Source organism: Corylus avellana, chromosome 4, assembly GCF_965113065.1.
Source record: "Corylus avellana chromosome 4, dhCorAvel1.hap1.2, whole genome shotgun sequence".
Classification (NCBI taxonomy): domain Eukaryota; kingdom Viridiplantae; phylum Streptophyta; class Magnoliopsida; order Fagales; family Betulaceae; genus Corylus; species Corylus avellana.
In genome coordinates this window covers 2,514,923-2,584,857 of record NC_142493.1, presented here as the reverse complement: position 1 = coordinate 2,584,857, position 69,935 = coordinate 2,514,923, and the positions used below count along the sequence as shown (strand labels likewise).

The following is a 69,935-nucleotide window of genomic DNA, read 5'->3' as shown; positions in this document are numbered from 1 at the left end:
GGTCCAAAGTGAGAGAAAACCAAAGTTCAGGGGGCCTAAATAAGAGTTTTGGAAATTCAGGGGGGTTTTTTCAAATTGGCTGGAAGTTCAGGGGGGCTTTCTGAAATTTCCCCTTCTTTTTTCCTTCTTTCTTTCAGCCCTTTTGTCAAACAACTAGTATGCTAATGGCTACTTCTTCAATTTCATCCACCACGGCTTCAGTCACTGCTAATCCCACCTCATTCGATCTCCTCTTCCTTCCATCTACCGGTAAACGTACATTACACAATTCACGTCAAGCCAAATCGTCATCCACCGAGATAGCCGTCATATTCCACCTCACGCGCCGTCGAAAGCTTATGCTAGCTCGTTCATTCAAATCAGGCGTCCCGAGGACCTTCCCCGGCCACCAAAGCAATTCGATTTTCCTGTGTTTTTGCTTTTCCCCTGTTTTCCATTTACCTCAATTCAAAAAAAAAAAAAAAAAAAAAAAAAAAAAAAAAAATCCTTGTTTTTGTTTTCAAACTCAAGCTTCCAGAATTATTCACCATGTTAGAATATAAAGTAATGCTAAAAGCCCATATTATGTAAAAAATAATGTGACTTTTAAAATTATCATTTAAAAATAATTAATCATAAGCCCAATAATAAGTAAGACTATATAACTTAATCATAAATTACTAATTTTATATTGAGTTTGTATTGAGTTTGCGAATCATATCAAAAATACTTAATTCTAGTGTTGCAGATAATTAGGTTCACTTCGTATCGAGTTGTGGGTATATCGATCCGTATAAGGAGTATATAGGTCAACTTTAACTTAATTTATTTAATTAAATGGATAAAATCCTACAACTAGAAAACTATATAGGTTAACTTCAACTTAATTCATTTAATTAAATACTGTTCAAACAAAAAAAAAAATCATTTAATTAAATAGGTCAAACCCTACAACTACAACTCTTTAGTTTCATATTAAATTCATGTCTTCTCAAATATTATCAGCTCACTGCCCAATACTCGTCCTTCCAAGAACATCATGGAAAGGAGAAAAAAACAATTTGGACAAAACTGTAACTGGGAAAATGAAGTATGAATCGAGGGTTTTATTTGAGGCCTTCTTTCATGGTCACCATGATATCCTATGTAGTGACATATACGCCAAAACATATATTAGTGGAGCCATGATATTGATGATGTAGATGCGGTTCCAGAAGCACCAAAGGAAGGTGGATGTCAATTGTCTTTTTGTCGTTGTTTATTGATATCTGGAGCCATGATACTGATGATGTAGATGTGGTTCCAGAAGAATCAAAAGAAGGTGGATGTCAATTGTCAATTGTCGTTTTGTCGTTGTTTATTGATATCTCACTCTTTCTGTGTCTAAATTATGTATGATTCTACCCATTTTCATGACCTTTTACTCAAGATATTCCAACACAAATAATTCAGTGACGATTTGTTATTTTTTTCTTTTGGAGAATAAGAATCTATTTGAGATTGTATTAGGGAGAGTAAAAAGTAATTTTAATATTTAGAAAGTTGTATCCAATAAAAATGTGACATGTTTGAAAACATGACAGAAAATTAATGAAACTGTCCTTAATGGGTAGCTCAATCGGCTGTGCATCACGCCTCATGAAGCGGTGGCCACAACAAGTTCAAATCCTCTCTCCTCCTTCTCTTGTGTGGACATAAAAAATAATAATAATAATAAAACTGAAAAATTAATTATGGACTGTAGGCAATGGATGGGAAAGAAGTTATAGCACGACGGCTGCCCTACTGTATTGCTTGCTAATCAATGTAGGCTAAGAATCAATCAAATAAATTTTTCTTTTTGGGGTGGTGAAATAAAAAATTGGATGTAATGAAAGGGTTGCATTGGGAATGTGTTGGTTTCTACGGCATTTTATCAAACATTTTATATGCATAATTAATCAGAAGCAGTTTTCTCTAGATTCATAGTAAAGGGAGCTTAGATTGGGAAAAGTTTAATTAAATAAAATAATAAGCACAGAAGATAGAGAGAGTAACCAAACTCAATCTCCTTGTCTACTTCCCTCTCGTCATATTGTTTTTTAACCATGCATCCATATGCCAAAAATTAATCTTTTGCAATATACTAATTTTCAAGGCTCAAGGCTCAAGGCTCAGAGGGTGCCTTGAGACTCAAAAATGGTCTTGGACGACGCATTGTCTTAACCACAAGCAATTTGTTGTCAAAACTGATCTCTCAGTGTCAACTTGCAGAAAACCATTTACTACAATCTACAGCAAAACTTTAATTATAATCCCTTTGTCTACTTTTACACATGATAAAATGCCCAAGAAAAATAAAAATACACATTTAGTAGGAACTACAGCCTTCTTTTGTTGTGAAAGCAGCATGCACCACAAAAAAAACAAGGTTTAGCGACATGGTTATTTGGGGCATTTTTGGCCAAAAAAATGTCCCTATTGATTTCGCAACGCTTGATTAGGGGCAATTGGGACACGTCGGTTTTTATGGCGACTAGAATTTAAGATTGAGACGTTTTTTTACTAAAGAGCGCCTCAAAAAGGGGACGTTTGGAACAAAGCGCCCCCTTTTTTAAAAGGGGGCGCTTAGTTGTGAAAAACACCCCCTTTTTAAAATGGGGACGCTTCCTAGGCAAGTGCACCCTTTTTTAAATGGGGGCACTTCCTAGGCAAGCGCCCCTTTTTTTAAATGGGGGCACTTCCTAGGCAAGCGCCCCCTTTTTTAAATGGGGGCACTTTCTAGGCAAGCGCCCCCGTTTTTAAATGGGGGCGCTTCCTAGGTAAACGCCCCCATTTAAAAAAGGAGGCACTTCCTTGGCAAACGCCCCCATTTAAAAAAGGGGGCGCTTCCTAATCAAGTGCCCCAATTTTAGAATGGCAAGCGCCCCCTTTTTTAAAAGGGGTAGCTTGCCTAGGAGGCGCCCCTTTTTTAAAAGGGGTCGCTTGCCTAGGAAGCGCCCCTTTTTTAGGCAAGCGCCCCCTGTTTTAAATGGGGGCACTTGCCTAGGAAGCGCCCTCATTATAAAAATGGAGCGCTCAGGTGGGCAAGAAAGGGGGCGCTTGCGTGTAAAGGGCCCCTATTTCTATATGGGAGCACTTCCACGCCGCAAAGCGCCTTCAATAATTAATATATAGAGAAAATATTTTTCTCATGCAATTCATATATATTTTTTATATTCTCCTGATATACAATACGCAATACAATATTGTATTGCGTATTTTCTCCATAAATATTGAATTAATCCATAAATATTTTCTCCATTCATCAATCTCATACAATCTTATATATATATATATATATATATATATATATATCTCACAATACATATCTAATCCATATATACAATCTCATATCTCATAAGACATCTAAATCCAAAATGCTGATGTCATAAACACAAAGTGTACCACATCTTAAAGAGTTAACAAAAATTGTACCATACATATGAAATAAAATAACCAAAACGATATCATAAACACAAAGTGCACCACCTCTTAAAAGAGTTCACAAAAATTATATATTGCTCGTAAACGGCCAGTGTATTCTGCATTTTCCATGACCTTGTCATAAGCGTCGTCAGTTGCCCAATTTATTGATCCATGTGTCAAGCTTGAGCTTACTGCAGTGTCTTGTGAACTCAGAGCCCTCATCTTCTCCTATATTTATATAGAATATGGAAAAGTGTTACGCACCAACTAATCGACTCATAAAGACTTACAATATTATAGTGTTTTTGAAAAAATAAACACATGCATACACAAATTAAATATACAAGTTAATCACATACAACTTTGTCCTCAATGTTTGTATTGAGGAAACTGCTATGTTACATGGTGAAATGCTTAAAATTTAATTTTTTGGAGCAGATAACTTTTTGGGAGGCATGTCTTACTCTTACTGATTATTATTTGAGACACCTTTTCCTTAGATTGCAAGATTGATGATTAGCTAAGAGTTTAGATTTGCCTTATTTGGTTTTGACTCTAAAATAAATTTTCTTTACTGTTTTACCTAGTGCCCATAAACAAATTTCAAAATGATACAATAGTCAAAATTTAGCAGTAGAAAGGGACTTCAATGGAGTAGATCACTATTGATGATGCTATATATTTTTCTACCCTTTTCAACACATCCGTGCAAAGTATTTTTTCCTAATGAAAATATTATTTGATCTCAAATTTCTAGCTAGTATGTGTGAAAAGATTTTTATTAGTTGAAAGTGGCACCTTAATTATCATGAGAAAAATACTTTAAAACTTATTTTTTTTCGAAAATCAGATGATTGACTAATAATTTCCTGATGATAAGATAAATTTTATGGCAAAGATAAGATCTATCTGGTGGATAAGACAATTAAAATTCAAAAAATGGCACCAATCTCGACAAGTAATTTTGGATAGTAAAGCAGACTATTCTAGCACTACCAATGAAGAGGAAAAACAAAGGAACATGCTAATAAAAGATAAGGAAAAACAATAAAATAAAATAAAAAAAAAAGAAAAAAAAAAGAAAAAGAGAAGGTATTACGAACGAACTGCACAGTGAAATCAAAACTGAATTAAATCTGAAAGAACACTACAAGACAACCACGGAGATTCTTCAAAATTGTGATTGCTGCATTCAACAAACCAACTACACCCTAAAAGCAGAGAAAAATTTGCTGGATTTAAAATCTCTAATTCTCCAAAAAATCATAATACATCAAAAATTTGACTATTAGAATCCTAAATCGACAACTTAAAGAGACAGCAGATACAAAGAAAAACAGAGATAGAGAGAGACTCACTAGTACAGGAACGTAGAGAGAGGCAGGCCGGTTTCGACTAGAGAAGATGGCCGGTGGGTTGGCCAACCGTGCGGGTCACTGGGCGCCGGAGAGAGAGATAGGAAAATCGAGATTGAGAGAGGGGCAACTGGCGCTATAGAGAGAGATATGGATCGATATATATTGAGGGAGAGGGGAGAGGCTAGGGATCAAAAATATATATCAGGATATATATATATATCCTGATGCAGAGAGGGGGGACTGGCGGGCCACTCGGGGAGAGGTTAGGGAAAATATATATTGAGGGAGAAATTAAGTCTTAGAGCGGGAGCTGAGGAATCAAAAGGAAAATTAAGTTCCCGCTCGCAAAAACAAAAAATATGAATATATTAAAATTAAAAAACACTTATAAATTTATTTATAAAAATAAACAGTAAATACAAAAATTAAAATACATTTAAAAGAGACTTAAACTAAAAAATATATAAATGCAAAATCAATTAATGTGGTTGTCTAGATTAAAAATTCATCTATGTGATATGAAAACAAAAATAATACTAATTCAGAAATTATCGGGATAGGCCACAATAATAATTTAATTCCTGTAATCAATTAAATTCTGTCAAAGTAGTAAACGGATTCCATTAGTGTATCACATCATTACCAATAAATACATGTCATTCTTATTTAAAAGTAAATAAATATATTAAATATATAAATTAATTTTAATATTAAAAAAACAATGAGGGCAGGGATCGGAGGGGGTGACCAACAAGCCACCCCCAGAAATGGCCGGGAGTGGCGTGCGGCCACCCCTAGCCACCATGGGGTGGCCCGCATCCCACCCCTTAGGTGGGGGTGGCCTTTGGGCCATCGTTGATTAATTTGGTTGGGGGCTGGGGGTGGTGCACGGCCACCCCCAGCAAAATCTGGGAGTGGCTCAACGGCCACCCCACCTGCGGAGTGGCACGCAAGGCACCCCAGGGCGGCCAAGGGTGGCTGCGCGCCACCCCAATGGGTCGAGGGTGGCGGCAAGCCACCAGGATGGCTCCTTGGCCACCCCTGTGGCTACCAACCGGCAACCAACCCATATTTAAAAATAAAAAATAAAATAATAATAATAATTTGTAAATTTTATGGGTATTAATTATCATTTCCCCCCAATGAACTACGACCACTCGATTACCATATACCCCTATCATCTACCAACTTTACATTACAACTCCGACCATCAAATTAAACTATATATATTCTTTCGCTACTAAAACCCACATTCCGTCCGCCAAGGTTGTTTAGTCGGACGGGATCAACCGGCCATCACGTACGTGCGACTAGTTCATAGGTAGGGATTCGGTGGTGAGTGGGTGGGCGTTGGGTTAGAATTAACGAAAAAATTCATAAGATTTATTTGAATTAAAGATACTGTACGGGGAGAGGGAAAATATTGAAGGGAAAATTAAGCTCGCGCACTAACAAAAATAATTTCGGTGCACCTACTATCCAGGCGCCCTTATTTAAGTGCGCCGGCTGGCAAGTATCCCTAATTAGGGGCGCCTACCAGCTAGGCACCCTTAACAAAGGGCGCCTAGCTGGCAGGCGCCTCTATAGATGGCAAACTCCCCTAATTAAGAGTGTTTGCCAGCCAAGTGCACTTAATTAAGGGCACCTAGTTGGCAGACGCCTCTAATTAAGGGCGCCTAGATGGCAAGCGCCTCTAATTAAGGGCGCTTGCCAGCCAGGTGCACTTAATTAAGGGCGCCTAGCTGGCAGACGCCCTTAATTAAGGGCGCTTGGATAGCAGGCGTCACGAATTAAGAGCGCTTGCAAGCCAGATGCCCATAATTAGGGGCGCTTGCCAGCCAAGCGCACTTAATTAAGGGCGCTTACCAGCCAAACGTACTTAATTAAGTGCGTATAGCTGGCAGGTGCCCCTAATTAAGGGCGCCTGGATAGTAGGCGTCCCGAATTAAGGGTGCTTGTCAGCCAGGCACACTTAATTAAGGGCGCCTGGATAGCAGGCGTCCCGAATTAAGGGCGCTTCCCAGCCAGGCGCCCTTAATTAGGGTTGCTTCCCAGCCAGGCGCACTTAATTAAGGGCGCCTAGCTAGCAGTCGCCCCTAATTAAGGGTGCCTGGATAGCAGGCGTCCCGAATTAAGGGCGCTTGCCAGCCAAACGCCCTTAATTAGGGGCGCTTGCCAGTCAGACGCACTTAATTAGGGGCGCCTACCAGCTAGGCGCCCCTAATTAAGGGCGCTTGCCAGCCAAGCGCACTTTATTAACTAAATTGGGGCATGTCCTATTGGAATGTCCCAAATTAAGGGGACGTTTTTCTGCGCAGGCGTTGCTAATTTTATTTTGTGTCGTTTATACAATAAAACGTCCCTATAAGGGGATGTTTTATTAAAGCGCCTCTATTCCAAGCGTTACTAAACCTTGTTTTTTTTGTAGTGATGCCAAATCCATTGAGTAGATGTAGTTTTTTTTTTTTTTTTATGGAATCGCTTGTGGATATTGTCTATGTTGGTCTCTTCAGACAAAATTAAGATTGTTCTGACAACTTATAATAGCAGCAGAAACTAATAATTAAAAATTGAAAAGAAAATTCAAGAAGAAAGAAAATAACAAATAGGGAAGAAAAATAACCTAATTGCCCTAAATAAGCAAACAGAGAAATAAGTCTGAAAGACTTAAATTTAATTGATAGTTCAAACTGAATTTGAAATAACAAAGAGTAGATGTCGTTATATGGGCTAGACACTTCTAATTTAACAAGAAAAATGAAAACAAACCCTAATTGGAAAAGGAAGACCTAGTCGTATTAGAGTAACTCCAACAGATTAGCTAAAGGGCTCATGATAGTTACATTTAGTTATCTTGAGCCTTTTTTAGCTCTAGAATAGTTAAAGAGAACATTTTGCTACAATAAATAGCACCATTTTGCTATTCACTGTAGCACACTAGATGATTATTTTATTATTTCTCAAGGATTACTTTTTATTGTTTAATTTTTCTCTCTCGCCTTCTCCTTCCCTCTCCTTTGCTTCCCTTCTTTTCCATCACTTTCTCAACAAGACGACGCCATCTACCATGATTGTTTCTCACCGTTCATTGCCAAATCGAGAGCTCCGTCTACACAGACTTGCTCTCCCACTCCCCTACCCACACTACAATGGCGTCGTTGTCCTCATCTCCCCCCTCATTTTCTCCTCGTCCCACAAACAGAACACCCATTCAACAAAATGATTCTCTTAAATGATTTGGTGCCAACACCCAAACTTTCCCATCCCCAGCCAAATACGATTGGGCATATCCTTCAAGAGATCAACCAATACGCATTCTATAGCAACACTAGGGCTCAAGCTCATGCCATTTTTGTCTCTATTCCTTGAGAGTTCTAGGTAGAGGTCGTCCTAACCTTCATTTATCTAATTTACCGTCTTTCGTCTTCCGTTCTTTCTGGCATTTTTCTTCGGTGCTCTCAAAATCAAAAGCAAAACCCCAAACAAAATCATCCACAATCAGTCCCTTCACCACGTAAATCCAAAAACCCAACAAACTATGCGAAGAAAAGGTAAATCTGTTGGAGTCTGGTTTCAGAGATAGAAGTGTTAGAATATTTGATATTATTTATTTTATTATGTTTCCTTACATATTCTAGGGTCACTACAAGAAATTTGCTCATTAGCAGCGACCCAAAGTCGCCGCTATTTATCAATAGCGGCGATCCTTGGCCGCTATTCACTTGCTGGTATTAATCCGCCACTGATGATCAATAGCGGCGACATTTTGGGGTCACCGCTAATGACTCTTTTTTGTTGCCGCAAAAAAAGGTTGAAATGGGCTGTGTGTCACTGCTGATGATGATCATTATTTAGTGTCGCCGCTGTTGACACTCATTAGCGGCGGCCTTATGGTCGCCGCTAATGAGCTTCTTAATTTTTTTATTATTTTTTCTCATGTCAATAGCGGCGACCCTAAAGTCGCCACTGTTGAGACTTATTAGTGGCGACTTTATGGTCGCCGCTAATGAGCTTTTTAATTTTTTAATTATTTTTTCTCATGTCAATAGCGGCGACCCTAAAGTCGCCGCTATTGGCCACTCATCAGCGGCGACTTTAGGGTCACCGCTGTTTGGGGTATTATTAGCGGCAACAGGGGTTGCTGCTATTAATGTTTAATGGCGGCGACCCCTTTAAGTCGCCGCTAATGATGCTTAATAGCGGCGACTACAAGTCGCCGCTATTGTTGCTGCTGCTAAATAATTTATTTTTTTTTTGTTTTAAGCGTCCACTATTAGCGGCGACTCAAAAGTCGCCGCTAATGACCCCTTAATAGCAGTAACTTTTTGGTCACCACTATTTGTTTGGTCGCTAAAGACCATATTGCTTGTAGTGGGTTTAGTCTAGGGTTTCTTGTCCATTACTTTTTTTCTCTCTATAAATAGAGAGCTATGTAAATATGTCATAATATAAAAGAGAATAATACAATGTAGTCCATTGTTATGCTTCCGTTCTCTCTCTTCTCTCTTTCATCTTTCCGCTCTCCAATATATTCACAATATATTTAACATGGTATCAAAGCCACTTTCTTGTGGCCTCCAATAAACGTCTTTGACGTTTTCCGGCGCTTCCTCCTATGACCTCCCTTTTCCGGTCATCCGCGCGCTGCCAAGCGGTTTTTCACTCAAAATCTCTTCCACGCCTTCAACGCAGCCTCAACTAGAAAAATTTATCTCAGATTCAAGCTTGAGAGGCACAGATCCACATATCTATTGAAGATCCACTACCATCGGTGCCCCACATATCTATTGAAGATCCACTGCCATCGGTGCCTCCAAGCACCACCGGTAGTTTCTCCACGCGCCACCACTGTGACTTTTCTCGGCAAATCAACCACTAAAAGTGATGTCTCAGCCCTAGATCGGTGAATTTGTACATTTTGAGCCTCTTCCAGCCTTGCACGCGGCCACACGAGCCACCTAGAGAAGCTGTAGGAATTTCTATCTCCGCCACACGCCGCCACGTCCGGTGGATCAGCCTGGTCTTCAAACCATTTGACAGATCTACCACCGGCCGTCCTGGAGCCATCCGAAAATCCACCATCAGAGCTCCGACGCACCACCACGCGCCAGTCGAAGCTCCTATGCGTGGGCTGGCGTGGCCACCAGTGAAGGGGCATGTACCAGACGCGCTAGACGTTGATTCTCTTTCCAGCAGCCACGTCAGCCCTAGATCTATGTCAACCCTAGCCATGTCATTGGGGCTCCAACTAAGTCCAAAACCGGTTTCTAACCGAGTCATCGGGTTCAAATCGGGTCCTTCAACCAGGCCCAAAACCGGTTTCTAACTGGGTCATCGAGTTCTAAACCGGTCCAACCGGGTCAATTTCAGATCCATACAAGGCATCTCCAATCCGATCCAAAACCGGTCCAATCGGGTCAATTCCTAATCTATCCAAGGCATCTCCAAATCGATCCAAAACCGGTTCTAACTGGGTCATTGGGTTCTAAACCGGTCCAACCAGGCCAATTCCTACAACCGGTCCAAATTAGTCAACCTGGTTCAATGAGTTGGACTTGGTTCATATCTTTTCGAGTCATACCATATGCAATGGTCCATGGGTTTTGGCCTATTTTGACCCAATCAAACTGGACCATTTCAGCCTATCCTATAAGGCTCCAATTCAAGTTTCAAGCCCAAAGTATCGGGTCCAATCCATCCCAATGGATTCAAGTCTCAATATTTTGGGTCCAGCAACCACCTTCAGCCATCAGCACCAGCTGCCGCCGTCCTCCACCCCTGGGCGCCACTCTTTAGCCACCACCCTGGCGACTTTTTCGGCGAACAAAAAAAAAAATCATTATTTTCCTTTCTTTTTCTTACACTCAAGTTTGTACCTTGAGTTTGAAGAGAATGTTAGAATATTTGATATTATTTACTTTATTATGGTTACTTATATATTTTACGGTTTAATCTAGGATTTTTTGCCCAATACTTCTTCTCTATATAAATAGAGAGTTATGTGAATATGTCATAATATATAGAAGAGAACAATGTAGTCCATTGTTATGCTTTCGCTCTCTCATTCTTCCGTTCTCCAATATATTCACAATATATTTAACAAGAAAATAGAAGAAGAAGAACAAAAAAAAAAAAAAACAAAAAAAAAGAAAGCTGCGGCTAAAAACAATAAAAATGGTGTTAAAAACTAATATTTAAAGAAAGTAGGTGGTTGTATAAATAATATGTTCGAGTTTATATTGAAAAACTAATAACTAAATTTAAAAAAAAAAAAAAAAAAAAAAAAAAAAAAAAAAAAAAACCGGAAAGAAGTAAATTTTGAGTAGTTAAAATAAATACTATTACTGGAGATGCTAATAGAAAAAGAAGACACAATCCTTATTAAAAAAAAAAAAAAAAAACATAAATACATAATTAAAATAAAATTTAAATTTTAAAATTTAAAAAAAAAAAAATTGTTACATTGCAGTTCACTCGGAAGAAAAAAAAAAAACCCCTTTCAAGTGTCTTTCCTGAAGGATTTAAGCTCCTCAATTAACGCATTAACATCCTTATCTGAAGATCCTCCTTCTTCAACAGCTCTCTTGGCCTTCTCTGCAAGCTCTCTAGCTCGCCTTCTCATCCCGCCGGCCTCAGCACCATCACGATCACCATCCATCAACCTTTTCACTGCCACCTCCACCTTCTCCCTCCCCACCAACGCCTTCTTTTCAACATCAGCCGATATCCAATCCACGCTCCCAATTTGAACCCCAATTCCCAACACATCCGTCACCAGTTTCTCATTGGAGAACTGCTCCGCCGCGACAGGCCATGTGATCATCGGTACGCCGGAACTCACTCCCTCCAACGTAGAATTCCACCCACAATGAGTCATGAACGCTCCCACTGCAGGATGCTCTAGTATCAACAACTGCGGCGCCCACCCTCTTATTATCAATCCCTTCTTTGATTCCTTAATCCTCTCTTCAAATCCGTCGGGAAGCCAATTTTCTTCCTCTTCGCGAGTACCCTCCGATTTCGTGAAGATCTTTCCGACCACCCAAATGAATGGATGGTTGGAAGACTCGAGACCGTGAGCCATCTCGATGAGCTGTTGGGGTGAAAAGCGACCCGAGCTCCCGAAACTGATATAAAGAACAGAGTCGGGTTCTTTATCATCCAACCATTTCAAGCAACTTTGCCCATCAATGGAGGCTTGTTGGCCTCTCTCAGCCTTATCTGCAACATTTCTGTTGTATAGAGACACCGGTCCTATAATCCAAGCCTTCTTTCCCATCTCCTTCCTGAAATACTCAACGTAAGCTGGCTCCAAATCGTAGAAACTATTAATCAGAGACCCAAAGCTCATCTCCTCTCCTTTACCCAGCTTATTAAATGGCCCAGATTTCCCTCTATGAAAAGGCGGAAGCTGAGACCTCGTCAACTTGATCCGATCGGGAAGACCCGGCACCAAAAAAGGCTCGTAGTCCGAACCCAGCTTCTCGTGCGGCACTTTCTTCACATTCTCCATGACACAGCGAGAGAAGATCCCACTTCCGGTGAAGTCAATCCTTCTAATTCGAAGCACGTCGATGAGCTCCGCCGCCCAGCGGTGGAACGAGTCGACGACGATGCAGTCGGGCCTGCGGTCAAGTAGGAAGAGCCTGAGAGGCTCCTGGAGGACTGAGGTGTCGGTGGAACCCCTGGCGGACAAGTCCGTGTCCGGCGGGACAGCGCCTTCAGGTAATCGGAGGGCGTGGATGGAGATTCGGCGGCCGATTTGCTGGTCACGGAGAATGGAGTTTTGGAACTGGGAAGCGGTAGTGGGTGTGGCTATGATGGTGGATTTGAATCCGTGGGAGGCGAACACTCTGGCAGTGTCTATCATTGGTATCTGGTGGCCTCCGCCCACGAAGGGGAGGAAGAAAATTTCCAATACTACCGGAGCTCCTTCGAATTCCATGACGCCGACACAGAGAGAGGGGTAACTTGGACCTAAATATAAAATAAAAGTATATGTTTCTTGTTTTTTGTGTGGATAATGAAGTATATATGTTTCAATTTAGTAGGACTTGTATTTATATAAGCATTGGTATTGTCCAGTGCTAACGTCACCCGTGACATATAATTTTAATTTGGCTTTTTATGTCACGTCATCACTATCAACTCAGCTTTATTGGACGAGTTTTAATTGGCTCAACTACCCCCTCAAACTATCACCAAATTGACAATATCCTCCATAAATTTTTAATTATAACAATGTCTCCTCAAAACTATCAAAATATTGTCAATGTCCCCCCTAAGACTAGCAACAAGACAAAAATGTTTCTATAGATTTCTCAATAAGACAAAAATACCCTTATAAATTCAATAAAAATTAATTAATTTCTTAAAAAAAGAAAAATTTTAATTTAAATAAACAAAATTTTTTTTTAAAACGGAAATTTTTATTTTAAAAAAACTTTTTTTATTTAGTTTTTTTTAAAAAAAAATCATTTTATTAAACGAAAATTTTATTTTTTTAAAACGTAAATTTTTATTTAAATAAAATTATAAAACAAAAATAAAAATAAAAAAACGAAAATTTTCAATTTTATATATAAAAAAAAAGAATCGAAATTTTTTTAATGTTTTTCTTATAAAATTGATTTTTTTAAAAAAATTGGCCAACGTTTGTTTGTTTGTTTGTTTGTTTGTTTTTTGTTTGTTTTGTTAGTTTTAGGCTTTTTCTAGAAGTTTTTTTTTTTTTTTAATTTTACTAAGGGTAATTTTGTCATTGTGGGGAACATTGACAATTTTTGGTAATTTAGGGGAGACATTGTTACAATTGAAAGTTTGTGGGAGACACTGTCAATTGAGTGGTAGTTTGAAGGGATTACGTGGACTTTCCCCTAAAAAATAAAAATAATTACCAAAGTGCAAGGAGTTGCTAGCAGGGCTATTTGCCAACGGACAAAATAAAAAAAAAAAGACACATACTATTAATTTCAAATTTACATTTCAATATTTTTATTTTTTACATTACACTGATTTAATGGCAGGCCCATGATTTGTTTTAGAAGGGTCAAAATTAAAAAATAAATTTAAATAAAATTTGGTTAAAAATATAAATAATACAAGTAGCGAAACAATAAATAAATCAATAAAATTTAACTATTTTTAAAATATATAAATGTAACTTACAATTTATTTTATAATGTCTAACATTAATTTATTTTTTTGTTCTTGATGTGTTAATTTAAAAAAGCAATTTAGGTATATATAAAAGCTTATATGGGCATTTTTTTTATTTAATAATAAATTTAAAATGATAAGTGTAAAAATTTAATTATATACCTAAATTTTTGCAAGATAAAAAAATTGTCCAAAAAGAAATGACTTTTTATTTCTTAGCAAATTGCAAATGGCCGCTAGTAACTTCTTACTTTAAAATTAAAATTAAAAATAAAAAAATAAAAAGAAAAGAAAAAAAAATGAAACTTTGGACACGCAACAAGGTCAAAAAGTCAGAAACTAAAAGACAAAATTTAAAAGCCAATATCCGCTAACTTTATTAAAACAGTGTGTTTTGAAAACGAAATTTAACATTGCGTTTTGTTCGTCTTCTTCCTATTCTTTAAGAATCAAATTGTTAACCTGATATCTGAAACTTAAAAATAAAAAATGGTGTAAGCAACTAAGCATATCCCAGTTCTCCTATTCTTGAAAAAAAAATAAAAAAAAATCATGTAATGTAGATGCCCCTTTGTGAGTAATTGAGGGTTGGCAACAAAGAAATTAAGAAAAAATATGCCATAATAAGAGAAGAACCAAAAGAAGGTGGATGTCAATTGTCTTTTTGTCATTGTTTATTGATACCGTATAAGATCTCACTCTTTCCGTGTCCAAATTATGTATGATTTTACCGATTTTCATCATTCTTGTACTTATCTTTTACTCAAGATATTTCGGCAAAAGTAATTCAGTGACGATTTGGTTTTTGTTTGTTCGAAGAATAAGAGCCAGTTTAAGATTGTGTTAGGGAGAATAAAATGTACTTTTAATACTTAGAAAATTATGTTAAACAAAAAAGTGACATGTTTGATAAAAAGTTTCAAGAGTACTTCTTTCACTTTTTTTTACTTTAAAAATGGTCAAAACCTATTTTTGGAAAAAAAAAACTTTAAATTTAAGCTTTTTGACTTTAAAAGCTCTACTTTTCACCAATACAATTCCAAAGAAGCTCTAAATATATTATGAGTGTAAGCAGATCTAGGACACTTCTTCAGTGTATCCGTTGGATAGGAAACATGACAAAAAATTGAAACTAAAACATTAGGGTTAAATTCACTTTACCCTCCTGAAGTTTGAGAGGTTTTTCAATTCGAATCACAATGTTTAAAAATTGGCAATGTACCCTCTTAATGTTTCAAAAATTTTTAATTCACTCTCCGTTACTAATTTTCGTCTAATTGGACACGTGCATCTCACGTTAGATGTTGATACCCTCTATTATAATTTTGCCCTCATTAAAACCTATAAAATTATGTAATTACTCTCAATTTCATAAGTTTTAATGTGGGTAATTACGTAAGTTTATAAGTTTTAATGATGGCAAAATTAGAATAAAGGGCATTAAAATTTTATTAAGATACACTTGAGATGATTTTCGTCCAATTAGACGAAAATTAACACGGAGAGTGTGTGAATTAGTACCGGAGAGTGACCAAACTCAATCACCTTCGAGTCCCCTCTCGTCATATTGAATTTTCACCATGCATCCATATGCCAAAAATTGATCTTTTGCACTATACTCATTTTGAAGGGTCAAGGTTAAAGGTTGCCTTGGGACTCAAAAATGGCCTTGGACGACGCATTGTCAAAACCATAAACGTAATTTGTTATCAAAACTGATCTCTCAGTCTGTCTCAGTGTCAACTTACAGAAACCATTTACTACAATATACCGCAAAACTTTTAATTATAATCCCTTTGACTATTTTTACATGATAAACTCCCCAAATCCTTTGAGTAGATGTAGTTTTTTTTTTTTAATGGAATCGCTTGTGGATATTGTCAATGTTGCCAAACCCTTTCAAGTGTCTTTCCTGCATGATTTGAGCTCCTCAATTAACGCATTAGCATCCTTATCTGAAGATCCTCCTTCTTCAACAGCTCTCTTGGCCTTCTCTGAAAGCTCTCTAGCTCTCCTTCTCATCCCGCCGACCTCAGCACCATCACCATCCATCAACCTTTTCACTGCCACCTCCACCTTCTCCCTCCCCACCAACGCCTTCTTTTCAACATTAAACGACATCCACTCCACGCTCCCAACTTGAACCCCAATTCCCAAAACATCAGTCACCAGTTTCTCATTGAAGAACTGCTCCGCCGTGATAGGCCATGTGATCATCGGCATGCCGGAACTCACTCCCTCCAACGTAGAATTCCACCCACAATGAGTCATGAACGCTCCCACTGCAGGATGTTCTAGTAACAGCAACTGCGGCGCCCACCCTCTTATTATCAATCCCTTCTTTGATTCCTTAATCCTCTCTTCAAATCCGTCGGGAAGCCAATTTTCTTCCTCTTCGCGAGTACCCTCCGATTTCATGAAGATCTTTCCGACCACCCAAATGAATGGATGGTTGGAAGCCTCGAGACCATGAGCAATCTCGATGAGCTGTAGGGGTGAAAAGCGAGCCAAGCTCCCGAAACTGATATAAAGAACAGAGTCGGGTTCTTTATCACCCAACCACTTCAAGCAACTTTGTTCATCAATGGAGGCTTGTTGGCCTCTCTCAGCCTTATCTGCAACATTTCTGTTGTATAGAGACACCGGTCCTATAACCCAAGTCTTCTTTCCCATCTCCTTCCTGTAATACTCAACGTAAGCTGGCTCCAAATCGTAGAAGCTATTAATCAGAAACCCAAAGCTCATCTCCTCTCCTTTACGCAGGTTCCCGAGAGGCCCAGATTTCTCTCTGGCAAAAGGCGGAAGCTGAGACCTCGTCAACACGATCGGATCGGGAAGACCCGGCACCAAAAAAGGCTCGTGGTCCGAACCCACCTTCTCTTGCGGCGCGTACCGTCTAAGATTCTCTGTGACACAGCGAGAGAAGATCCCACTTCCGGTGAAGACAATCTTTCTAATTCCAAGCCCGTCAATGAGCTCAGCCGCCCAGCGGTGAAACAAGTCGACGACGATGCAGTCGGGCCGGCGGTCAAGTAGGAAGAGCCTGAGAGGCTCTTGGAGGACTGAGGTGTCGGTGAAAGGGGTGGCGGACATACCCGCGTCTGGCGCGACAGCTTCTTCTGGTAATCGAAGGGCGTGGATGGAGATTTGGCGGCCGATTTGTTGGTCACGAAGAATGGAGTTTTGGAACAGGGGAGCGCTAGTGGGTGTGGCTATTATGGTGGATTTGGCTCCGTGGGATTCGAATACTCTGGCTGTGTCTATCATTGGGATCTGGTGGCCTCCGCCCACGAAGGGGAAGAAGAACATTTCCACTACTCCCGGAGCTTCTTCAGATTCCATGACGCCGAGGGAGGCAGAGAGAAGGGCAACTTGGACCTAATCTTAAATATGTTTCAATTTGGTAGAGAGAGGGACTTTTAGTCTAGATATAGAAGCATTGGTTAGTCCAGTGCTAACGTCATCCGTGACATATAATATTAATTTGGTGAGGAATGATTGATATCAATAATTTTTTTTTTTTTTTTTTTTATAAATTTAATAAATTAAATATTAAATTTTGTAAAGTATGTATTATAAGTTTATAAATTTAATAGTTAATTTATAAGATAAGATATATATATTAACATCAATCATTTTTTTTTTATGTCACGCTACTATAAAATCACTGTCAAGAGAGAGTTTTATACAACGAGTTTTAATTAGCTGAACATGTTTATTTTTTTTGTCTGTTTTTATGGTACTTGCACTTTAAGCACCCGTTCTTAAGGTTGCAAATTTAATGGTAATCCAATGAAAATGGAAATTATAATTGAATTTTAAATTAATCATTATTGAAATTTAGAGTTAACAATAATTTTATTACGTTAAAATGTGAATACTTAAAAGTACATATAATATCTTCCATTGATGGTGGAAGACATTAAGTACGAGCTCCAAGTCCTCAATGGCGGATGACCTTCATTCGTAAGGAAGGGAATCAAGTGGCACACGTTCTATCTAAGGTAGCTAAGAAAGGTTTTGTAAATCAACAATGGATGTATGAGTCTCCGAATTGTATTAAAGACATTATTTTGATGGAGTACACTGCTCTATCTCTTTGAGATTTTTCTAATGAGAATGCATTGATATATATATATATATATATATATATATATATAGAAAGAATTACCAAAGTGCAAAGAGTTGCAGTTAGAGCATCTTTGGCAAATGTTATTTTACCTACTGAAAATACCACTTTTTTTTTTGTTTTTTTCATTTTAGCTACTAGTTCCTCGTTACACACTCTAACAGAATATCTATTTTAGCTCTCTACTATAATTAAATATTATTTTTTAATATTATTTTCATTGAGGGTGAGGGAGTGAGAAAGGAGAGAAAAGGAATAATAAAAAAACCTTACAAGTTACTACAATGAACTTTCATATTAAGTAATATGAAAGTTCATTGCAGCAGATTTTATGAAAACTTCTATTTTAAAGTGTTTGCTAGAGCTCTCAAAAATGTTATACTAACTAAATTTTAACAAAACTTCTATTTTAAAATAACTGTTGGAGATGCTCTAAGGTAGCCAAAGGAGTCATTGGAGGGACTCTCTTGACCAAGGAGGTAACTGGCCACCCCAAACCAACTATTACTCAAACTACTTCTTTCTGCCAATAAGGTGGTTCGTCCACCTTTTTTTCTTTTTTTCTTTTTTAATCCACAACAACTTGACATTGACTTTACACTTGACATGCTGCGACACCACCTCATTGGATTGCACGGCGGATTGAGCATGTCACATTAGTTAAGAATGGTAGGAAAATGCAAAATAACATTTCTCCTACTCGGATGAAGTACGCCATGTGATCATTTGGCACACCGGCACTCACACTTTGTGTGATCCACAATGGGTCAGAAACTCTCTTAGAATGCCACAATTGCATGTTCTAATATCAGCAACTGTGATATAAATGTGAAAATTGTTTTTTATGTTTTTTAAAATGTTTTGTATTTGGGTTGTTAATGTTTTTGTTTTGAGACATAAAACAAGATTTTAACAAAAAAGAACCAAATACTTTCATGACAGATTTCTTTATAACAAAAACACAACCTGTTTTAAGAGAGAAAGTTTAAGGAGAGATAATAACGAGTAGGGAAAAAAAAAATTATAATTAATTGCCTCATTCAAAAATAGAGAAATAGTCTAAAAATTCTAAATATTAGGGCCGTTTGGGAGTGTAATTTCAATAAGTGCAATTTTTAAAATTGTGTTTTTGAAATCGCTACTTTTTAAAATCACATAGGCGTTCGGTAAAACATGTCAAGAAATACTTTTTTTATCCATTGAGTGTTTGGATAACATTAGCATATAATTGTGGTTTCATAGCCAAATAGGTAAATATTGCGCCAAATATTGTTTTAAGCGATATTGTGATTTTGATTTAAATTCGCACTTTTTCAAATAAGCACCCCCCAGTTAGCTTATAGAAATCGCGGATTTTTTCACGATTTTAAAATTTGCATTTTTAAAATCGCAATCCCAAACACTCAAAAATTGCAATTTGGTTTAAAAAACGTAGATTATTTTTAAAAAAATGCACTCTCAAACGGGCCCTTAATCATAATTGAAGTACTGAATTAAGCCCACAAGTCGGGTTTATATAGCTTAAGCAAACTGACTTTTGCCAAAAACGTCTAATTATTACATACAATCAAACTAGGGGATAAAATTAAGATATTGTCAAAAACTTGGTGAAATCTGAAAATAAAATCGCTGCTAAAACGAGAGCCTAAAAACAGCGCTCATCGAGCATAGTTCCGTGGCAATGATGTGTGTGCCGCAATGCCAAATGCACAATATTATCCCATTTATGGGGCGTCGGTTATGGATGTCGAGCGGATCCGCCGATGTTGAGTCGTTGACAATTGAAAAGGAGATGGGAATTTTGGCCGTGGAAGATGACGAAGGTTCATGTCTGTTTGCGGACACCAAACGGCTGCGTCTTTGTGGCGCAATTTTTTTTTTTTTTCAACAGAAAAATCTTGTGTCTGCAAATTTGTCCATTGCCATTGCAGATCCAAATGTTGTTGCTGGTCAGCCGATTATACCACAAACGGCAGCATCCATGCCTCATAAGTCATACCCATCCAATGGGCGTTCGGTTCCTCTTGTTGAACCAAACACTACAGCGGCCACTCCAAAGCAAAGAACAATATAGTATGCTACTGAAACAATCAAAAGAGTTTTTTTTTTTTGAATCCAAAGATTTACTCTAGTCACCGTCACCGACCACCACCAACTCCAGCGAGTTTCCCGCCTCCACCACCACCATCTCCAGCAATTTTTTTTTTAAAAAAAATCTTTCAAACTTAAATTTTCATAATATTCCATATTGAGTTTGAGAAAGATGTTAATATATTATTTACTCATTATTTTCATACATTACATATTGATTATGTAATTGTCACACATTACTCTCATAATTCTCATATGTTACATATTAGTTATGTAACTCGTATAATTTTCATACGTTACATATCCATTACATAATAATTGTATTCCCGGCCTCATTCAACTATAAATAAGCTATTCTATTATTCAGTTTCTATCAAGTGAATATATATATATATATATATATATATATATATAGCCCTCATACCTATAGGCTGTAGATATAGGCCATAACTATGTAAAATTCTCTATGTTTATTTTTATTTTGGCAATTGTCTTTATTTTCCATTTTCATTATTAATTTTCATGAAAGTAGGAAGTACAACCTTCTTTCGTTATGAAACCTGCATGCCAGATCCTTGAAGGAGTAGATGTAGTCTGTTTTTAATGGAATCGCTTGTGGATATTGTCTTGTGTTGGTTATTTCGGCATTTTATCGAAAATGTACTGTGCATAATTAATCTTGCACAGCAGCTTTGTCTTCCCCTTTCAAGTGTCTTTCCTGAAGGATTTAAGCTCCTCAATTAACGCATTAGCATCCTTATCAGAAGATCCTCCTCCTTCAACAGCTCTCTTGGCCTTCTCTGCAAGCTCTCTAGCTCTCCTTCTCATCCCGCCGGCCTCAGCACCATCACCACCCATCAACCTTTTCACTGCCACCTCCACCTTCTCCCTCCCCACCAACGCCTTCTTTTCAACATTAAACGACATCCACTCCACGCTCCCAACTTGAACCCCAATTCCCAAAACATCAGTCAACAGTTTCTCATTGAAGAACTGCTCCGCCGTGATAGGCCATGTGATCATCGGTACGCCGGAACTCACTCCCTCCAACGTAGAATTCCACCCACAATGAGTCATGAACGCTCCCACTGCAGGATGCTCTAGTATCAACAACTGCGGCGCCCACCCTCTTATTATCCATCCCTTCTTTGATTCCTTAATCCTCTCTTCAAATCCGTCGGGAAGCCAATTTTCTTCCTCTTCGCGAGTACCCTCCGATTTCATGAAGATCTTTCCGACCACCCAAATGAATGGATGGTTGGACGCCTCGAGACCGTGAGCAATCTCGATGAGCTGTTGGGGTGAAAAGCGAGCCAAGCTCCCGAAACTGATATAAAGAACAGAGTCGGGTTCTTTATCATCCAACCACTTCAAGCAACTTTGCTCATCAATGGTGGCTTGTTGGCCTCTCTCAGCCTTATCTGCAACATTTCTATTGCATAGAGACACCGGTCCTATAATCCAAGCCTGCTTTCCCATCTCCTTCCTGAAAAACTCAACGTAAGCTGGATCCAAATCGTAGAAGCTATTCATCAGCGACCCAATGCTCGTCTCCTCTGCTTTACGCAGCCTTTCAACAGCCGCAGATATCTTTCTGGCAAAAGGTGGAAGCTGAGACCTCGTCAACACGATCGGATCGGGAAGACCCGGCACCAAAAAAGGCTCGTAGTCCGAACCCACCTTCTCTTGCGGCGCGTACCGTCTAAGATTCTCCATGACACAGCGAGAGAAGATCCCACTTCCGGTGAAGAAAATCCTTTTAATTCCGAGCCCGTCGATGAGCTCAGCCGCCCAGCCGTAGAACCAATCGACGACGATGCAGTCGGGCCGGCGGTCAAGTAGGAAGAGCCTGAGAGGCTCTTGGAGGACTGAGGTGTCGGTGAAAGGGGTGGCGGACATACCCGCGTCTGGCGCGACAGCTTCTTCTGGTAATCGGAGGGCGTGGATGGAGATTTGGCGGCCGATTTGTTGGTCGCGGAGAATGGAGTTTTGGAACAGGGGAGCGCTAGTGGGTGTGGCTATTATGGTGGATTTGGCTCCGTGGGATGCGAACACTCTGGCTGTGTCTATCATTGGGATCTGGTGGCCTCCGCCCACGAAGGGAAAGAAGAACATTTCCACTACTCCCGGAGCTCCTTCAGATTCCATGACGCCCACACGCAGAGAAGGGCAACTTGGACCTCAATCTTAAATGAATTATGAAGTATATATTTCACCTTCATACGACTTGCATATATAGAAAGAAAGCATCGGGCAACTACAGTGCTAACGTCATCGGTGACATCACCATAAATCACTGTAAAGACAAGACAACTTTAATGACGTTTTAAAAGTTTAATGACGTGGTCACGATTAAAGTTCTCTTGACCACCCTAAAGTTCACTATAAATCCCTTTTGTATCATGTCGCGATTAAAGTTCTCGTCTTGACCACTATAAATCCCTTTTGTATCATGTCGCGATTAAAGTTCTCGTCTTGACTTGCGAACACGCTTCCCGGTCTTGATTTAGGGGAATTTCAATAGGTGCAATCTCGTCCATTAACAACAAATTAAAAGAAAGAAAAATAATAATGATTTAATAAGGGTTGTTGTTGGTCAGCTAAAGGGTTTGTTTTGGCTTATCAAATAAAAAATGTATACAAATTTTCTATAAGTTGGTTTGGAGGAAATTTTCGTCAATCAACTCTAAAAAATGCCAAGTGTCTTTTAACATATTTGAAGTTTTTTTTTTAAAAAAAAAAAAAAATCAATATTTAAGTTTTTAAGTTTGTAGGATAACAATAAATAACTATTACGAATATTAAAAAAATATATATGTAAAAGATGATACTTTTTTTTTTTTTTTTCTAATTAAAAAATGTAGGAAGGGGCGACCAGTGTAGTTTTTCCCCTTGGGCGTTACTATCGAGGTTCCTACCTGCTGTGGAATGTCCGGTTTGAGCCATATCTACTGCCTGAGAAGGCGAGCCCGTCACCACAACCCCACAAAGGTGTGAGCCAGTAGAGCTCCTTCAAAGTAGCATCTAGTTCACGCATCTACTACTGCAAGCGGATTCGAACACGCGACCACTAAGATGAAAGAAATTCTTCTACCAACTCAACTACCACCCTTGTGGTATGTAAAAGATGATACTTAACACTTATTAAAATAGGTTGACTAAAATTTCTCTCCATAAAAAATATAAAAAAAGTGATCGAAATGCAAATGAGTGGCTATTGGGCGGTCAAAGGAAAAGTTTGACCACCTCAAACTCGTCATTAGACTAGCTCTTTTGACAAAGGAGGTGATTTGGCACCCCAAACCAACCATTAGGGTGGTCAAACTACCTCCCTCAATCAATAGTTTTATTTTATTTTATTTTTTTTATTTGCTACAACTTCACATTGACTTTAGGCTTGGCATGGTGCAACACCTGCTTTCCTAGATTTAAAGGTGAATTAAGTATGCCACATCAACTGAATATGCTAGAAAAATGTTGGGAGAATGCAAAATAACATTTCTTCTGTTCAGATGAAGGACAGTAAGTGATCACTTGGCACATCGGAACTCACACCCGATGTGATCCACAATGGTTCATGAACCCTCCCATAGGGCCACAACTGTGTTCTAATATCAGCAACTGTGATATAAAGGATAAAATTGTTTTTATTTTTAAGAGTGTTTTGTATTTGGATTGTTTGTTAATACTTTTGTTTTGAGACGAAAAAGCAAAATTCACTATAAATATTTTGTTTTGAGATGAAAAGGCCAATATTTCTCAATTCACTAAAAATAATATTAACTGAAAATTACATATACAAGCTTGCTATAAACATGCGTATAACAAAAATGTATAAGGCCTAAAGGCAGTAATCGATCGCTCACTTACTACTTCATGCTTTACCTGGCTAACAAAAAATAACTAGGGCAACAATTATAAACCATCCCACAAACTATATAGTTGGCCCAACAAACAAACCTGGAATAAGAGACTGCACCACCTTGATGTGAGGCCACTAGATCGACACATCAATGTGATTCAAAGGGCTACAAATCTTTCATGATGTATGCTGTCAACGTTTCTCGAAACGATCCCGAACTACAGCGACTTTTAACCGGCACGTTTTATCTTAAGAGCAGCTCTAACAACATTTCCCCTTGTTAATAGTCCAACCTTCCACATTTAAGCAGAGACCAATCAGAAACAATCTATACTCCTGCTAAGCACCAACAAATGATATTTCAAGCAGAAAAACATGTAAATATTATCCTTACCAGCTTACCATCACCGTCTACTACAGGCAGTCGACGGAATTTTGTTTCAAGCAACAACCTAGCATTAGAAGAATTGGTTTAGAGCATTAAGAGTTCCAAAGTGCCATCATATGAGACATGATTAGAGTCACAATTTGTAGATTAAATACCTAGCAGCATCTTCCAGATTGGTGGATTCACGAACAACAAGCGGAGCAGGTGTCATCAAGTCGCCAACAACCTTGCCATTAGTTTTACTTAGCAGCTTCTGTATCTGATTGAATGTCTGCAACAATTATCCAGAATTAGAAAAGGCCGTAGTTGGTGAAGCAATTATTCATACAATTCAATGAGTTCATATATAGAGAGCCTCTTCCATCTAAGGAGTGAGGACATGAAAATACCAAAAACAATGAGCAACAGGATGAGTTTAGGTTCTAGGATAGGTTAGGACTCAGTGTTTAGTGGACTCACACCTTGCATATGATTTTAGCAATTGCTATGTGGAAAGGACTAAGACCATGTCAAGATTACATATACAAGATTACTATAAACCAGTGTATAACAAAAAGGAAGCACACAAAAAACATATGAGGTATGTCTAGAACTTTCACCAAAAACAGAGAGGTTTGTTTATACTAGAAGCCATGATATCGTAACACCAAGGAAGTTTTAAGCCTAACTTCATTGTTCCATGTATAGAACACGTAATAAAATCTTAATGATTTCTATTTGCTAATCAGGCATAAATTCAAACATATGAAACCATTTTAGATTTTCAACTTTTTCTGACTCAACCTGACTTTTATTTTTTTATTTTTTAAATAATTATAAAATGACGTCGTTTGGATTAAAGTCCAAAACTGGCGCCATTTTGAAGAAGCTATAAATTCATTCAAAACCCTACATGTATATGCATGTGCCTATCTTCTCACCCTCTCTGCGTTCTCTCAAATTTTCCTCTGAATCTGGACAAAGACTCTTCAACAGACGAAGACGATAACGTTGGCAATTCTTTTCTTAGTCTTCATCAAAGAAAACACAGCTGGGATTCTTTTCTTTGTCTTTGGCAAAGACGAAGAGATCTTTGTCGTCTTCCTCTGTTGGGGACAAAAATATCTTCATCTTCAACAAATACTCTTTGTCATCGTCCTCGTCGTTGACCCCCACCCAAACTCTAATTATTCCAACCGCCTCCGACTTCGCCTTTTTGGAGATCAAGGCAGCTCAAAAATAACCTCTGCCGGAGGTGATGTCGGATGTCTTTTTAACTTTTCCAACTCCGGCAGAGGTGAAAGCAAGAAGGACCATTTCCGATTCTGTCGGAGTTGGTGCCCACCCCTACTCTTGTATAAATACAACATCAGCATTAACCATATTCTCAAAATTTAACCTACAAGAGTCTCATAGCAGTAAAAGTTTAAGCCAAATAGAAGATTAGCATTTAGAAGAGGATGTTCTACATACTTTCCACGTGCTATCAACATCAGGGAACACACTTGTGTCACTTTGACTGCCACCTAATAGCCATAAAAGAACAAATAAGTAGCTATTTTACACAATCTGAATTCTGAACATTTTCACAACCTATTTTTCAATACCAAAATCAGTGCACAACCCCAACAAAAAAAAAATCCCCCAAAAGATTCTATAACCAATTGTATGATTCAGTACCAATGGAAAAGGATAAAAGAGACAAAATGAAAAATGAAAACGAAATTGTTATGCCAAGTGATAACATCCTGTACTACCTGATATCGAGTCAAGTGCTAACAAGTCATAGTCTGAAACAACACCAACCTGCCACAGAAAAACAACCTCAAGCCTTGAAGCAAAACAATCTCATATGAAATTATATGTCTGAACATAGCAGGATTACCTTACTAAAAATTTTGATAAAAAAAAAGTCGTACAGATTGATGCAGACAATAATAGAAGATCTTGTCAACAGTTAAAAAAACATAATCATCAGTCCCAGATCCTCCAAACAAAGTAATATCTATCAATCTTTCTTTTTTTTCATAAGTAAGCATATTTCCTAATCTTCATTCAATAACAGAAAGCATTTTCCAAGTTTTATTGTGCTTAACGCATAATTGAAGCATCGACATTTTTATTCTAATGCAATACGATGGTAGCCAACATGTTGCTTCTCCCACTCAGCAGTCATACATACTTAATTTGGGAAATATATGAATCACCAACCGCATATTATAATTTTCTGTACATCATTCTTTAGCATTCCACAGACAACTATCTGCATTAAACATAGCTGCTCTTAAAACGTGTAATCAAACAACAATCCCATCTATGTTGTCAACTATATCAGCAATTCAAGATCAAGAATAAAGAATCGTTCACTTGCCAAAAGATGCTACATCACATTATGCCATATGTATAAATGTGGTTCCTTTTTTGTTTTTCTTGTCATAGTTAACTTAAGAGTGTAAATAGAATTACCAATTTCCAGTCATCATCAATCACAGGAAAACCAGTTATTCTCTTCTCCACAAGAGCCTCCAATGCTGTAACAACAAAAGCCAGTGAATAAAAAAAAATGAACCAACCATAGGATACTCAAGAAAGTAGATGCCCAAGTATCAGCAATACCTTCATCAACAGTTGTTGTAGGTTTTACAACGTCTAAATGCTCCCTCTTTGTCATAAAATCACCAACTGTATATGCTCCACTTCTAGACTGAAAATCAACATAATAAATCAGAAGGGTTATATTAAAACTTAACCCATCACCGAAAATTGTAAAATGCAAATAATAAGCAACCCCCTCACTCACTTTAGTAAGTTTCACACAAAGGAAATGTGTCCACTTTATCAGTTGCAAAATGCATCTATCTTAATGTAATGCTAATGGCAAATAAGCTACACAAAGAACCATTCTTTCCTCATTAACAAATTGGTAACTTTCCAATTACGCCCTTACTATGACACGGTCGGGTTGAGTCAATCTTTTTTAGTCAACAAAAATGAAATAGTTAGGCTTTCATGTGATTAAACTCTGGTGTAAACAATCACATCTAAAGCATGTGCCTTGCCCCGCCAAGTATTAGGAAAATGCATTGGAAACTAGCATGTGTTGTTTGAAATTCTTAACAAGATGTCCAATTCTCTTTATTGGTCTCTACCCAAAACCCACAATCAAGAGTTTGTTAGAATACTGATCAAATGACTAAATTCAACATTTTCCATCGACTTAGACCTTTGGGATAAATAATGATTTTTTACGGTACCAAAGCAGGTCATGAGTTTGAACTTAACTTCAAACTCTACATCTCGTTTAATTTACAAATTTTATATATCCTCAATTTTATTTGATGATTTCCTTGTTTGCTTTTCCCTTTTTAGTTAGGTGTTTCCTTTTATATACTTCTAGCTAGGTGTTTTCTGTGAGCCACCCTTCTATCAGTGGGGTGGCTCACCCCTCATTTTTCTTTTTTTCTTATAAAAGTGTGTAATTGTAATTTTTAACAGTTTCATTAAAAGAATCGACAGCATCTAATGCAATTGAATAGAATGATGGATCTAATAATGGACAAACTCAAAGAGCTTAAAGACAAAAAAAAAAAAAAAAAAAAAAAAAATCAGAAAGTGATTTGATAAATACACAAAACTCATGGAGTGATTAGTAAATTTTTCCTTTTTATATATTTGAAAAATTATTTTCAATATTACATCCAAACACTTCTCAGTTTTCATTTTTTATAACACAAATCACAAACACGCATAAAAAACTGTTTCAACAAAGTCTAATTGGAAGGGCAAGAGCATCATATATTGGCTGTGTATGGAAACTCTCTCTACGTCTCTTTTATCATTTTTCCCAAAAAAGTCAAAACTTTTTTATTCACATTACCAAACAACTTTCTTCACTTTTCTCTCACAAAAAATTCAAAACGTCTTTCACATTTGCATTACATCAATCAATTCTTATTACTATTCAAACAAAACAAAAATAACGAAATGTTTTCCCAAACACACTTGGGTTTCGTTTGATAAAACTTTTCCCTTCTCCCTTTTATTTTCTCTTTTCAAAACAAAAATGTTAACAAACACAAAACTATTTTCATGTTTATGTCACATCTAAACATCTTTTTCAAAAAATAAATAAATAAATAAAAAGCATTAACAAACTTCTCCTTTATGATTTCTCTTTCCAAAACAAAATATTAACAAACACAAAACACTCATAAAATTATTTTTACATTTATGTCATGTCATAACATTTTTTCAAACAAAAATTAAAAAATGAGTAATGATATAAGAAGGACTAAAGTCCTCTCAAATGTGATATGACATTTAAAATCATCAATAGATCAAAATTCAATAATGATTATCTCAAATTCAATTGTAATTTTAAAGACATGTCACATCCGGAAGGATTCTAGTTCTCCTTGTATCATTACTCTTAAAAAAACACCCTATAAAACGCGTTAACAAACAAAGCCATAATTTTCCCCTAATCCTTCCTAATCAAGCAATAAAAGAATGGACGCTTAGTAAATCTCCACATGATGTCAGAATATATAAGCACACATATTCCTACACACATCCCCACATACAAATATACATTCGTATATACAAGTAAAACTACGTCTATTCCAAAAAAAAAAAAAAAAAAAAAAAAAAAAAAAAAAAAAGCCCAAAAATTTACTGTGAAACCCATTTCGACCAAAAGCTTTTCCAATTTAGGTGCACAAAGAAAGAAACATCAAACGAAGAAAAGAAAAAAGATAGACTCACCGGCACGGAGTTGGTGACGCCGACGCCGGCGCCTCTGAAAGCGGTAACCGCCGGTCCTCGGGGTCCCCAAACGCGGTTAGCGACAGCCGATGGCCCCCCTCTGTGGCAGCCATGGCGGGAACAAGGCACAGAAGGCGCCTGACGCTGATAATGGAGAAGAACCAGAGAGTTAGCCCATGGTGCGACCGCGATCGAGCTCATGGCTTTTTTCTTTATTTTAATATAGTATCTTAGTAGCTTTTTTTAATACCGAGAGAATCTCAGAAAATGTTATATGTATATATACACCTTTTTCTTGCTTCCGTGTCGCAATGAGGAACAGGGACCGCTGGAAAGAGAGTGGGAAACTGCGCAACTTGTTCCGACTTTTTGGAAACTCGTGGCTGTCATGTACTTCCAATGAGTACTTCCTAAAGAAGGTTGTTGGGAGTTGATTAGTATGATTAATATGGTTGAAATATGATAATAAAAAAAAAAAACTGAAGAAAAAGGGAGAAGAAAGATACTAACAAAAAAATGTATAGATGATTCGGTTTTAGACATCTATAGGTTTACTATTTTGAATCTTTAATTCTTACGTACTTTTTAATAACTTAAAAAGCTTGCTCCCACGCGCCGTGCAGTTCACCAATGACGACCTCTTCCAGTGTAGCCACTACTTTCTTAGTTTATTCTGTTTTTTTTTTTTTTTGAGTTTATTTTGTTATTTTATGTAACTTTATGTTATTTTCTGTTGTTGTGTTGCTTATTGGTTAATCCGATCTGTGAAGTGTATCTTTTTTTCTTTTTGGTTTTTCGGAACCTTTTTTCCACTTTTACTTTTTATCTAAATATTCATTGCTTCTTAGGAAGCCTATTTAAATGTTGGACTGGGATATTCGTACTTTCGATGGTTTTATTCATTAGATTGCACTGCAGCAAGAATTTTTTCGGGTTGCATTCCACTTTCACCTGCTTGGAGGTGCTTGTGGTCTGTTTGGATTGTATTAATCTATCTAAGCTTGTTTTTAGCTTTATGTCTAAACTTTTATTAGCTTCGTGTCTGTCATGTAACCTGTTTATGTTTTAATGGATGCCGGTTTGTTAAAAATAAATAAATAAATAGAAGCTAGCTTTTAGAAGCTGATTTGTATCAATTTATAAAAAGTTTATTTCCAAATAAAAAAAAAATACTATACAAAAACAATATTCTCCGACATAATGGATAATGTATTCAGGACGTGGGGGCCTGTAGACATTACCATGTTTTTCGTCCTTGGTTGGTTTGAGAAATTGAGAGCACCCCCATGGAAGGTTGTCTTGCCAATAATGCACAAACAAACCAGATAATTCAGCAAAGGGTTTGTCATTCTAGATGGCATCAACCCTAATTTAAGTTAATTTAAGAATTTCTTGTGAGAGAGACATGCTATATAATCCATGTGACACTTAAGGAATTTTTTGTACTTGGCTTCCACGCAACAGATTTTTCCGCCATCCAAGAAAAACGTGTGTTCTTGGAAAAGATGTGATTGGGGATGTCGTATTAGGCCATAAATATTTTCATTGTTGACTCAATGCTTGGCCTATTTGGTTTTCAAACCCCTTATAACCCGAATACCCCGCCGTTGATCCCGTTATATTATGTTGTTGGAATAATATAAAAATTTGAGAGGTTATTGGCTCACTTGTTTTGAATAAGCGACTCCATATTTTACCTTGTCCGAAATAAATAGACTTTTCACCCCTTTCGTAAACTGCCTGAATTTATTATTCACATAAACTAACAACAAAGAATCTAAATCTTGAAAGAAACTTTGTTGTTATTATCTTTTAAAAATGATAGGTGGGGTTTAATATCTAGATTTCAAGGGAAGCATAAATAATATCAAATTTCTTCTAGATCATTATAAATGACAAGTTGGGTCAGAAAAGTATGATGATAGCTACATGTCCAAATCTCATCCTATCATATATTTATGATGATGAAGAAATTGTCCAACTCAATATTCAATCAACTCGAAACAATTGGGGGGGGAGGGGGTTGTGGGAATAGAGATGAGGATGATGTATGGAATGGAGGACAAAATCAAACAAATTTATTCGAATGACCAAAACATAAATGTAATCTATTTTGATAGGGCCAAACATATTTTTTAAGCCCAAATATATAATACGTTAAGGAATTTTTTTTTTTATTTAAAAAAAAAAAAAAAACTGAGATTCAGATGTGTTTGGAATGAGTGTTACCATAATAACTCATATCGACTAGAAACTATGTCTTGAGAATCTAGGGCTATGTTTGGCAATGGAATGGATTTAGGAAGTGGATCGGTACTGTATCAGATTTGATTGATGTGAGAGAAAAGGTCAAAATATTTTAAATAAAAAAGTGAAAAAAAAAAAATTTGTATTGTAGTTATTTTTTATTTGAATAGTAATAAAAAATGATTCATTTGATATAAAAAATAATAACGCTAAGGTTGATTTTGAGGGAAAAAGTGTAAAATTTTTTTTTGAGTTTTGGGTCACGGGTCTTCTTTCCAGGCCTCTTGCCAAACGTAACCTTGATGGCCGGTAAGGATGCCGCAAGCAGCTCCCTCATGTAGGTTAAACCATAACTTGATCCTCCTAGCTTCACGAGTGTCGCCCTCGTAGTTTGATACCTTAACTTAATCTGCACCTGCCTTTAGCATTGGACCACTCATCCATGGTGGTGAATGGTAATTTTGTATGTATTTGATTTGAAAATTTGGTAAGAATTACAAAATAATTTCTAGCATCATTGATGAAGGCAATAGTAATTCTATTTTAATAATGAATGAAAAAGGGTAAAGCTTTTGATGCTTTCTTGGCAGTGAGGTTGGCTACTTCGGTAGGATCTCAAGTATAATTAATGTTACTATTTATACTCATATGATATTGATTGACGCTACATGTTTTAAATGACTTCATATTTTAACTACTTAAAAACATAAAAAGAAAGCTAGTTAAAACACTTATACGAGCTAGTGTAAAATAAATATAATAAATGAATGTGAAGAATCACATTACTCTCCGAGCACTCATACTTGAAGGAGATTCTCTGGCTATCGATTAGCCCATGATGGTGAATGAATAGAACATTGCCCCCGCTCATTAAAGATGTTGATTTTTCCCTTATTCTTTTCTTAGACGTAGCAAAAAAGCTATCTTTTAAGCATATTTAATTGCTAAATAAACCGCTTCGAATAATGTTTATAGAAACATTCCCTCAAATTCTCCCCACTTTCTCTCCATGAGGTTGCAAAGTGGAATAGATCCTCCCCTTTCCTACCTCTCCTTTGACTTGCTTAAAAAAAATAAAAAATAAAAAACATATTTGGCTCACCCCAAAACTTAACCAAGCAAGCAACTCAAAATAATCGGATCCGGCTTACATGCTGTTATTAAAATAATAGTATGTATGTTGTAGTTTAAGCAACAATCAAGATTGAATCTCTAAAAAAATAAAATTTAAAATTCAATCTTAGCCATTACTTACACTACAGGATACATACCGCCATTATTTTAGGACGGAAGCCAGTTATCTCAATGATTTTACCGTTAACAGTTATCTCATTTCCCAACCCCACCTTGACCTCGTCATCTGAACCCCACCACAGCCCTCACATCCAACGGCGCAGATCTTGTCCTTACATAATCCTAGGGTTGCCCAGAGCCCACTCCACCTACGTAACCCTCTCAGCCCATTTCCCCTCTTTTCTCAGTGCAGTTTCAGCTGCCTTCTGACAACAACCCCAACCCCTCTCCTCTCTCCTTATCTCTCATACTCTCTCCTGCCCACGCGCCGCCTCCTCCGGCGGATCTCCGCCCGACCCTTCCCTCTCCTCCACTATCATCCAGAAAAAAACAAAAGCAAAGAAATTTTAGTTTCTGAGAGGTCTTTTGTCGAACAAGTGGTGTGCGTCTAAGCGTACCTTTTAGGTTTATCTGCATTTCCGGCTTCGTTTATTTCTTTGTCTTCCTAGGGTTTTGGTTATAATAATTCGAGGAGAGGGAAGAGAAAAAGAAAAAAAATTAGAAAAAGTTTGGAATAGAAAAAAGAAAAAGAAAAAAAAAAAAAAAAAAAAAAGGAGCAAAATTTTGACCATGGCACAGGTTCAAGCTCAGCCTCAAAATGCAATTCCGGGAGCGAACGGTGCCGGCGGGGCTAACCAGTTTGTGACTACGTCGCTTTACGTCGGAGATCTTGACCCGAGCGTGACCGATTCGCAGCTCTATGACCTGTTCAACCAGCTGGGTCAGGTGGTTTCGGTTAGGGTTTGCCGGGACTTAAGCACCCGGCGATCGCTCGGCTACGGCTACGTCAATTATAGCAACCCTCAAGACGGTTAGTAATTGCTTCAAATTTCCGATTTATTATCAAAATTTATATTCGATGGTTATTTGTTTGGATTTTTTTTGGTATAGTATCGTTTATCATGTGATAAAAATTCCATTTTTTTTGCACGAATTGTTTGGAAACAATGTGATTTAGGAAATGGGTTTTGGTTGTTTGCTGAATAGAAAGCTTATCTGAAAGGTGGAAGTGCCATTTATAAGGTTGATTTGAAAGAAAATGGTACACATTGTAACCATATATTGTAGACAGTTTGGCAAAGAGAGCTTTTTGGGTGTGGGAACTAGCATTAACTTATATTAAGTAGTGACGAATTAAATGGACGAAGAAGGCACTAATTGGTAGATGTGAAGAAAGCAACTAATTAAGTAGTGACTAGTTAAACTTGCATTACCTTTTTGGGTATGCTTCATTTTTAGCACGAATTATTTGGAAACAATGTGATTTAGGAAATGGGTTTTGGTTGTTTGCTGAATAGAAAGCTTATCTGAAAGGCGGGTGTGCCATTTCTAAGGTTGATTTGAAAGAAAATTGTAGCGCCCCGGCTTTATAAGCAAACTTTAAGTGGAATTATCAAAATTCTCACGTGGCACTGCTGCATGTAGGTAGCTTCTATTGAGGATTTTTTTTTTTTTTTTTTTTTCATCAAAGCGTACAGACCAAGAAGGCAGTGTTTAAGGGATTTAAGCTCAAACTGTAAGTTCAAACTTATTGAACTTGCATTATTTTACAAAAGCATGTCTTGTATGTTTTGTTGAGCCCTATTATTTTAATTACACGTATGAATATATTTTGAAATGTTTTACATTTGTGTTAAATGAAAATGTGTTTCCAAATGAAATGATTTATGAAAAGAGGTTGAGTTTTGGAAGGAGAATGTAATTTGCAAAAATAATAATAATAATAATAATAATAATAATATTATTATTATTATTATTATTATGAAAAATATGATGTTATGTATGAATGCATGTAAAGCTTAACGGTCAGGTGGGGATTATGCACCTGACACCCCAATGTTAGGAAGGGGGAAACAAAGTTGCCTAATAGCCTAGCGGTTAAGCGGGGTCACATGCTTAACACCTCAAAGCTATGAGATGGATAAATTATTAGCAACTTTGCGGTTAAGTGGGGTAACACTTAGCGAACTCCCGAGGATAAGTAGGAGTATAAATTCACTTATTGTTATGATAATATATTATGTTATGTTATGTTACTTATCAAAAATAAAAAATAAAAAATAAAAAATGTTATGTGCGTAAATTATGTTAATTTTAACTGATGTTTTATTTATCATGTTATAAACTGTTTTACCGCTTCATATTATGAAATGTGAAGTTAATTATGTAGTAAGAACGTCAGTTACTTAGGGGTGCCGTACACTTTTAATAAACTAAGTTACTTACTTATCAAAAAAAAATTATGTAGTAAGAAAATGCAAAGGAATATTAAAAAAATATACTTATCAAAAAAATCATGTAGTAAGAAAATGCAAAGGAATATTATTCTGTTTTATTACTATGTATCAAATTGTTTATCACCTTGTTTACCATTTAGCCATATATTTATTAAAACTCATTTGTGAAAACCTTGCATACATAGCTGTCTAGTAAACACTGGTGATGAGATAGATTTTTCAAACAAAAGAGGGCTCTAATTATAAATGGTCAATTTGCTTGAACTTGTTGAGTCGTGGACTTGCTCTTCCACCTTTAAAATTGTGATAATTTTCTAGATATAGTTGAGGAAGAGGAGGAAGGGGATGCGATCCTGTACTAGAGTCCATACTACTGTGCATAGGACTGATAGGACACCCCAATTTTTGGAAGGGTTGACTTTAAGTCAGTTGGAGAAATACTAGTAGTGTTTGATGTTTGTATTTTGGTATGCCACTTATGGCAACTGGTGATATACAGTAGGTTGTTAATGACCTTGTAAGTTATGTAATTTGCTGCCCGTGGCAGTTTTTGGGGAGTCTAAGATACTAGTTGATATATATAATGTGAAGTTTAAATTAGATGCTCTAGTACATTTATACTTTCAAAAGAACTCTGATGAAAAAAAATAAAAAATAAAAAATCCGGAATGGAAGCTACCTACGTGCAGTAGTGTCACATGAGAATTTAGATAATTCCACTTACAGCTTGCTTATAAAGCCGAGGCGCTACAAAAATGGTACACATCGTAACCATTTATTGTAGACAGTTTGGCAAAGAGAGCTTTTTGGGTGTGGGAACTTGCATTAACTTATATTAAGTAGTAATGACTTAATGGACGAAGAAGGCACTGATTGGTAGATGTGAAGAAGGCAACTAATTAAGTAGTGACTAATTAAACTTGCATTACCTTTTTGGGTGTGCTTCATTTTTTGCACGAATTGTTTGGAAACAATGTGAGTTTGGAAATGGGTTTTGGTTGTTTGCTGAATAGGAAGCTTATATGAAAGGTGGGTGTGCCATTTATAAGGCTGATTTGAAAGAAAATGGTACACATTGTAACCATTTCTGTAGACAGTTTGGCAAAGAGAGCTTTCAGGTGTGGAAACTTGCATTAACTTATATCAAGTAGTGACTAATTAAATGGACAAAGAAGGCACTAATTGGTAGATGTGAAGAGAGAAATACTGTTTCTTCTTGAAGTAAAAGCAACTTTTTTGTCATTATAGAAGAAATTTGTTTGATAAGTGCAAGTATTATGCTAGCTGTCCCTAACAGAAATTATGAAACGTGGGAAGGGATACTTTGTTTAATCTTCCTGGAGAAAGGGGCAGGGACATGGCTTCTCAAGACATTAGGTCAGGCGGTGAAAGAGGTAGATAGTGTGAAGTTCATCGGGAAGTTCAGGGACCCCAGAAAGCTTTCCTGGGAATGAGATGCAGTAATTCCCACGTGAGCTATTTGGTCTTTGAGGAATTTAGTGGCGGTGGGCAGAGGGGCTTCATCATCATCCCCGAGGGTAAGAACAAATGGGGATGGTCTAGTTTTGTGGAGGTTCTTCAATTTTTATTGTCTCCATTTTCCTCAGTGAAGCAGACACCGCCGGAGGCCATGGCAATCAACCTGCCTTCATTGGAGATTCAGGAAGCACCGGGTTGTTGGTCCTACACGCAGGTGGTTAGCAGCAACACCACCATAATCAACAAAGAAGCTGGTGGGTCTTTGGGTGGAGCTCAGCACAGAGTAAGGTTGCCCAGATGGATGCAGTGAGATGAATTCTGTCCACACCGAGCAGCCAGCTGGGCAGGCCCTCCCTTCGGTAGGAAGAAAGACAAGGATGCTGTTAGTGTACGCGAGCCTTTCTTCTTTTTCAATAAATTATTATTCACAGAAAAACAAATCAGAGTTAATTAGGATTATTCAAGTTCCTTGACTGTGCACTTAGCCTTGAATATACGCTCAAGTGTTGTTAAGATAATTTGGTGGACTTAAGCTCAAGCACCTCATGGGAGCGTAGCCATGAAGCGCAAAGTGCAAGTGTGCACCTGGTTGAAGTAAAGTGTATTTTTGAAGTGCATATCATTTTTTTTCCCCTTCTGGCCTGCTAAATAGGCACACTATCATGCTGGATTTTGAATCCTCAGTAACCACATTGCCATAATAACTTAATAGTTGAATAATGATAACTTCAACATTAACTATAAAACTATTATATATTCAGTATTACTAACCTATTAAAATCCTAAACGTTGAAAAAGAAAAGAATCAATGGTCTATTTTTGGGTGAAACAACGAGCAAACAGAATCAATAATCCATTGTAAATGGCCTGCCTTTTTTGTTTTCATATATATTAATTTTAAGCGACACCTTGGTTTTGGTATGTTTTTTCCCATAAAGATATTAAAAAGAATTTTTGCCTGGAAAAGGGGAGGGGGAGGGCAGATGATTGATCCTAGAACTTTTGGTATCTTCTTCTAGACTTTATCCTATATATTAGATATAGATGGTAAACAAACTTGTATTTAGTCTATTATAATGTTGCAAGAGAGTTGGTATGACTAATCAACGGTAAATTTAATTGGCATCGGATCCAATGTTTGTTAATTGAATTACATATTTTTGAATGAAGATCAAAGTGCGTGCTTTTTAGTGTGCGGTGCTCTGTCATATAGTCTGCCTTTTGTGCTTTAGGTGCATTCTGTTACATGCATTCCTTTTTAGGGGTAAGAAGCACTTTTCCTCTGGTTTTGTTCTTTGCACTTCAAGCGCACCTTTCAACAACACTGCTCTACTCCTAGCACCCATAATTAAATTTTCCTGATAATTCCCCCAAATTTTGAGTTAACCCTGAAGGACCTCTCCTATGCATATGATTAAAATATCAACTACCCAAGTTAATTCAATTTTATTTTAATTTTTTGGAACTGATCTGTCCTTACTGTGCTCAAAAAATGATTCTTGATTTTTATATCACATGAATTGTGATTATTGGCTAATAAAATCTAATGCGAATGGCTTTTAAGAGGTGATAAATTAAAATTTCTTGAATTTTTTTAATGTGCTCCAAATTAACTGCTTTTGTTAAGAGTACTGAACCATATAAAGAATGATGTATTAGAAGTATCTGATTTGGAAAAGCACTGTTCTTTCATAAATCACCAACTCTGGAGTGCAAACTTACTTGAAATTTCAACTTGAAGGAAACTTATATTCTCGGTATGGTTTCTCACTCCTGAATTTCTATACATATATCTTCTCAATTCAGCTCCATAGTCTAAGTCATGGTGGAAATTTGGGCAGATGGCTACTCTGCTTCAGGCTGTGAAAAAAAATCTATGACTAATTCCTCTTTTTATAATGCTGTTGTTAAGAGCTCTAGTTACTAGGTGCTTGGAGAATCATCCATACTGCACTGGTTCAACTAAAGTTTCTCCCATATGTATGTGCTGTAGTATGTCTTAATTTCACTTATTGGATACTTGCATATCCCTTGTTTGATTATTTTTTTTATTCTTTTTTCAAAGAATCACATGCCTGGAATATGTTTTTTGTGCTTAAGATTGATCCTTTTTTTTTTTCGCTCTCCCATATGTATGTGCCGTAGTATGTCTTAATTTCACTTATCGGATACTTGCATATCCCTTGTTTGATTATTTTTTTATTCTTTTTTCAAAGAATCACATGCCTGGAATATGTTTTTTTTGCTTTAGATTGATCCTTTTTTTTTTGCTCTTTACAAATTAGTGGCTAGACGTAGAATATGTGCATATAACTTACCTCTGTAACCCTATGTTATAAAGCACATCTTTGATAGATACCTATCAAAAAACTTGTCTTTGATAGATAAGAGTGAGATTGTGCAACTAGTGCCAATCCAAAATAGGCAGAAAATGCCTTTGTAATTAGAGTTTTTCCAAAGAATAGCTTGTCTTGAGCTTATTGTCCTACAGTCTATTTCTTTTTCTTTTTCTATCTTTTGGGTACACAAGAACAATGTGAGGTTGAGGCTTGGAATCATTGCTAATTCCATCCTACCTTGGTTGGTTTGAACACTTGAAATATAGACTTGGGGCCACCAATAAAGTTCTCCTAATACAAGCTGAGTTTTTAGTTCACGTGCATAATATCTATATACCGATCAAGCTAAAAAGTTAATGTTAGACAAGTGTGTTCCCTTGAATGTCTGTCCTGTGCACATGTTGTTGTTGATACTTAGAAATTTCTTTTCTATTTCCTCCCACCTTCTGCATCACATTGGAACTGTTGATCTTTCTCTACTTTTTAAATATTTAATTTAAAATGGTTGCAGCTGCAAGGGCATTGGATGTACTGAACTTCACTTCTCTTAATGGAAGGCCTATTAGGATAATGTATTCTCATCGTGACCCTAGTATTCGCAAAAGTGGGGCTGGAAACATATTTATTAAGGTATCCAGGCCCTTTTTTTTTTTTTTAATTATTATTTTTGGGTCCCTGGCAATCTCATATGTTTTATTTCTTGCTGACACTAACCTCCTGTTGCTTTAAACTTGCCAGAATTTGGATAAGGCAATTGACCACAAAGCGTTACATGATACATTTTCGGCGTTTGGGAACATTCTTTCTTGCAAGGTAGCTACAGATTCCTATGGCCAGTCAAAAGGCTATGGATTTGTGCAATTTGACAGTGATGAAGCTGCCCAAAAAGCTATAGAGAAGTTGAATGGTATGCTATTGAATGATAAGCAAGTTTTTGTTGGACCCTTCCTTCGCAAGCAGGAACGAGAAAGTGCTCTTGACAAGACAAAGTTCAACAATGTTTTTGTGAAGAACCTCGCTGAATCTACAACTGAAGAAGATTTGAATAATTTTTTTGGAGAATTTGGAGCTCTCACCAGTGTTGTGGTGATGAGGGATATGGATGGGAAATCAAGGTGCTTTGGTTTTGTCAACTTTGAGACTGCAGATGATGCTGCTAGGGCTGTTGAGGCCCTTAATGGGAAGAAAATTGATGATAAGGAGTGGTATGTCGGGAAAGCACAAAAGAAGTCTGAAAGGGAAGTTGAATTGAAACATCGATTTGAACAGAGTATGAAAGAGGCATCCGACAAATATCAAGGGGCAAACTTGTATGTTAAAAATTTAGATGATAGCATAGGTGATGACAAACTTAAGGAACTTTTCTCTCCATTTGGTTCCATTACCTCTTGCAAGGTGTGCGCATCTATTTTTGAAGAACAAAGCACCTCTTTTTTCCTGTATAACTATTGGGGAGGCTCTGTAAGCTTCATTCTTCTTGATGTGTGGACAGGTTATGCGAGACCCTAACGGAATAAGTAGGGGATCAGGGTTTGTTGCATTCTCTACTCCTGAAGAGGCATCTAGAGCTGTACGTTGATATGTTTGTGCATGTTACTAATCACATTCTAGTCTTTCTAACTCGGGAAAAATATTGTTTTTCATTGATTGGTAGATCTTGGAGATGAATGGCAAAATGGTAGTGAGCAAACCTCTGTATGTTGCACTTGCACAACGTAAAGAAGATCGAAGAGCTAGGTTGCAGGTATGTTTTGCTTTGATGTTGTTTTGAGCCTTCCATGAATTGTAGTGCAAAAGAAGTCTGTGTGGAAGAGCAGTCAAAAATAACTATGTTTTTATGCAATCAATATGTTGCCATTTCTATAGGATCTCGGGTTGTTTTGCCCCTGATGAGAGAATGAGACGCACCGGATAATTTTTCCCCCTTTCCCTGTGTCATTTTCGGTTGAGCTATTTTACACCTTGTTTCTCTCTTGATGCTTTTAGAGCTGCTGTTTGTTCATGAGCTTGCCCCTAGTCTTGATATTTCTTGTTTTTGGACTAGAATGTGTGTTTGAGTGATTGATTGATTAGTACTGCTTTATACAGGCTCAATTTTCTCAAATGCGACCAGTTGCAATGACATCTTCAGTTGCTCCTCGTATGCCAATGTACCCCCCTGGTGGTCCAGGTCTTGGACAACAAATATTCTATGGCCAAGCCCCACCTGCTATCATTCCTTCCCAGGTAAGTGGATTCATGATTTGTTTCTTATGGTATTTTTGTTTATGTGGTTTTCCATGTTGGACATCTGTGTAATTTCACTGCTCTGATTGCTTATGTCATTTGGCTGCAAATTTATAATTATATTCAATACCTGCTTCTTTTCTTTCTTACATTTCATTTATACTCTTGTCAGCCTGGATTTGGGTATCAGCAGCAACTCGTTCCTGGTATGAGGCCCGGTGGGGCTCCAATGGCGAATTTCTTTGTGCCAATGGTTCAGCAGGGGCAGCAAGGGCAGCGTCCTGGTGGCAGGCGTGCAGGGGCTGTGCAGCAAACGCAGCAGCCGGTTCCACTGATGCAGCAACAGGTTGGTAGTGTATTCTTACTCCTTTTCCTTTTCACCACTATGATCTCTATCCAAGTAATAACTTTTATGATGGATTGTTTTAACAACAGATGCTTCCAAGGGGGCGTGTCTACCGTTACCCTCCTGGGCGTAGCCTTCCCGAAGTTCCCATGCCTGGTGTCGCCGGAGGCATGTTTTCTGTTCCATATGACATGAGTGGTATGCCACCACGTGAAACATCTTTCTCTCAGCCAATTCCTATAGGGGCTTTGGCTACTGCCCTTGCAAATTCTGCTCCAGAGCAGCAGAGAACGGTAAGTATTGGCCTTGCTTGTTCTTATTGCTTCGGCAGAGAGGATGGCTGAAGATTTACTACAATTTCTTTTTAAATGCTGCTGTTAGAGTTGGTGGCCATTCCTAGACAACACAGTCCTAATGTCTGATCTTAATAGTTAATAGCTTTTGTAGTGCAGCCAGCTATTATTATGTTAATTAACGATTTTCATTTCATGGGTGAAAATCTGTAGATGCTGGGTGAGAATCTTTACCCACTTGTGGAACAGCTGGAGCCTGAAAATGCGGCTAAGGTAACAGGCATGCTTCTGGAGATGGATCAGACTGAGGTGCTGCATTTGCTTGAGTCACCGGAGGCACTGAAGGCGAAGGTGGCTGAGGCTATGGAGGTTCTGAGGAATGTTCAGCAGCAGCAGGCTGGCAGTGCAGCGGATCAACTAGCCTCATTGTCACTGAATGACAGCCTCGTCCCCTAAGATGATTAAATTTGAATGCGTGGTTATACAATTTTAAATGGTTTGAAATTATTTAGGCGTGTGTGGCTTTGATTCAGTTCAAAGTGAGTGCCTTACGTGGTGTAGGCTGGTTTCGTTTTGTACTATTGAGTTATTTTTCATGCTTTACTGCCATCTGTCGCTTCTGTTTTAACTTGGAATGATGGTGCATAACATGTTGGATTTGATATGGTCCAAGTTTCTCTCTCTCTCTCTCTCGCTCTCGGTTTTCGTCGGGTGGGGAGATGACGAGGCTCATTGACATTAACATGCTGACACGAGTTAACAAAATCATGTTTCGTAAACTTCAACTCAGTAATTCATGTAATGTGGTACAACCCACTTGGGACAAGCCCTTAGCAGCAACCGTACTAGCTCACCCAAATGCCAACCATATGTTAGCAGACAATGCGGATTAAGAAACAAAATAGTGAGCAAAAAGGAAGAACAGAAGTAGAAGAGGCTCTTCAAGGGGAAGAAATCATCAGCAAAGAATCTGTTCTAGTTCTCATACTTTAAACTTGAAAGCCATATGCACTAATGTTAACAACTATGCTTTCAAGTTCCTAACAAGTTATTGGAATTTTGGAATCTAAAGCTCCCACACCCAAGAAACTCTCTCTCTCTCCCCCTCATGCGCGCACGCAGAAGAATCTGGCATGTGTGTCCAAACAAATACATATACATGTAGAGAGGGAGGGCGATTTTATGAACAAACGATATTTTTATCTGTTTTCTTCTAATAACTAATTTAACAAGTACACTATGCACAAACCGACAAAGAAACCCTAAACTTGACAGTGCATTTTGTGCACCCCAACAAAGGTGTGTATAAGTCCCGTGTACTTAGTGGTGTACAACATTCAATGCTTCAATAACAGCCTCAACAATGCGAAAACTACTTGCCTCATATGTTAAGCATAGCATCATATTGGTTAGCACGCCTCAGCCGCAACCCCACATCGACTTCTCGGTCATGTAGAATTAAACCAGTGCCCTGCAGATTAGAAGTTTGCGCTTCGGAGGAAGTCCCCACCTCATTGTGCTTCTCTTCGATGTCTTCCCCAAAGTTATGAAGCCTACGGCCAATCAGATAGCGATCATCACGTATGGAATTGTGAAGGTTGGTAAACCAGACATGGAATCTATTGGCACAGAAGCACAGCAGGCTGAAGCAGAGGCATCCCAGCCAGGCAAAACGATAGACTGCTGAGTTTACTTTTAATGGATACCCAAGTACAGGAAACACCCCTCTGGCTAAAACATAAGGCACGCATAAGGCTGTCAACAGCTTCATTATGATTGGGAACACAATCTCACGCAGCACCCAAAGACCTTGCAGCCGAGAGAAACCATCCTCTCTCACCCTCTCAAATTTTACCCGCCAAGTTTCATCCACCAGTGGCATCATGTGATCCAACATAACCTGTTCATGAACCATAATAAAACACACAAGAGAAAAATACTAAGTCCAGCCATTCAAATTATAACTGCAACCACCTACTCCATCCTAAAAACAAACTCCTATAAAATATGTAATGAAAAATTTAAACGCTAATATGTTCCTCGTCTACAAATGTAGAAGACTGCAATGCCTACCAATAAGTCTTCACAATTGTATCCCCCATTCTAACTTCATTTTAGTAATTCAATAGTAGTTATATTGGGCTAATAACTGCAACAGTGGTAGCATACATAAAGGGGCGGAAGAAATTGCAAATAGAAGCCGTACCAATTGAACAATTTATTTATCTATTTATTTTGATGATGTCAAGTTGAAACACACACAAACTGATATAACACTCACCAGTCTAGTCCAGATCTTAAGAAAGATGAGGCCCAATGCCCAATCCTGATACAAGAGGAAAACTGGGCTTTCATCCACAGGCACCCGCATTGGCACAATCACCAAAAGCTCAAATAGTAACCCAATCAACACTGGGATGACAAAAATCTGGAAAACGAGAATATGCAGAAGTTCAAATCATTTTGTAAACCTGACATAGATGACAAACAATAACCAGGTCCCAATAAAAACAAAACCTGAATTTAGTGAGAAAATAACCAAAATGGTTCTTACCCATATTGACAGGAGTGCAGAACTCTTAATAACAATCGCACACCACTTCCAGATTTGGTTAAACAAAACTGTAGCTCTCTTTGTTCTAATATGCTCAATGGAATATCTAGCACCAGCTACAGCAGTCCAAATTACATAGCTTCCAACTATAAAAGCATAAAGATCTAAGGAAAAATAGAATGACGACAAATTAGCCTTTCTCATCCCATAAGCATGAAGAACAAATAGTAGAAAACAAATTCAGTCAGACCATTTTACCATTACACTTGATGCCATGAGTCAATGGGAGAAGCGGAATTGTATTGAAGATAGCCCTTCCAAGTGAAATTGGTACAACTATCAAGGTAGAGTTGAAGATAAGTAGTGTCATCCAAGCCACCACCAACAACAGGACAATGCGAAGCACAAAGCCATACCTGCTAAAAGACAATTTGAGCAAATGTTAGATGGTAGCCAGAGATTCTAGAAGCAACAAACAAAAAATACATAAATAAATAAAGCACAATAACAACCAGTTGAACATGCGAAGAAGAAGGTAAGAAGTCATGGAGAAAACTCCATCTATGAGTGATATAAAATCACAAATTAAAGACAGCTTCACTCAACTCATAAATTTGTGGAATCAAGGGAGAAAGGGTGAACCTATAGTAGTCGGTTCAGGATTTAAGGTATAAACTTGTTATGATGAAAGTATTACTAAAGAAAAACAATTTCATGGCTAAGATTATGCAACAGATTGTTCACCCAGTGGCATAATTAAGGCCAACTTATGATATTAAAATTATGATGCATCCAAAAACTTACTCTGAATCAGATTGCTCATCACCATCATACTCCTCTGAAACATTTGAGTTCTCTGATGCAAGAATACTTCTGTTTTGATCATCAGCACCTGCAAGTGCCACCAGGGCCCGATCTTGTCCACCTAGTTGTACTGCCTGTAGTCTATCTTGCCTTCCTGGGTCCCCATTTCCGTTTTCCTGACCACCATTGTCTTCAGGTCTGGGCAATAAGAAATCTGTTAAACCAAGTGCCCAGCCAACTACTGTAAACCAATATCTGAGAAGGGATTTAATTGTTGTCCGCAATTTAAAGTGCTCAATGGCAAATGGAATGCAAATTTGAAAGAGGAGCATGTCAGCCGGAATTTCAGTAAATGGGTCAGACACCCTGCAATAAAAACATAAGCATCCAAAAGTTAGCACACAACGGTGACATATAACCATGGGAATGATACAAGTTTATTAAAACAGGTGCCACAAAATCTTTAAGACCAACTTACGATATATCAAGTGGAAAAATGGAGGGAGCCATCCGCATAGCAAGTTTAACTGGTAAGAAGACCAGCATCACAATCAAACTCCCATAAACAGCAACTGATAACAGAACCCTGCGAGCATGCTTGTGCACAGGGTCATCAATCAAATCACGGAATGGATTGTAGTTTGGATCAGCAGGATCTCGAAGAAAGTACAATACTCCATTACGCAAAACCTGACAATAGCAAACATAGAAAAATCTATCAGATCAATAACATAAAAGTATAAGTGGTTCAAAACAAATTGTGTCAATATGATATAATGGCAAAGAAAAATACCCCTCTAAGAAGGCTGACGAAAATGCTTATTTGTAGCATGTAGACAATTCCTACAACCCAATGAACCAATGAGCTGGCTAAAGGAGAAGCTGAGAAGAATAGAACTCTTTGAGCCATTGACTTCCCAAACATCCTTATAGTACAGACATCTAGCCACCATCCACACATCAGAGGAAACACCCCGAGTTCAATGACAAGAAGGAAAGCAACCTTTATCATAGTCATCAAATGCCTCATTGCTGCCAAAAACTGCCTGAAGAGAGATGGAATTGCCTCTGCTATAGAAGCAATACCATAGAACCTCCCCATAGTCAAAGGCTCACCCTTAGTGTACCGAATCAAGGCAACAATGCCAAGGTAAACAAAAACTAGAGAAAAAATAAACATATATCCGATAGCAAGAGTTGTAACATCAGAAAGCCGTGATGTTCCAATAGTTGCCCCTTTCAAGAGATCTGCCGAAAGTGGTGAACTAATGTTGTTTGAGGCTTCATTTAGACCACTAAAGTTACCCTTCAACATTTCTGCAACCTGGCCAAGCAGACCATTTTCTTGGCTTTCAGATGACAAATTTGTAACCGCAGTCAACGCATTCTTCAATGTAATATTTGCTAAGGATAGTGCTGTGTCTGTAAGTGGCATGACCGTTGACAGAACTGGACCACTAGCAGCGTAGAAAAGCCAAGATGCATAATAGAGTATAATCCGACCCAATGAGAAAGGCACAAAGATCACAACGCCAAGGAAAATCATATTGCTTGCCAGAACCTGCATAGGCGTAAGACCACTTGATAAACCAATCAAAACAGGAGCAAAACTTAACTTCAGTTTTCTTTTCTTTCCCTTTTCTGTTTCTTCTTCTTCCTCTTTTTTTTTTTCAATGGCAACAACACAGTAAGTTAGAACACATGATTTGCAGCATTATTATGTCAGGCAGCAGCAAGGATGAGAGAATTTCATCAGAAACATTTTAATTTTTTTATCACGAGGTTGGGAGGTGATGGGGGCAGTGCAGAGGAGTTGTGAGGGAGACGGAGAACATATACAGGCTTCATCCAGAAAATGGCTTATACTCCAACTAAATATAAGCCTCTTCAAGTATAATTTCCAGTTGACCATGAACAAGAAAACGTAGAGCACATTTTTTGGCAAAAAATTGTCACTGAAATAGAGCCTGAGTTCAAAAATCTAAGAACATACTCAGAAAAAAATATTAAGACAGCTCATAAATAGAGCAGCTTAATTCGTGCCTAATTCTAAAAAGAAGAAAAAATATATTATACAGCAAAATTAAAGTTGTAAGTCATGCTAACCAACAAAAATGTTAACAGACTTGCCAGCACATAAAATTCTCTCACAAAATTATGTCAAAAAGTAAGGAAGCTGCAAAAGAATGATTGATTGGGAAACCTAGTGGTAGAATAGGTAGTATAATAAGAATTGATTAAAACAAGAATAAAAACAGCAGAGAAGGAATAAACTTACAGTGAATGCATTTTCAACCAAATGAAAGACAGGGCCCTGCATGCCAACAAGCTCATCAAAAGGCACATCCTCGGCACCATCAGCATCATCCAAACCATCAAATATCTGTTCAACATGAGCTTCAAGACGAGCTGCCTGCATCTCCCACCGAGCAGCAACATTTTCTGCATTCCTCCTGATCATTTGACCTGCTCCGGCAATTCCCTGTGCTCCACCCACATCTTCACCATTTACATCACCCACGTTATTCCTATTAGCTTGTCCAGGAGGTCTTCTGGCAGCACGAGCACCATTTCTGTCTCCTTCGTCTTCTCTCTCAGGATCCTGACCTCCAAGCTCCCTTAAATGCCTGAAGTAATCCCTCAAAGAAGTGGCACCGAGAAAAATAAACACAATGCTAGCAGAAAGTAGGAACCCGTGTAGGCAATCAGTAAGGATAACTGTAGTGGATAAATGACTTAGGAATAATCTCTGGGCTTCACCAAAACTCCTCACGAAAGCCAACCGCCATATCCAGAATGTAATGAAAGGTATAATGAGGAGCCAGACAGAAAGAACAAACCCCAGACGCAAAAAGAATTGCAGAACATGGCAAGCTTTCATTCCCATCCCAACCACAAACTCCTGAAAAGGAAGCCTTGCCGGAGCATTCTCCGCATAAACAGGGGAGAAGGAAAACGCATGTTTGCAGACCTGTCATACATGAATTTCATTTAATAAAAAATAAAAATCCAAACAGAGAGTAACCATAGAGGGGGTGGGGGGGTGGGGTGGGCATGGTGAAATGCAAGCCAACATACAAAACCTACTCAAACAGATAATGAGAAACCTAAACCACCATTCTGCCTCACCTTGTAAGACAGCAAGAAATTTTTTATATCCATACGTACAGCATTGTTAGAGTCATCATCTTCATGATAAAACCAAAACTACATGCCGTTATACATATTAAAGACTAGTGCAACAACTATTTCATAGTTCCTACTTCCTAAAACAGCAAAAAATTATGATTTCAAAGTTATTTAAGTCTTTATTCCCTATAAGGTTCAGCGATCCATAAGTTGGAAAACAATATTCCAATCATTTCAAAAATATTGGTAACTACATTATTCCACAATAGCTATACGCTTATATCTAACTTAGAATCTGATCACAACAAAAAGCTATTAAAAATACACTTTAGCTCTGCTTAGTTCCCAAATCGAATAAGACGAGCAAACTCTCGAAATGGCCTCTCTATCTTCGTCATTTTCATTTCCCTTTTAAATTAGCCTCAATTTCTTCCTCTAACAAGACAAAGGCCGTGATTCATAGCTCTGCAAAGCCTCTCACAGCTTAATTTCACCAACAAGTCACACCGAATCTTCACACAAACTAAAATCATCATCTACCAAACCTACACCCTATCGCTCCACAAGAAGCCTAAATCACAAAATTAACATATTCAAATATTAAAAATAAAAACAAAAGACAAGAAACCCTACTAAACCTTCTCTTTATCGATTAAACCACCAATATTAATACATAAAAACGCCAATATTAACAAAATTCCAACAAAAATAACCAAGACAATTCAAATTAACGAAGTTCAAGCCGATCAGAGAGAGAGACAAACCTCGCACTGGCGAGCGTTGCTGTGATTGAGCCACTGCAAAAGGCAATCCTGGTGCACGTACTTGATGCTCCCACTACACGCGCACGGGTATCGAAGCGGGTTCTCTCTGTCGCCTGGGTTCCGGCAGATCCGGCACACGTCCTCCTCCTCCTCCTCCTCCTCATACTTCGCCGCCGCTTCTCGCTCCTTCACACCTCGAGGCGACGACGACGCATAGGAAGACGACGAAGCCGACGATGACGACGACACCGCTTTGACGCTATCACCGTCGGGTGCGATCTCCATGTAGACGGGTGCGGGCCGGCGAGTCGGGTTGACTCGGTGAGTTCAGAAAAGGTCCGAGTCGGTTTCGGCTATTCGATCCTGGTGATTTTGTGAGCAGCGAAGGAGACTGGGGATTCGAAAGATGGGGCTTTTTATTTGCGTTCCGAGTTTGCCCCTGGTTGTTTGGGGATATCTGAGGCTTGTGTACCGGTGGATTTGGGTTTATTACGGGGATGTCGGTTACTCCGCCCACGAAGTATCTGATGACGTGGCTGGACCGTACTAAAACGCACAAATTGAGGGTTTTTGTGAGGGATCAGTGACTCGGGTGAAATTGAGATAATTTAGGATCAAGATCAAGGTTTTGTTTTATTATATTTTAGGGTAAAGTTAAACGCAACGCCGGCGTCCATGCCATTTTTTTTTTTTTAATATTAAAAAAAAAAAAAAAATTATCTAGCGTGCTGTAAATCACGACCCTATATTTTAGGGTTAAATTTCTTTTTGGGTACCAGAAGTTAGGGCCAAAATCTACGAGCTTACTCAGTTTCAAAAAGTGACACATGTAGTACTTCTAGTAAACCTAAATACTAATTTGGTACTTTCATTTAAGTTCTGTCCAATTTTTTAACAAAACTTCACGTCACAACGCATTAAAACACGACAATTGTCCCTTGAAAAACAACTCAACATATCCTATGACATTTTTTTTTTTTTTTTGGGTTTTTACAAACCACATTTTCGTTCTTTCTCATATATGTTGTTGAGTCGTAAACTATTCATTTTGGATGAATAATTCAGACTTAAGCCCTTATTTGCCTTTTTTTTTATTGTTCATGAATCAACATCAAAATATTTTTACTTTTTCACTTTTTATCTCACATCATTTATTTTTTATTTAATAAAAAAAATAACTATAAAACAAAACTGTTTTACTTTTTAATACAAAAAAAATTTAAAACTTTATACCGCGTAAATTATTTTCAGCTAAAAAAATATTTTACCTAATTCTGCATTTGCATGGGATACCCATCTTGAGAAAAAAGCTGGTTCCTTCCCATAGTTGAGAAAATTTCTACCAACCCAGCTGACTTTTCTATGTTTAATGAGGTCCGATTTTGAAAGGTATTTTCGGTTACTTTTCTTCGTTTGACCAAACAGTCCGTTGGTGGGTGTTTCTGTTCAATTTTTTCTTGCCCGTTGAAGAAGGCATGGCCTTTTTGGTAGTCAGTAATTCCAGCTGAAAACAATGAAGCCAGATGCTGTGGATCGTCTCACGATTCTAATGATTATGGTTCTATAACTTATATTATATGTAGGTAAAAAAAAAATAATTACCACCCCCCATATAATATATTTGTCCACTTTTTCCAAAGTAAATTTCAAAAGCCAAAAACTTTGAAAATTGAGAACGGTGAAAGTTGGGCATGCCATGAAGTGCACAACGAACTTGTATTACTTTATGTTGACAAACAAATACGACAGGTGTTTGATTTACTTCACACTTTATCCAATGCTGAGAGAAGATTAAAGCGTTAAGAGAGCAAAAGCTAATATAAGAAACTTAGCTATACTATTGGAGATGCTCTTAATTATCTAATTATGAATTTTAATTCATTTTTTTTTTGATTATAAGTACTTCTATTAATAAATTTGAACACCCTTTTTTTTTTTTTTTTTTTATAAAAACACTTTCAAACTACCATTTGTGACACTTAACGCCCTCAAATTATCATTTTATTGCACTTTATTTATACCTTCGGTTAGATTATGGTGTTAAAAAGGGAGGAAAAGCCGTGCATGCACGTGACTTGCACATATAAATTTTTTTAACTTAAAATGTTTAAATTTCCCTTTCATCACCAAATTACTATAAAAATGTGAACAATGACATACAAATAATTTAGATATTTTAAGTAAAAAAAAAAAAAAAAATGTACACAAGTGATTCATGTGTGCAACTTTTCGTCCGTTTTAAGGTCAAAGTGTAATTAAATAGTGTAAAAATGTGGTAGAATGGTAGTATGAAGAATCAAAGTAATACAAATGTGTAACTAGAAGACATTTCTTAGGAATATCAATTTGAGGTTAAATATAATTTCCACTTGTTTACTAGGATTTCCTTCGCCTTTATAATCGTGCAGATAATTGTGAGCAATTCTCGATAAAATCGGCCTATAAAAAAAAGTGTAGGATTGTATGAAAACCTGTTCGGACAAATAAACACCTTTAAAAGCCTTTGGCAATTACAAATTACAATGGGGCAGCCAATCCCCCACTCCCCATCCATAATGATACGTAAAAGAATTGTGAATATGAGTGGCAAAAAATGATTCAACGCCATGGCTATCAATGTCATGAGGTACCCACAGACCACAGGGAGGGCATGCCCCCACCTCAATCAAAACCAAGACTTAAATATATCACCCACTTTCTCTTTTACTCCCTCTCTTTCTCCTCTTTTGTCACCGTTTTGTCTCTTTATGACCCCTTGTGCTTTTGGCCGCATCGTCTTTGATCCTTTTTCTTTTTTCTATTTTCTACGTGACATATCTTAGTGGGTCTCTCTCTCTCTCTCTCTCTCTCTCTCTCTCTCTCTCATTATGCCCAGGTGGGTGTCGGTGGAGAGCAAGCATCCTATGATGTTTTTTCCTTATTCTCTTTCACTTTCATTTCCAAACGTTGAACTTTCTTTTTTGGTGCGTTCATGCTTCTCTCTCTCTGATCCCTCTCTTTTTGGTTTCTGATAAGAGTATATAGTGGTGGATGATCCTTCAACTGATAAGCATCTCTGGGGGCTACACTTGACCAGGTGAGAGCTGCTACAGCTTGATGAAAACTCACATGCACTACCCATTTCTGTATTATCTTTAATTTTCAAGTTTTCTTTCTTCTTCTTTTTTTTTTTTTTTTTTTTTTTTTCCCCTTTTATGGCAGCTTACATTAGTGCTTGCATGTTGCATTTTAACCATTCTTTTTAGTTCTAGTGATTTTGAGTTCAACTGTGAGATCATTCATGTAATTGCCTTTGTAATAATTTGATGGTAATGGCCTGATGACTCTTGTTTTTTTGGTAATTTTTTTCTGAGAATATTTTCATCCAGGCAGTCATATCCTTAACAGCCTGACTTTGTTCATTGTTTGTGAGGCTTAGTAAGAAACTTAGAGTTAATTTTTTTTTTTTTTTTGTTAAAGTAATAATTAAATAATTAAATTTATCATTTTTATCTGTTTAAGTTCTTGGTATAAGTAGTAATTTAACAAGAACCTATCCCCCATTTCAATTAGAATCGGTGAATTATCAAGTCACCATAACTTGGGGTTTTTTTTTTTTTTTTTTCAATTAATATTTAGGCAAAGTTATGAATAATTTACTGAAAAGTCTCATCTTGCAATAAAAATTAGTATTTACTTGTGGATGAGGATTTTTACTGAATTGTTTAGTTTTGCTCACTGATGAAAAAGGATTTTTCCTAATCAAGTTATTGGTAGTTAAGTTGAAATTATGTCACCTTTCAAAGGACCCTTATTGCAATTATCAGTAACTGTATGTTTCTAATAGTGGAAGGCTAAAGTTTGATTAGTAAAGCATTGATCTTTGTGACAAAGTACACTGGTCGTTGAAAGAGCTGAATGTTTCAACTACCAAAAGCTGTCACTTCTGTTTCTTAGTTATATTCTTGTTGATAGATGGTTTTTGTATATCTGAATTGAGCCCCCCCTCCCTTTCTTGAACAGCAACTGAAATCATGGACCATAAGTCATGGCTTTGGAGGAAAAGATCTTCAGAGAAGACAATTGTTGCAGCTGAAAAAGTTGTTGTTCCCTTAGGAAGATCTGAAGAAGAGGTAATGGCGGCTTCTCTTAATCATCTACTTCATTTTCTTATTTGCAACTTCCTTTCATGAATCTCCATGTGAGCACCTCATAGTGCATGGCCTTTTAATTTGTCACAGAGAACGTTAAATGTGATTAATGTATGAACTATATTTCATTTATTAGATACGTACACTTCCAAAACAGAATGAAGAAGGACCAGAGAGATCTGTGAAAAATCTGAATGAGAAGTTAGCCTCAGTCCTCCTTGATTGTCATGCTAAAGACAACCTTGTGACAAAACATGCGATAAGGGCCCAAGAAGCCGATAAAGGTGATTCACTAGTATCTGCAAATGATCCTTAACTAATCCTTCTTTGATGCTCACTTTGGCTTTCTGCTGACTCAATAAACAAAATCCGCTTTTAGGTTTGGAGAAAGCAGAAGCAGTATGCCAGAAACAAGAACCGAATGATGAAGCTTTGAGACAGGGAACAGTTGCAAATGAACAACTAGCTTGTTCAGATGCTGCACTGAAGGAATGTATGCAGCAGTTATGCTCTGTTCGAGAAGAGCAGGAGCAAAGAATACGTGACGCCATCATCAAAACATCAAGAGAATATGAGAAGGCACAGAGGAAATTGGAGGAGAAGTTGGAGGAGAGAAGTAAACAGCTCACAAACTTAGCTGTTGAGAATACTCATCTAAGTAAGGCCCTTCTAACCAAAGAAAAAGTTATTGAAGATCTACAGAAACAGAAATCTCAGACAGACGCAGAATTCAATGTGCTAATGTCTAGATTAGATTCTGTGGAAAAGGAAAACACGTATCTAAAGTATGAGTTTCATATACTTGAGAAGGAGCTTGAGATTCGAAATGAGGAGATTGAATATAACCGTCGATCTGCTGATGCAGCACACAAGCAACATCTGGAAAGTGTGAAGAAAACCACAAAGTTGGAAGCAGAATGTCAAAGACTCCGGCTCCTCATGCAAAAACGGCTTCCAGGTACTGCTGCTATGGCAAATATGAAGAGTGAATTTGATATGCTGGGAAGGAATCACACAGATATGAGAAGAAGAAAGCAGAATCCTACAAGAGATCTGATTGTCCGAGAAGCTATAAAAGAAGCGTCTCCCGAAATTCCCAATAAGAAGATCAGTTTCATGATTGAGCGATTACGTGATGTGGAAGAAGAAAACAAGGCTCTAAAAGAAAGTATAACCAAGAAGAGCACTGAACTCCATTCTTCAAGAATCATGTATGCTCGAACAGCTTCCAGATTATCACAGACTGAAGCTCATGTTAGAGAGCTTTCTAAATGTCAAAAATCCATGGAGTTGACCAGGTATAGTCCTATATCAAGTGAACTTTCTCTATTTGCAGGTTCTGAAATCGGTAGTGATGATGGGATTAGTTCTTCTGGATCTTGGGCTACTGCTCTAATTTCAGAATTGGAACACTGCCGAAATGCGAAAATAAAAAATCCACTGGCATATAAAGCAATTGAAGCTTCAGACATGAGTTTTATGGATGATTTTGCTGAGATGGAGAAACTGGCAATAGTTTCTGTGGATACACCTAGGAGTGGGTGTTACCCCTATTGGAATGCTAAGGATCTTAGTCCAGTTTCAGGTCATTCTGGTTGGAGCGATAGTAAACAGGAAATGCAATTGAAAACAGAACCAACTGACAAAAATTTTGACTGGCTTCAGGTTGTTTTAAAAGCAATGCTGGAGCAAAAGCGTATTTCAAAACGAAGTTTACATGAACTTTTTGAGGATATCAAAATTGCTTTGGGTTATCTAAACCATCCAACTACACACGAAGCCGAGACAACTGCAATCCCAAGGCATCCTGGAGTGTCTGATCTGCTCAATGCTAGTGGTTATATCACTTTGAAATCTCCAAACACATCTCCACTTGTAAATTCCTCAAATGGAGCTTCTTCCATCGACACCTCAGTGAAAGAAAAGGGCAGCCAATGTAACCCGTCTAACCTGAGTAAGTCAATCCATAAAATTATCAGGCTGATTGATGGAATCAATCCAAGATCTTCATTCAGTAGTAATACTCCAGAAGATTGGTCTAAGTGGGATCAAAATTCCAAACCATTCCCTCCATCAACATCAGCAGACTACTTTGTCCGTGTTTTCCAATGGAAAAGTTCGGAGCTAAGTGCTGTTCTACAACAATTTGTTTGTACTTGTACTGATCTATTAAATGGAAAAGCTGGTCTTGAAAAGTTTGTGATGGAACTGATGTTTTCTTTAGACTGGATTATTAATAATCATGTGAGCCTTAAAGATGCTTCAAACGCAAGAAATAAGATCAAGAAGCATTTTGGTTGGATGGAATCCCAAACAGAAAATGAACCTGGAGTTTTGCTCCAAATGGAGGAGGTTCGGTGTAAAGTGCAAGAAGAAAACAGCAGATTAAAAGACGAATTGAAGAATGAGGAAGCTGCAAAGAAAGATATGGAAGCTAGATTACGGTCAGCAACTGATAAGATTGAGGTGTTAATGACACAACTTCGAGAATCAGAACAAAGCATTGGAAACTTACAAGCAGAACTGGAAACTTTAAAAGAATCAAAGGTGGTGATTGAAGATCAGATTGAAAATCAGAAGTTGATAAATGAAGATCTCGATACTCAGCTTAATGTTGCCAGAGCTAAAATGAATGAAGTCTTCCAGAAGTTCTCCTCTTTGGAAGTTGAATTGGAAGATAAAAATAACAGCTGTGAAGACTTAGAGGCAACATGTCTTGAGCTTCAACTCCAGCTAGAAAGGTAACCACTGATTTCTTACTTCTTTCTTCTTTGCAGACCAAACAAAAAATTTCCTTTATTAATAAGAGAATTCTGATTTCTGAAATGTAACTCACAGTGTTGCAAAGGAAACTCCGAAGTACAGTATGAATCAACAGGGAAAGCAATCCCAAAATGTAAGTTATTGACATCTTGTTGCGTTAAAAACAGATCCATGTGTATACTGTACAAAACTCTGTATTGAGCTGAAACTAGGTATTATGTTTCATGAATTGAATTATTTAGTACTATAAACTGATCATATACAATAATCTGGGTTTTAAATAACAGATATTATTGTTAAAATCAGCTAGTAAAGAGTTATTACATTGAAATATATGATACGTGAATCATCTCGTTTATGTAGTGGTTTTGTTTTAGATGGAGTTCAATCTCTTGCAAATTATCGACACTCAAATGCAATCGTATGAGAGAAAATTACTATATTGTATCATATTAAAGTTGTTTATCAAACTCTCAGGGTTGGGAGATCACAACAGCTTCCATAAAGTTGGCAGAGTGCCAAGAAACCATCCTACACCTGGGAAAACAGCTGAAGGCTCTAGCTTCACCAAGGGAATCGGCACTGTTTGACAAGGTTTTCTGTAACACCAGCACCGGTGCTCCGACCACTGATAATGAAAAATTGAACAAGCGTTCCTCCCTACGTGATCGAATGATAGCTGAGGATGATACTAAGGCAGAGATTCTCAAGTCTCTCAAAATTAAAGAAACTACAAGCACTGCAGATACACAGAAACAACTTGTTCTTCATTCTGATAGCTATAATGCTTCTTGTGCTCTTAATGCCCTTGTACATACTCCAGAAGCATATCTTGGGTCGAGGCACAAAGAAGGTAACAATGCAGGCGGTGCATTATCGATCGTCCCAAGTAAGAAACAGGGAAGATTTGGTTTGCTAAGGAAGCTATTGCTGAGAAGGAAGAAAGGAAGCGGCAGGAGATCTCGATCCCCTGTCGAGACATGAGAAAAAAAAGGCAAATAGCCCAAGCTGGAAAAACTGCCTTAAGCAACAACTCTTCCCAGTAATGCAATACAACCAGCAGCTTTCACAGCTATTGTTGATATTAATGGAATTTGACTGTTCCCTCTTGATGAAAAGAGAAAGTGAAAGTTTGGGCTTCTTTATTCATTTTTCTTGTTTTCCAATCAGAGCAAAGAGAGGGGGATTTGTTTTGCTGTAAGTGTTGCTGTTGATGATGTACATATCTCTTGGTTTGAAGACAGTCAAGTTGAGAATGATGATATTGACAAGAAATGCTTTTTATGCTTAAAATATCTTTAGTTTGATATGTATGAGGTATTCTTGTCATGGTGCCAGGCACTGCAGTCAAAGAAGAAACCTTGTGTAGCTGATATTTGTGAGATCATGCAAAGATTTTCAATGCGGTTCATGCATTTGCACTGTTTCAGGCATCTTAAAAGTCCCATTTCATATCAATGTCTATTGGTATCATGTTGATTAGAATGTGTAGATGCTATACCAATTCCCATTGGGCTTGTTTTGTCGCATCACCAATGGACATCTACTTTCACAACTTCCCGTCACGAAACCCTTCAAGCCTACTTTGAGGAGGATTGGGTTGCCTGCCTAGATAACTACAAATTTACTGGAGGTTTCTTACAAAGAACATTTACAATTTCCCAAAAGCATCAAGAAATCTATACATGGAAGTTTATAGTTCAACTCCTAAAGTAATTGGTTCTACAATCAAATCAGCCATCTTTTGTTCCTATAATAATTTCTGTTTGGAAATTTGACAAAAAATTTCTTGTGTATTCGGTCCTTGTAAATTTATTACCATATAACAAATGGATTCGGATTCCTTAACAATCCGGGCAACAAATGTAATAGAGTTTTTATAGGGCTAACCTGCCTAAGCAAGTGGGTGGACAATCCAAAACTTGCTTGAGTAGGTGAGCCCTATATTAGCTTTCTCACATTTATTGTCCGAATTGCTAGCAATTTGAATACCAAAACTACTACAGATCTCTATCCATAACAAACAGGTTTCTCCTAGATTTTGTTTGTGGCCACAGCCGCTTCCTTCATTTCAAGCAAGGCCTCTTCAAAGCACTGAGCAAGAAATTCTGGGTCAGGAATGATATTTTTGGCCACCAAAATTTGCATGTCAGCTCTTCCTGCATAGCTCACCATGTGCATTGTGAGTGCCTGCATAACCAACCAGCAAGATATCACCAAAGTTATTTACACACAATGATCATTTACCTTATAATATCCCTATAAAACTTAGGATTTCAATCAGGAAACTAAATAGGGTTCAGAGGCTGTACATGGGGCAGGCTCGACGAATTCACCCTCAAGTAAGTTATCGGGTTGACTCCAACTACGAGTTTCTCTTGTGGACCCAATACGTTAGAGATTGTAAAGCTGGTATTACAAACAATCTGGTAGTTAAGAAATCCAGCAGCCTACAGCATAAAAGAAAGAGTTGTTCATATTAAATAAGCCATGTCAGTTTCTTTTTCCCAACACAGTATTGCTTAATTTAAGTATCTACCTTTGATCCCAAGTAGGTCATTACAAAATGCCCAATTTCGTAAGAGAAATGAGCCTCTAAAGAATGTTTCTTCTGATCAATCATCACCTTAGCTCTCTTCAGATACTGTAGAGGATCAGAACCACTTTTATGGTAATAAACAGGTAGGAGCATCATGCCAAATTTGTTACCCCACCGTGATCCTGAATTGTCTTTCATCAAATCTGATAGATCCTGATCAGTACCAGAAATTTTCCATCCAATCCAGAAGTTTGAATTTCAATGATGTCTTAAAAAGTAAATAAAAAAAATTAAATGATGAAGAATACACAAATAGACAATAGCACAAGCAAACCAAAAAGAAGGCCATAACTGACCTGCAATCCAGATTGCGCTCTTAAATTAACCATGGCCACCCCTGTCAATTGAAGCCCTTCTTGCAGAGCTAACAGTGACAATCAAACTTAATACTGTTATGATAATTAGTTGTCACTGATGTATGATTGAAATGTAGAAGTACAGCACTAGTTATATAAATTGTTTTTACCATTTGGGCTTCGGTGAGCAAGATATCTTGATAATCCTGATGATATCACCCCAAAGAGAACGTCATTAATGGTCTGCATGATGAGATGAGATGAAATCCAGAAAGTATGAGTCCTCACAAGTTATGTTTCAAACTTTCATTATGGAAACTACACACTGCCATCCAACAAGGGGAATTTAGGGTATTAGTTGCCGACTCAATAAAACCAAAAAAATAAAAAATAAAAAAGGAAAATAAATATACCAAGAAATCTCAAAAAAACCAGAAGAAAGGGGGGGGGGGGGGGGGGAGGAGACATGTTAAATGCATTTATTATGCTGTCAAGCAATAACATCTTCAGTCATGCTATAGGTAACAAACTAACAATGCTCACAACCTCCTTTGAGGAAACTACCTGAAAGGAGACTAATTATATTTCTGAGCAGAAATATCGTGCAAACCAAGTTGCAGCCTTTGCAACCCCTTAGCATGCCCCTCGTGTGACTGCAATTTTAGGAAAATGGTGATGCTAGGAATGCAGCCATTTAAGAGTAAGAGGATGTAACTATTGACATTAATCTCATTTGCACTACCCCTTTTCTAACTTTCCATTCTCACATCAACCATATGCAGAGTCGAAGAAAAGGCTGCAATTGCAGACCATGACATCTGCATACCAGGATGACAAACAATTTTATTCTAAAGTCAGCCTAATGCACTTTTATGCTACATGTACACAAATCAGAGACCTAGCATTTTAAATAAGTAACTCCGCTAGTGTATGAATTGGAATTTCTAAATTCACTTCCATCTAGCATCTACACAAATCACTGTGCTATAATTCCAAGTCAAATGTTTAGTCAAGTTTCAAGAGAAGTGAGTATTTTGGAGTTTCAAAAATCATGAGCTTAATGCACATAATGGACAATGAGCACTAAAAGCAATAATTAACCAATCCAAAATAACTAATTTTTAATAAGCTATTTTAGCAAGGGAGCTGGCATACTTGGTCGCCAATCCTAATGTGTCTGTAGATGTGCTCGAGGGGCCTTTCGCTGTTTTGAATCTGCTCAGGTTCATTTTTTCATGTCACCCTTAGCGGTTGAAGAAGGTGAGTTTTGACAAAGTATATTTGAGCTACTTTTGGACAATTAGAGTACTAAAGGTCTTCCCTCTTTTGGTTTTGATTGGTGTGAGTTTCTTGAATTTGGTGCTTGTGTGGTGATTTTGCTGCTGTGTATACTGAATTTTGATGATTTCTGGTGCTGTTCTTAAGCATTTTCAGGTTCCAACCAAACATTTGAAAATGTTATTGATACCATTTTTATGTTTGCAACCAAACAACTTAAAATAGCCAGTTTTTCTTAAAATATTTTCCAACAAAGAACCATTTTCCACCTAAACAAACTGGCCCAATAAGTGAAATAAAAACACACGCGACAACAGCTGTTAGCATAAGTTTCTAACTAATAATCATAACCTAAACACTTACCGCACCAGGAACAGCCTTCTTGACCACCTTCATGTCCTCGAGCCAAAAGCTGGCCGTGGCCAGCATCCTCGGCCAGAGCTCCACCCCCGCCCCACCGCTTATCGCCGTTTCCTTGTCCCGAACCCACAAAGCCCTCAACACAAACTCGACCACAAACACCAAAGTGAACCAACCCATCATCAGAAACCCCCGCAAAAGCTTCACCCACTGCCACCAACCCCTCCTGTTCCCTCCCTCGCTGTTCCTCTGGCTCCCAACAGACCCTATCCTGGGCAGCGCGTCCACATCGTCCTCCCTCCTGCAGCACGCCAAGAGCATCGACATCAGCGAGACCCCATCTCCCAACGCGTGGTGAACTCGGAAGATCAAGCACTTGTGGGCCAGCAAGAGGTGGATCTCCCACAAAGGCTTGTCGTAGCTGAGCCCCGGGCTGGTCGACATGTCGGCCAAGTACTGGTTCACCACCAACTCCTCGTCGTTCAGGGTGGACACGGGACGGTCCAGGACGATGAAATGGCTGTCCAGATCGATGTGGGTCCGGCGCCAGCGCTCTCGGCCGCTGGTGTCGCGGACCATGAGGCTGCAGAACCTGGGGTGAGACAGCATGACCGAGCTGCGCACCTGGGACTTCACGGACTCCACGTCGATTGGGTGCTTCAACCCCATGGCGCAGTGTATTACTTGGTTCATTTCGGGTCGGACGAAGAGCCTGCCTGCCGGCGTTAGAGGCTCGTCGGTTTCGTTTCCCGGCGAACCCATTAGAGAGAGAAGTGTTTGTGTGTGGCCTGAGTGAGCGAGAGAGTTGGGTTTGGGACACAAGAAAGATCGGTTGTCGGGTTACGTATTCACAAGTGGACACTTTGAATATTTCTAACACAGCAGAATGTAATTGTTTCCAAGTAGAAGTATTCAGTACAAATTGCTTGAAACAATTACATTAAAAACACAAAAAAACAAAGGATTCTTTTTCACGGCACCACGTGAAAATCAAAGAAAAACAAAAAAACAAAAAACAAAAAAACTATCAAATTCCTGATCACTGGACCACATGAAACCAATCAAACAAACCAAGAAATCCAGTTCACGGCACCGTCTACTTGAAGCAAAGAAAAAGAGTAACCCCGACAAAATATGGTCATGACATAATGGCAAACTTGTGACTCTCACTCGCTCAGCATTTATTTTGCTGCCCAACGATCTTCCTGTCCATTTCAATTGATGTTCGTGGCTTAGAGGCTCATTAATATCCCAAATGGTAACACCAACATACAACTTTCAAAATTACAAGCGACTCCATTGCCGTACCACTTCCAACTTCCTCTCTTTACAAATCACTCCTAAATTATTTTGTCAAACGTAATCAAATTAGGACCATATAATTTATTTCTTTTTTCTTTTTTGTAAAAAGGGTTTAAAAGAGGCTGCAAAGATTCAACAATACTTGAAGCAAGAACAAAAAAAAAAAGAACCACATGAGCTTGGATGGGAATAGACAGTTTTATGAGTAATGATATAATGAGCTAGTCCTCTTAGAGTTTTCATAAATGTGATGTATCTTTTAAAATAATCAATAAATTGAAATTCAATAATAACCATCTCAAATTCAATGGTAATTTTAAAAGTTACATCACATTTTAGAAAACTTTAAGAGAACTATAATCATCCTTATATCATTACTCTAGTTTTATGTGAGAGGGCATTTGAGCCTTACCTTATTTAAATAAATGCTTGAATTGTCAAAACAAATGAGGTCTAAACGCCCTCTCACATAAGATCCTACTTGCTTGAACTTCATTGTGCAAGACCTAGATCCCATCAGCTCAGTAAAAGTGTGTTTGAGATCAAAACGGAGGAAAGTATCAGAAAAGAATTATATATAACTAGTTTGAAGGAAATATCCTTCAATTCTTTTTTTGTTTTTTTGTTTTTTGTTTTTGACATGTCCACACAAGGGAAGGGGGAAGGGTGGATTCAAACTAGTGACCTCTACTTCATGAGGCAAGGTTCACAGCCGATTGAGCTACCCCTTGGAAACATCCTCCAACCCATTTAAAATAGTGTCAAGTGTCTATAAACATTTAAAACACACATTAAATTTTAAACATTATTAATAACAGTTTACTAACTTAGACTAAATTTAATGTGTGCTTTAAATATTTATAGACACTTGACACTATTTTAAATGAGTTGAAGGATATTTACTTCAGGTTCGTTTGGAGGAAGTTTCTGTCCATGTGAAAGGACATAGTTTTCCTTTAAACTGAGTCGGATAAAATTTCTTTAATCTATTTTATAAAAATGGCATGTGTCACTTTTCATGTGAGAATCACATACTTTTTAAGGACAGAAATTTCCTTCAAACCAGTTTAAAGAAAATATCCTTCAACTCAATTAAAATTAGGGCTGGCAAAACGGGTCAGCGGGTCGACCCGTTTACGACCCACGAGTACCAGCGATCCGTTTAACCAAAACCCAAACACGACCCGTTCACCCGTTTAACTTAAAAAATAGTTTTTTTTTTAATAAAATAATAATAGTTTTATAATAATAGTGATAAGTCTGATTCGTATGAAGAAGAAATACACTTCAAAATCAATATGAAAAGAGATGGACTAAGAAGAAAAGGGAAAAAGGAAAAAGAAGAAAAGATTACAAGGCTTGGGGAGCTTAGGCTCCAAATCAGCTCGGACCCTCCTTTCTGCAGTAATGGGTGCCTTCTCAGCCATCGTTGCCATGGCTTCCTTTGATGCTTGATCTGTTACGTCGGCGGCGAGAGAGAGAGAGCGGCAATGGAGAAAGTGAGAAACAAAGGAAAAATGGAGCGGTGAGAGGCCAAGAGGTCTAGTTCGTGAGCGATGAGCGTGAGGACTAAGGACTAGGACTAGGCGTGGCGTGAGCGGTGGCCGGTGAGAGGCCGAGAGGTCTAGTCCGTCTGGATTCGCCGATCTAGAGAGTGGAGTGGAGGAGACTGCAAGTTTGCAACACGGGTCTGGACCGTCTGGTGCGTTTTTCACTTTTTCGGGGGAAGAAAGAGAGCGGCAATGGCGGAGGCGAGGAGCGGCGGTGGCGTGGCGTGGGCTAGGGCTGCATGAGGACTGAGGAGTGGAGGAGCGGCGAGAGAGAGAGACCGGCAGTGGAGGAGCGGCGGTGGCGTGGGCGTGGGCGGTGGCGTGGCGTGAGGAGTGAGGTCGAGAGGGTCTCTGGGTTTGGAGGATTTTGATTTTTGGAGCTGGAGGATTTTGATTTTTGGAGCTGGAGGAGACGAATGTCCTGTATGCGTTTTTCACATTTTCTTTTTTTTAAAAAAAAAAACACAAACGGGTTTGGCGGGTCACCCGCAGGTCGACCCGCGACACGACCCGCCAGACACTCATAAACGGGTTCAAACCCGTTTAAGGTAAACCCAAACCCACTAATTTCGTGTCGTGTTCGTGTCGGCTTGTCGGGTCGTGTCAAAATTGCCAGCCCTATTTAAAATAGTGCAAAGTATCTATAAATATTTAAAACGCACATTAAATTTAGTCTAAGTTAGTAAACTGTTATTAATGATGTTAAGAATTTAATATGCGTTTTAAATGTTTATAAACACTTGACACTATTTTAAATGGGTTGTAGGATGTTCCCAAGAGGTAGCTCAATCGGCTGTAAACCCCGCCTCATGAAGCGGAGGTCACTAATTCGAATCCTTCCTTCCTCTTTCCCTTGTGTGGACATGTAAAAAAAAAAAAATAGAATTAAAGGATATTTTCTTCAAACTAGTTTGGCGGATATTTCATTCCCTTTCACATACCTTCAATTATTATTATTATTAGTTTAGGTCCCTCTTTGCTTAAATGGGTCCATACCAAGCCACAATTCATAGCTACCATTCGTCGTCAGCCAACTTTTGTAGTCTTCTGTTCACTACAATGATGATAATTTTGTCACGTCGTTGTAAGTGACAAATTATCAATTTATCATCCAATATGTATTATATAAAATATCAATATTTAGTCTTCATCCTCTTTTAAGATCTTACTACTAATATATTGACACTAAAATATTATGCGGTGGAATGACACTTCACAATGTTCCGATGAAACTTTTTTTTTTTTTATTTGAAAACTTCATAAAGCCTTCTTTGAACTTCTAGTTGTTTTGACAAGCAGCCTTTGAATTTTCAAAACTCTCATTTAGGCTTCCTGAACTTTGATTTGCTCGTACTTTGGACACTTTTAACGTTAAAGTCAAACAATTTGACTTTTTATGCCCATTTTACCTTCCCAAAACAACGTCGTTTTGTGTCCTAAAACTACAACAGCTATCCAGTCCAAAACGACGTCGTTTTAGGCATTAATTTTTTTTTTTTTTTAAAAAAAAGAAAAGCAAAATATTAAAAAAATTTTAAAAAAAAATTTTAAAAAAGGGAATGCCCTTGGCCAAAATGGGGTGGTTGGCCAAGGAGGTGGCTGAGCCACCTCCTTGGCCGGTCTAGGGGTGGCCGGACCACCCCCTTGCCCAAAAGGCAAAAAAAAAAAAAAGGAGGTTGGGGTGGGGGCCAGGGGGGGGGTGTGCCGTATGGGGTGGCCGAAACCACCCCTAGCCCCTTGGGGGTGGTCCGGCCACCCCCAAATGCACCCGATCCCCCTTTTTTTTTTTTTTTTTGCCAAGGGGGTGGTCGGACCACCAAGGCCGGCTCAGGCCCTAGGTAAGTTAGGCCCTCGCCTAGGGCCTCCAATTTAATAAAGCCCAAAAAAAAAATTTTGAGTTAAAAAAAAATTTAAAAAAAAAAAAAATTTATTTTGGACAAAAAAAAAAAGTTGAAGGCCCAAATTTTTTTAATAGGACCTAAAAATTTTTTTTATCAAAATTTAAGGCCTCAATTTAATAAGACCCCAATTAATAAGCCCACTATAAATTTTAAAAATAATTCAAAAAATAAATTAAAAAAGGACAAAGCATTAAAGCCTTATACATCATTAGGCCAATTCCTTAGAGCTCCTGACGCTACAGTACACGCCTACATCATTCACTTATCCCCTTGGCCTCTTTTTATAAACTTTTTGTTTTTGATGAGAAAATATAAACGTTAGAAATAAAATATTACCATTTATTTTCTATTTATTATTTAGCCATCTAGGGAAAGCCAAGAGCCAAAAATATAAACTGCTGTCAACCATGGGCATTTTAAATATCAGTCTCTATATTTGCCACTTTACCTCTCCTCTTTGCTTGCTCTTTTTTGAGTTTTTCTTGTCTGCCTATCCCATCATTTTCTCTTCCTCTTCGACTTCGAGTGACTAAGTCTCTTGTCCTATCTCCAAGAATTGCTTCATAATTCCTTTGCCAAATCAGGTTTTATTGTTCTATTTTTGTCATTTATTTTATTATAGTCATAATTTTTTTTTTATAAATCGTGTTTGTTTAATTTGTTAGTATTTTTAATTAAACATGTCTACTAGAAAATATGCATCTGCATCTGGATATGAAAAACTTAAAAAAAAAAAAAAAAAAAGTAGACAAATTGATTGAATCTCAAAGAGGAGCTCTAAATAAATTTGTTATTAGCAATAAACAAAATATTGAGGATAGTTTAGGTGAAAAACTCAAAAATGAACAAGAAACTCATAAAAAAGAATTAGAAGATGATGAAAATGTTATTGATGTATCTAAATCTATTGCTATATATATATATTACTTTAAAAAAAAATTGTTACTTAAAAAAAAAAAAAAAAAAATAGGCTCAATTTCAAAGTTTTGCCTAAGGCCCCAAAATATGTTGAGCCGGCCCTGCGGACCACCCCCTTGGCCATGGAGGTGGTTCGACCACCCCTAGATTGGCCAGGGGGTGGCTCCCCCCTTGGCCAAAAATGGGGTGGTCCGGCCACCCCATTTTGGCCAAGGGGTGGCTCCAGCCACCCCGATTTCCCTTTTTTTTTTTTTCTAATATTTTGCTTTTCATTTTTTTTTAAAAAAAAATTAATGCCTAAAATGACGTCGTTTTGGGCTGGGTAGGTGTTGTAGTTTTAGGACACAAAACGATGTAGTTTTGGAGGAGGGTAAAATGGGTATAAAAAGTCAAATTGTTTGACTTTAACGGTAAAAGGGTCTAAAGTGAGAGCAAACCAAAGTTCAGGGGGCCTAAGTGAGAGTTTTAAAAATTCAGGGAGTGCTTGTCAAAACGGCTGGAAGTTCAAGGAGACTTTCTGAAGTTTCCCCTCTTTTTTTTTTTTTTAAAGGATTTATTTGATAGTTTATAATAAATTTTATAATAGTTAACAGTATACATTATGTCACGTCGTTTAAATTTTTAAATAATATAGTACCATGTATACAATTAGATGATATAAAATTTTAAATGAACTATAAAATTGTTCCTTTTTATTTCACTTAATATAGAGAGAAAATCATATTATATTTAAATCATGTATTGTCGATGAAACTATAATAAATATTTATAATTATAATATCATTTAGACCTTTTTTTTCTTTTCTCTTTTTTTTTTTTTGAGAGAAATTATTTAGACCTTTTTAAAAAGGCATTTGGATCCTTCCCAGTCCAAATGGACCGGAAGGGAGCTAGTTCTTGTTAAAGCAAAGGTAAAATTGTCCAATTTTTTTTTTTTAACAATTCTACTCCTATGCTAAGAGAGCCGATCCCCCTCAGTTCATTTGGACCGGAGAAAATCCCAGTCCTTTAAAGAGTCAATCAAATTACAAAAGTAGAATAGATGTGCATATAAAAAACTTGATTAACAATGCTACTTTCGTTTATAATTATTTAATAATGATACGTTTTTTTCTTTTTCTCCTTATTTGTTAGGATTTTGTGTAAACAACGATGTTTCATGTACTAATCAAAATTTAATTACTTTTAGCACAACCAATTCTATGAAATCTATATTTTAGAAAGCTACGATGGATGCCAAACAGAGGATTTGTTTGTTGATGAACCTCTCTGTTTGCCGTAGAATTAGAATAATGTTATACATACTCTCACACATTTTTATTAATAGCCCTTTGCCTAGTAAATATGAGAGGATTATTATGAGACTCACTTGTTTGAACCGGAGGTGAGCTGCTCAAGACCTGGTCAAACAAGTGAGCCCATTTGAGTTATCTTATATTTATTGTCTGAATTGTTAATAATCCGAACAACAAAATTTCTAAAGATTTCTATCTATCTCGTGTTATTGAAAATAGAAAGTCAAAATAAAACTCACTCTTTGTAGCGCAAACTCACTTAATGATTGAAATTGTCCTTTTTCTGAGACAACATATATCACCGCCTTTTTTGACAATCCACTCTCTTGGTTTTCATACCAAAAAATTATAGGCCCGCGTCATTTATTTGATGCATTGCCTTTTAATTTCTGTTTGCCTCTTCTATTATGGTGGTTTATATGGTCTTTTTGTTTAGGCTGCCTAGCCCTTTCATGTTTCTAATTTATTGTTCATTTTCCGAATGAGAAGTCTGAAATGTTAGGCCGTTTCAAATTGAAGATCTAGTTTTCCCTGTAAAATCCATTGAAAGATCCCTCTTTCAGATTCTGCAGATAAGAAAGAAAATATGCAAAAAAATTATGAATTGTCCAGAAGATGAGTTCTTATTTCTTCAGCAACAAATCTAACAATATATGAAGTCGGAGATGACTACCAGCCCAGAAAGGTGGCATCCCACTTAAACAACATGTATAGTACAACTCTTGCACTCCATGCATCTTCTTCGTGTCCATGCCACTTGCGCAACACCTCTGACATAATATTCTCTGATATCAAAGAATATTTGACTTGAAAGAAAATTATACAAAACCAATTATTCAGAAGCAGATTAATTACAACTAAACTAGGGGTGAAATTTGTGTCGGGTTTGAATCATGTCGAGGTATAAGAATAAGATTTCATACATCAATCATAAACCAACTCCTTTAATTAAACCGGTCAAACCCGCCATCAATCTTAACATGTTAATTTCGTGTTGAATTTGTAATGGTTCGCCAATCATATAAAAAATTATCAGTTATTTTGTCGCATGTCGAAGTCATGAGTATAAGACTATATAGATCAACATAAATCCAATCAATCTAATTAAATGGATAAAACCCTTCAATTCTAAATCAGCTAATTTTCTGTTGTAAGATTCGTATCAAATTCACATGTAAAAGAAATTGTTAGTCGCAAAAGAAACATTCAGCGTTCTGGGAGTTGCCATGACATATGCACTCCATGTCCATTATGAGACATGAGCAGTGTTCCTACTATGTAAACAACTATTGTCTAAACAAGTTTGTGCCCCATGACCACCTTAGCCACCTGGCCGCTCGCTTCCTCCACTGTGGCATCAAATCATAAATAATGAAATTATGAATGGGAGAAACCCAAAATATATATAACTATTTTTCTGGATTCCAAAATTCTGACTTAGACATGAAAATTATTATTGTTGGCACGTTTTGGCAAATTCTTGTTTCTAGTTGTTCTTTGTCTTACAGGTCGAAGCTCTCCCCTGCTTGGGGCTGCTTTAGTGTCGTACCTGCATGAAATTGTTCCAACAACTTAAGCTAAAGTCTAACTGTACATTTAATTTTTGGTAGTCTTTTGATTAAGAACTACTTCTTGACCTTTACATTTAAGTTTAAAAGAAATAGTATACATCACTCTCTCATTTCTTATGGTCTATATAATATGGCCACCCAGCTAAAAAATTAATATTTAGGGTTAAGTACTTTTTTAGTATCTCAGTTTACATTTTTTTATTTTCCCTAGATTTTCAAAACAGTTAAAAATGGTACATGACCTATAGAAAAAGACAAAATCGATACCTCATTTAGTTTCCGTTAGAGAAAATTCACAATTTATCACGTGTCACTCCCAAAATATGCCACGTGTCCTAAAAATTTTAAAAATAAAAATAAAAAATCTAAATCTTAAAAATAATTTAAAATTTAAAATTCTATGGGGTGGTTCGGCCACCCCTAAGGGGCCTTGGGGGTTGTTCGGCCACCCTCAAAGGCCAAAAAGGGGGTGGTCGAAACCACCTAAGACTCTTGGAGTTGGTTCAGTCACCCCCAAACCGGCCTTACCACCCCAAATGGCCAAAATGGGGGTGGCCTTGGCCGAGCCACCCTCAAAGGCCATGGGGTGGCTTCGGCCACCCCATGCGGTCGGCAGGGGGAGACCAAAGCCACCCCATGGCCAAAATAGGGGTGGCTGGCTACCCTCAGAAGGGTCGTATGGGGTAGCTTCGGCCACCTCCATGGCCTCTGGGGGTGGTTGAGCCATTCCCAACCATTGGCAGAGCCAAACAATTTATATTGTAAGGGCCGTTGAACTAAAAATATGATAAACATAATTTTAAATAAAAAATTGAGTAATTCACACAATATATGCATCACAAAAAAGATATCTATAAAAGTTCATAAATATGTGCTCAAATTGATATATTATAAATATAACATGTCGACACTATATCAAAAAGACATAAATACAAAAAAAAAAAAAAAAAAAAAAAAAAAGTCTAGAACTGTACTTTACAGTCTCTTAAAAGTACAAAATCATCAAGTATCAAATCTAAATCGAAACTATCAGAATTTTCCTTTCAATATAGAGAACTAAACTATTTACAAGAAAATTATCCTCTATTTTCCTACGATGTCGTGTTTT

At 37.6% G+C, this 69,935-nt stretch overlaps 8 protein-coding genes across 10 annotated transcripts; 2 read left to right on the top strand and 6 right to left on the bottom strand.

Moving 5' to 3' along the window:
• Positions 1-11,255: 11,255 nt before the first annotated feature.
• LOC132177209 (abscisate beta-glucosyltransferase-like) lies at positions 11,256-12,906 on the bottom strand. The gene has a single exon (XM_059589461.2). The coding sequence runs from the start codon at positions 12,727-12,729 to the stop codon at positions 11,284-11,286; it is 1,446 nt and encodes a 481-aa protein (XP_059445444.2). The 5' UTR covers positions 12,730-12,906; the 3' UTR covers positions 11,256-11,283.
• Positions 12,907-15,627: 2,721 nt separating this feature from the next.
• Positions 15,628-17,381, bottom strand: LOC132178873 (abscisate beta-glucosyltransferase-like). Its single transcript, XM_059591447.2, has one exon. It carries the CDS (start codon positions 17,280-17,282, stop codon positions 15,840-15,842), a length of 1,443 nt encoding a protein of 480 aa, XP_059447430.2. The 5' UTR covers positions 17,283-17,381; the 3' UTR covers positions 15,628-15,839.
• Positions 17,382-20,362: 2,981 nt separating this feature from the next.
• Positions 20,363-22,370, bottom strand: LOC132178809 (abscisate beta-glucosyltransferase-like). The gene has a single exon (XM_059591367.2). It carries the CDS (start codon positions 22,306-22,308, stop codon positions 20,866-20,868), a length of 1,443 nt encoding a protein of 480 aa, XP_059447350.2. The 5' UTR covers positions 22,309-22,370; the 3' UTR covers positions 20,363-20,865.
• A 1,498-nt stretch (positions 22,371-23,868) lies between these two features.
• LOC132179029 (CBS domain-containing protein CBSX2, chloroplastic) lies at positions 23,869-29,408 on the bottom strand. The gene is made up of 8 exons (XM_059591645.2): positions 29,154-29,408; positions 27,006-27,093; positions 26,856-26,920; positions 26,147-26,195; positions 25,863-25,915; positions 24,566-24,681; positions 24,417-24,474; positions 23,869-24,315 (listed from the first exon to the last, which is right to left on the bottom strand). Exons 1-8 carry the CDS (start codon positions 29,352-29,354, stop codon positions 24,253-24,255), a joined length of 693 nt encoding a protein of 230 aa, XP_059447628.1. The 5' UTR covers positions 29,355-29,408; the 3' UTR covers positions 23,869-24,252.
• A 3,425-nt stretch (positions 29,409-32,833) lies between these two features.
• LOC132179028 (polyadenylate-binding protein 8) lies at positions 32,834-42,277 on the top strand. Of its 2 annotated transcripts, XM_059591644.1 has the most exons (10): positions 33,415-33,504; positions 36,538-36,797; positions 39,260-39,378; positions 39,487-40,143; positions 40,241-40,318; positions 40,403-40,492; positions 40,837-40,974; positions 41,147-41,320; positions 41,410-41,613; positions 41,827-42,277. In XM_059591644.1, exons 3-10 carry the CDS (start codon positions 39,319-39,321, stop codon positions 42,067-42,069), a joined length of 1,644 nt encoding a protein of 547 aa, XP_059447627.1. In that variant the 5' UTR covers positions 33,415-33,504; positions 36,538-36,797; positions 39,260-39,318; the 3' UTR covers positions 42,070-42,277. The 2 variants fall into 2 exon arrangements, with proteins under 2 accessions (XP_059447625.1, XP_059447627.1); XM_059591642.2 differs by lacking the exon at positions 36,538-36,797 and having other exon boundaries at positions 32,834-33,504.
• Positions 42,278-42,560: 283 nt separating this feature from the next.
• On the bottom strand, positions 42,561-49,303 carry CER9 (RING/U-box superfamily protein). 2 transcript variants are annotated; one of them, XM_059591640.2, is made up of 9 exons: positions 48,865-49,303; positions 47,250-47,942; positions 45,765-46,532; positions 45,450-45,661; positions 44,972-45,337; positions 44,426-44,586; positions 44,168-44,331; positions 43,895-44,041; positions 42,561-43,513 (listed from the first exon to the last, which is right to left on the bottom strand). In XM_059591640.2, exons 1-9 carry the CDS (start codon positions 49,147-49,149, stop codon positions 42,995-42,997), a joined length of 3,315 nt encoding a protein of 1,104 aa, XP_059447623.2. In that variant the 5' UTR covers positions 49,150-49,303; the 3' UTR covers positions 42,561-42,994. The 2 variants fall into 2 exon arrangements, with proteins under 2 accessions (XP_059447623.2, XP_059447624.2); XM_059591641.2 differs by having other exon boundaries at positions 44,426-44,583.
• A 2,424-nt stretch (positions 49,304-51,727) lies between these two features.
• Positions 51,728-57,066, top strand: LOC132179025 (filament-like plant protein 7). Its single transcript, XM_059591637.2, has 6 exons — positions 51,728-51,940; positions 52,867-52,976; positions 53,131-53,278; positions 53,374-55,735; positions 55,833-55,890; positions 56,235-57,066. Exons 2-6 carry the CDS (start codon positions 52,878-52,880, stop codon positions 56,739-56,741), a joined length of 3,174 nt encoding a protein of 1,057 aa, XP_059447620.2. The 5' UTR covers positions 51,728-51,940; positions 52,867-52,877; the 3' UTR covers positions 56,742-57,066.
• A 253-nt stretch (positions 57,067-57,319) lies between these two features.
• Positions 57,320-61,457, bottom strand: LOC132179026 (wax ester synthase/diacylglycerol acyltransferase 11). Its single transcript, XM_059591638.2, has 6 exons — positions 60,294-61,457; positions 58,823-58,895; positions 58,653-58,720; positions 58,297-58,509; positions 58,070-58,207; positions 57,320-57,947 (listed from the first exon to the last, which is right to left on the bottom strand). The coding sequence occupies exons 1-6, from the start codon at positions 61,050-61,052 to the stop codon at positions 57,792-57,794; spliced, it is 1,407 nt and encodes a 468-aa protein (XP_059447621.2). The 5' UTR covers positions 61,053-61,457; the 3' UTR covers positions 57,320-57,791.
• Between the last annotated feature and the right edge of the window lie 8,478 nt (positions 61,458-69,935).

Coding starts and splice junctions, on each gene's coding strand:
- LOC132177209 (XM_059589461.2), bottom strand. CDS start 12,729: ATGGAATTCGAAGGAGCTCCGGTAGTATTGGAAATTTTCTTCCTCCCC.
- LOC132178873 (XM_059591447.2), bottom strand. CDS start 17,282: ATGGAATCTGAAGAAGCTCCGGGAGTAGTGGAAATGTTCTTCTTCCCC.
- LOC132178809 (XM_059591367.2), bottom strand. CDS start 22,308: ATGGAATCTGAAGGAGCTCCGGGAGTAGTGGAAATGTTCTTCTTTCCC.
- LOC132179029 (XM_059591645.2), bottom strand. CDS start 29,354: ATGAGCTCGATCGCGGTCGCACCATGGGCTAACTCTCTGGTTCTTCTC. Junction 26,921..27,005: donor TACAACAACTGTTGATGAAG/GTATTGCTGATA, acceptor TTGTTGTTACAG/CATTGGAGGCTCTTGTGGAG. Junction 25,916..26,146: donor AGCACTTGACTCGATATCAG/GTAGTACAGGAT, acceptor TATGGCTATTAG/GTGGCAGTCAAAGTGACACA.
- LOC132179028 (XM_059591642.2), top strand. CDS start 33,264: ATGGCACAGGTTCAAGCTCAGCCTCAAAATGCAATTCCGGGAGCGAAC. Junction 39,379..39,486: donor CTGGAAACATATTTATTAAG/GTATCCAGGCCC, acceptor TAAACTTGCCAG/AATTTGGATAAGGCAATTGA. Junction 40,493..40,836: donor ATCGAAGAGCTAGGTTGCAG/GTATGTTTTGCT, acceptor TGCTTTATACAG/GCTCAATTTTCTCAAATGCG.
- CER9 (XM_059591640.2), bottom strand. CDS start 49,149: ATGGAGATCGCACCCGACGGTGATAGCGTCAAAGCGGTGTCGTCGTCA. Junction 47,943..48,864: donor GCAACGCTCGCCAGTGCGAG/GTTTGTCTCTCT, acceptor CATGTATGACAG/GTCTGCAAACATGCGTTTTC. Junction 43,514..43,894: donor TTAAGATCTGGACTAGACTG/GTGAGTGTTATA, acceptor GTTCATGAACAG/GTTATGTTGGATCACATGAT.
- LOC132179025 (XM_059591637.2), top strand. CDS start 52,878: ATGGACCATAAGTCATGGCTTTGGAGGAAAAGATCTTCAGAGAAGACA. Junction 52,977..53,130: donor TAGGAAGATCTGAAGAAGAG/GTAATGGCGGCT, acceptor TTCATTTATTAG/ATACGTACACTTCCAAAACA. Junction 53,279..53,373: donor GGCCCAAGAAGCCGATAAAG/GTGATTCACTAG, acceptor ATCCGCTTTTAG/GTTTGGAGAAAGCAGAAGCA.
- LOC132179026 (XM_059591638.2), bottom strand. CDS start 61,052: ATGGGTTCGCCGGGAAACGAAACCGACGAGCCTCTAACGCCGGCAGGC. Junction 58,896..60,293: donor AGAAGGCTGTTCCTGGTGCG/GTAAGTGTTTAG, acceptor CTCATCATGCAG/ACCATTAATGACGTTCTCTT. Junction 57,948..58,069: donor ATTCGTCGAGCCTGCCCCAT/GTACAGCCTCTG, acceptor TTGGTTATGCAG/GCACTCACAATGCACATGGT.